General features: G+C 40.3%; 2 protein-coding genes and 1 long non-coding RNA gene across 5 annotated transcripts; 1 reads left to right on the forward strand and 2 right to left on the reverse strand.

The window, feature by feature from the left end:
• Positions 1–25,257: 25,257 nt before the first annotated feature.
• Positions 25,258–26,918, reverse strand: LOC125253292. Its single transcript, XR_007181401.1, has 3 exons — positions 26,262–26,918; positions 25,885–26,077; positions 25,258–25,703 (listed from the first exon to the last, which is right to left on the reverse strand). It is a non-coding gene; the product is annotated as an uncharacterized LOC125253292 (long non-coding RNA).
• A 10,169-nt stretch (positions 26,919–37,087) lies between these two features.
• On the reverse strand, positions 37,088–44,847 carry LOC125253284. 2 transcript variants are annotated; one of them, XM_048167207.1, is made up of 6 exons: positions 41,478–44,847; positions 39,155–41,102; positions 38,974–39,054; positions 38,848–38,892; positions 38,685–38,726; positions 37,088–38,545 (listed from the first exon to the last, which is right to left on the reverse strand). In XM_048167207.1, exons 1-6 carry the CDS (start codon positions 41,532–41,534, stop codon positions 38,331–38,333), a joined length of 2,388 nt encoding a protein of 795 aa, XP_048023164.1. In that variant the 5' UTR covers positions 41,535–44,847; the 3' UTR covers positions 37,088–38,330. The 2 variants fall into 2 exon arrangements, with proteins under 2 accessions (XP_048023164.1, XP_048023163.1); XM_048167206.1 differs by having other exon boundaries at positions 38,848–38,895.
• Positions 44,848–44,855: 8 nt separating this feature from the next.
• On the forward strand, positions 44,856–60,660 carry LOC125253287 (gastrula zinc finger protein XlCGF57.1-like). 2 transcript variants are annotated; one of them, XM_048167211.1, is made up of 3 exons: positions 44,856–47,180; positions 47,700–47,891; positions 55,225–60,660. In XM_048167211.1, exons 2-3 carry the CDS (start codon positions 47,735–47,737, stop codon positions 56,391–56,393), a joined length of 1,326 nt encoding a protein of 441 aa, XP_048023168.1. In that variant the 5' UTR covers positions 44,856–47,180; positions 47,700–47,734; the 3' UTR covers positions 56,394–60,660. The 2 variants fall into 2 exon arrangements, with proteins under 2 accessions (XP_048023168.1, XP_048023169.1); XM_048167212.1 differs by lacking the exon at positions 44,856–47,180 and having other exon boundaries at positions 47,546–47,891.
• Positions 60,661–60,948: the final 288 nt, after the last annotated feature.

The raw sequence follows: 60,948 nt of genomic DNA on the forward strand, positions 1-60,948 counted from the left end.
ATAACAACACGAAAAACGGGACTTCATACCTTTATAATAGAGATCGCGAGATGAATCCAGTCCGTGGCACTTGGGTAAAATGTCTGTACTTTTTGTCCACGAAAGTGTTAAATCCATGAAATATTGATATATTATCCATTGTTTGCATCACATTTCTTCTGAATGATCTGCTCTCCATCATCGTTCTTCAAGAAATTATGCAATCTGAGCAACGTTTATGATGTAAAACTATATGTACCTCTGTATATTTCTCAAATGTTTTCTCAAACAACTGAGCACGTGTCCAAAGTATAAGTTTTCAAAATAGTGCAGCAGTTTTAGTTATAATATCCAAGCAGTGCTGTCTGAGTTTTATAGCTGCTATTGTCATTGTAGTAAATCTCAAGTTGATCCAACAACGTGTGTTGACCAAATGCAGCAAGCCATAGTTTATAATTGTATAAAATAATTAAGAAAAAAGCACAAATACGGCTGAGATGCCAAATTCAGTGGCTGAAAAGCTGCTGAGGTAACATGACGGCTCACAGACAGCGGCGCAATCCACCTGTCACTCAAGTGACCACGCCCTTAATTAGGCAGAACTTTAAGGTTTAATATAATTTAAATGGATGAGTTATAAAAAAAATTCACCCCCCTCAGAGTTGTCATGAAGGGCAAAATTCACTGTATAGACCAAAACCACAATTTGAACCAGGCTGTAAACATATTTTTTCTACTGTAAAATTAGGTAATTTAACATGGGACTCAATGAGATTCTGCTCTCTTTTGGAGCCTGTCCCTAGCGGCCAGTCGATGAATCGCAGTTTAAGTCACTTCCGTATTGGCTTCATGAGAGACTGGGGGAGGTTGCCGCTTGGTCACAACACTGGAGAAAAGTCGTTTGCAACTTCCAGTTCATGCAGACTTTGTAAACTCGCATGTTTATTACAAGGTTAAATCCAGTTAGATAAGTTAACAGCTAATTATTGAGGCTTTCTGGTCAATCTTGAATAACGTGATGCTTCCATAACGCATCTGTATCCAATATACCTTTGTTGTTCCCATAACAGAGAGCACTGTTTCTCTAAATGGTGCGTAAAATATAATAGTTTGCCTTTGCTTGAAACACTAATGGTCTAATGGTCTAACGAAATATAAATTTTAAACCTCTTTTACTGTACCATTGTTTAAGAACCCTCTACTTCCTTTCTAAGCTAATGCAGGATGAGACTGCCCCCGATTGTAAAGCAAAACATGATTGGTTGTAGCGAGAGTGTGCTGCGATTGGTCAGCGCTACGTGGCTGTTATATGATTGGCTTGAGTTGTCGGTGGGTGGAGTCGACCTATTTGTGGATTTGTCTGCAGTCATGATGCTAGAATTGTTTCAGAATCCACAAATGCGTGAGGTGATTCACAAATGCCCAGGAAGAGATCCACAAATGCACAGGTGGAGATTCACAAATAAATGCAGGCAGAGTTGTGCTTGTGACATATTGGTGAATTTGTTTTTATTAGCAAATCTCATTTTATTTATTTGTAAATTTTTGTAAATATTCTGAGTAAACCCGCTTGCCTGTAGCCTATAGCTTACATTCTCAATAATGTGCGAGTTTGGTGGTCTTTCACTGTATTTAGTATATGAATATAAATTAAGTGTTCTATATGTCCCGACAACAGGGGAATCCTGGAGTATGACGTATTGAGGGAAACCCCAGTCCTGCAGTAAAGCCATATATTTAATGTTTGAAGTGTACATCAGCATTGGTGATGCAATGCATGTTTTTTTGTTTTTTTCAAGTAGTGCAATTCGAGATGCATTTTGTTTCAAAAACATATGGCATTATTTTACTCCCATAGGTAACTTGTTTCTATTTACAATATATTATAAACACAAAAAGTTGCATTCATTGCATGCACATTGTCTAAATCTAAATGCTACAGGCAAAACGCTGGAAAAAACATTTATAATTTTAAAATTTCTCTTGTAGTGTTAAAAACACTACTTTCAGGATTTACTAAAGGCACGCAGTGAAAAGTTTAGTTGTTTTTGTGGCTGATGCATTTGTAGGATTTTACTGTTTAGCTGCAATATTTATGTGTGGAAATTATTTAAATTAGTCACGCAACACCGTTTACTAAGATCTGTTCTAATCAATTTACTGGTATTTATCAGTAAATCATCCACAGAAATTTCCACTCCCATTGGCGCTTTTATGGAATCACACTCTAACACTAATTTGGTGTTCAGTAAATCTGGCCATAAGAATTTAACATGTTGCTCATTAACAGCTTGACTAATTAGCTGGCTAATAGCAAAGCATGTATCAGAAGTTGTTGAGTAAAACAGTTTTACTGGAAGAAGTACAGGGGACATCAGCATCACAAGAGGGAAATTATGCATGTTTTTGGGAAACATTTGCTATAAGTGACTAACCCTAATCTCAGAAGACAAGTTGACCTTTGCACTTTATAATGAGGACCCTTTATAATGAATTTAACCCTAACCCTAACCCACCATTACGGCTATGGAATGTCCTCACTAAGACAACAAAACTGTGTGTGTGTGTGTTTATGAAAGTGAAGTATACTCTCAGTAAACTAATAGTTTAGTAGTTTTATTCTGCATCATGGCATTTTATTTTTCAACTAAATACTCTTTATTTTGATAGAGAAGATCCTAGTATCATATTAATGATGGTAAGTTTTACATTTATAACAAATTACAGCATTTATGTGTGAGGAAACATTATCTCTACCAGTCACACACAATGAAATACTTAATAATCAACCTCAGTAAGGTGAATATTAAATTTCACAAATTGCAGGTGCTCATTTTGACTGCAAGGAGCCTCATCATGGAGAAGCACAAGCACTCTTCATGACACAACTATCACACACAGTCTAACTCTTCAACTGATGTTTCACAGTAAAACACAATTTGTTTCTGGCTAATATTTCAGCATCTTCAGGCAAGTAATGATGGCATTACACACTTCCTCTCTGATCATTTCTTCTTTCATTTCTGCTTTTGCTCTTCCCACTGTGCCAGTTCCTCCACTCGACCCATCTCTTCCCCTCTCCTTCTACATCTTTCACTCTTTCTCTTCCCACTCCACCACCTCTCCTTCTTCTTTCTCCACTTTACACCCATGTTTGCTCTGGGTATTCACATCTTCTTTTATTTATTTATTTTTATAGTCATGCAAAATGCAATTTAGTAAAGTGCGTTTTCTGTGCTGTGTGTATTACTGACCCAGCAAACATGAGACGTCCGCCGTCATGCAGATCGTGTCTGATCGGGTCAGTTCAGGACTATCTTTACATGTACACGATGTGCAAATCCGGACATCTTACTACGACGTCTCTCAGTTTAAAGAAAACGGTCAGTATAACGTTGTGACACACCCAAGTATTAATGACGTGAAATTAATATATTTATGTGAAAGTGAATGTAAGTTTTCTACAGGTTATTTTTAGGTTTCTGTCAAGGAATTTGTAGTGTTGGAACAACCTTCACTTTCAAATAGTGAAATTATACTTTCAAATAAATACAAGCACATTTAATATCCCACACATATATCACTGAACAAAGGTTTGTTACTCACATGTGGAATCAGGTTCTGCTTAATCTGTATTTATTTTCTGATATGTATTGACATTTTTACAGTGCAGAATCTTACATTGTCACCTTATTATTGTAACACGATGCTGCCCTGTTTCTGAAAGGAACAGTGGGAACCAAACTCTGCATATCCATCTGCATAAAATGCTATAAGTGAACCACAATGACAATGGAAATCTGGATGACATAATAGAGGTCAAACAACTATGCTAAAAAAAGATAGTCAGGTCAAGTAAAACACAACATAAATTATAAAAGATTTTTCATGACTTACCATTACATACATATTGTTGGGCAAGCTACATAAAACACTACAATGACACAAAAAGCTTTATTAAAACAAAAATAAATGAAGCAATAACATTTTATTTTAACAGGAACAATAAAAGAACAAAAAAAATGGGGGAAGATGCTTCACTAAGTGAAGCATGGAGTGCTATTTGAGTAAATCTGTTATGTGTTGCTCCTAAATGTTTTGTGCTATAAAAACTAAATTAACAAATATTTCTATTGATTTCCAATAATAACACATTGACAGATGCAGCATCATCATCATCATCATGCACATGTTAAACTTTTATCTCCAATACAAATTACAATTTAAAAATAAATGCATGTTGTTCTATTTCTCATGCTTTTCTGAACAGGAACAGAAAAAAGCTTCAGGGTCACAAAAAAAAATCTATTTCTGCACCATTTCTCATCCAGTCAGTATTATCTTTACAACAAAATGAAGCAATACAGTAATAAAAATAATAAATACATAAAAAAGGTGCAAAACTATTCAAATAAATTGGAATTGCTTTCATATGATTAGACTTTATTTACCTATTGAAGCAGCCATGTTGTATGCAGATTTTTTCACATCCGTTGTGCTGTGTGAACATTTGGAGTCAAGGTTCCTCAATCTGTTACTACACCAATAGTGGCACTATAAACAGGATTTGAAACTAGTAATGCAGTGGTTCCCAGACTTTTTAGAGTGGAGTACCCCCTGAAGGGATTACCATCCTTCTGCATACCCCCTCTCTTCCACTTAGACTGCAGTCACACCTTTACCATTAAGGGACAACATTTGCCCCCTAAATTGATTTTCCAGTGCATATTTTACCTTTATGAATATAACTTTATCAAATAATGTTTTAAATAAAAATAAAAATGTTAAATTTATTTCCCAGTGCATATTTTTTAACTTTATGAATAACTTTATAAAATAAATAATATTTTAAATAAAAATGTTCATAAGAGAACATAGTTTTAACATCATTTTATGCAATAATGGTAAAACTAAGTAAAACTTTTAAATATTAAACTAAAACCGCCAGTAGGTGGCAGCAAATCACGTTTTTTATGAGTGAGTCATTGAATCATTCATTCAGTAATGAAGCGAGTGGCTGTGAATGAATCATTGAATCATCAATCAAAGCCAAAGAAACACAGACGTGTGTTGTAGTTCTGCTGTGGTTTTCGTTAGAACTATTATTTCATTGCAAAATAGAGTAAATACTGACAGTACTGTGTTTAAAATGTATGTTTTGTTATTTGACCTGTTGTATAATAATGTCACGTTTGCAGTCGTGGATATTTGGGAACAATTGCATTATTGCTCGTTATTGTCATTAAATACAAGAACTCACACAAGGTATATTTTTGTATTGGAGAAAGTTTTAATTAGAATTAAATCAAAATTAATCCACTATCTGTGTCTATATTTGTTCTTCATGCGAGTAAGAGCTAAATCCCCACTTTCACAAAAGTGCATTGTTGAGAACGACAGTAATTTAGCGCGATTTAAGGCAGCAGATTCTACACTCAATCTATTATGCACGCTGCTTGTGTGGAGACTATTTTTGACCCCAAATGATGAGGTAATTTGGTTAAATGTACTGGATTTACGGCATTTTGGCAGTTAGAAAAACATGCTCAGTTTTAATATTATTTTAAGGTAGAATTAAATGAACTACTCAGCATTTTGTTCGTGTACCCCCTTTTGTCACCTCACGTACCCCAGAGTTAATAACACATTTTTAAATGTGTATATGTTTTAGTTCCTAATGTTATTTGCCACTAGTAAACATGTACAATGTTTGTGATAAATGCACTCAGAAGAACATAAAACATGTGCTGCATCTGAAATCGCACACTTACCAATTATATAGTATGCGAAAACCAGTATGCGAGGCGAGTAGTATGTCCGAATTCATATTATTCGAAAAACAGTAGGCGAGAAGTACCCGGATGACCTACAGCTTCCGCCCGAATTCTGTAGTAGCCATTTGTTGGACGCTGCCCAGCTAACATCAGATCAGCAGGCCACTGGCGGACCACCAGCGGCAAAGTGGGCGGCCCACCGGCGGGCACCGCCAGCGGTGCACTGGTGTTTTGCTCATCGTTATTCCAGCAGACCACCAGCGGCAGCCGCCACTTTCCCGACGGTGGTCCGCTACCGAGCCGCCGGTTTATAATAAATGTTTTCTGGTGGCCCACGGTCGGTCCACGGGTCATATTATGATTTCTTTTTTCAGAACTGGATAGTTATGTAGATAATTTTTTTTTTTTATGCAATAATGAATCAAAAACAAAATACACTACTGCTAATAACCATTGTAAATATATTAATTTTATTGGATAGAACCCAGACACAAATGTAGCTCAAAATAAACAAATAAAAGTAAACAAAATAACTATAAACATCAATCACACCATATATCAAAACGTATACTTTGTTTTATATATATATATATATATATATATATATATATATATATATACACACACACAGGTCCTTCTCAAAAAATTAGCATATTGTGATAAAAGTTCATTATTTTCCATAATGTAATGATAAAAATTAAACTTTCATATATTTTAGATTCATTGCACACCAACTGAAATATTTCAGGTCTTTTATTGTTTTAATACTGATGATTTTGGCATACAGCTCATGAAAACCCAAAAAATCTCAAAAAATTAGCATATCATGAAAAGGTTCTCTAAACGAGCTATTAACCTAATCATCTGAATCAACTAATTAACTCTAAAACACCTGCAAAAAGATTCCTGAGGCTTTTAAAAACTCCCAGCCTGGTTCATTACTCAAAACCGCAATCATGGGTAAGACTGCCGACCAGAAGGCAATCATTGACACCATCAAGCGAGAGGGTAAGACACAGAAAGAAATTTCTGAACGAATAGGCTGTTCCCAGAGTGCTGTATCAAGGCACCTCAGTGGGAAGTCTGTGGGAAGGAAAAAGTGTGGCAAAAAACGCTGCACAACGAGAAGAGGTGACCGGACCCTGAGGAAGATTGTGGAGAAGGACCGATTCCAGACCTTGGGGGACCTGCGGAAGCAGTGGACTGAGTCAGACAGGTGGACAGGTGCCGCATTCCCCAGGTCAAGCCACTTTTGAACCAGAAACAGCGGCAGAAGCACCTGACCTGGGCTACAGAGAAGCAGCACTGGACTGTTGCTCAGTGGTCCAAAGTACTTTTTTCGGATGAAAGCAAATTTTGCATTTCATTCGGAAATCAAGGTGCCAGAGTCTGGAGGAAGACTGGGGAGAAGGAAATGCCAAAATGCCTGAAGTCCAGTGTCAAGTACCCACAGTCAGTGATGGTCTGGGGTGCCATGTCAGCTGCTGGTGTTGGTCCACTGTGTTTTATCAAGGGCAGGGTCAATGCAGCTAGCTATCAGGAGATTTTGGAGCACTTCATGCTTCCATCTGCTGAAAAGCTTTATGGAGATGAAGATTTCGTTTTTTCAGCACGACCTGGCACCTGCTCACAGTGCCAAAACCACTGGTAAATGGTTTACTGACCATGGTATTACTGTGCTCAATTGGCCTGCCAACTCTCCTGACCTGAACCCCATAGAGAATCTGTGGGATATTGTGAAGAGAAAGTTGAGAGACGCAAGACCCAACACTCTGGATGAACTTAAGGCCGCTATCGAAGCATCCTGGGCCTCCATAACACCTCAGCAGTGCCACAGGCTGATTGCCTCCATGCCACGCCGCATTGAAGCAGTCATTTCTGCAAAAGGATTCCCGACCAAGTATTGAGTGCATAACTGAACATAATTATTTGAAGGTTGTATTTTTTGTATTAAAAACACCTTTCTTTTATTGGTCGGATGAAATATGCAAATTTTTTGAGATTTCATGAATTTTGGGTTTTCATGAGCTGTATGCCAAAATCATCAGTATTAAAACAATAAAAGACCTGAAATATTTCAGTTGGTGTGCAATGAATCTAAAATATATGAAAGTTTAATTTTTATCATTACATTATGGAAAATAATGAACTTTTATCACAATATGCTAATTTTTTGAGAAGGACCTGTGTATAATATATATATATATATATATATATATATATATATATATATATATATATATATATATATATATATATAAAATCACAAAATGTATATATTAATATACATAGGCCTATATATCAACAGTAAAGGGGTGTAGTCTGTAACATCTTGGACCTATAACAGGAAAGATCATAAGATATTTTATATTACATATATTATATAAGATTATTATATACAATATTATTTAAACTTTGTACAGGATATATAAGATCATCAGATTATGTTATATTACACATTCTAAAGGTAAGGGAGAGACAGAGTAAAAAAGCCTGCTTGATTAAGTTTGATGAAAAGCATGAATGGCATGCTTAAATTACATACAATATGTATATTAAATTGCCTAAATTATTACATTGTTAGCTAACTGCATGATTATATATGTACATTTCTGAAACCCTATATATACAATAAATTGTAATGTTGCATTCTCTGTAAAGCTGCTTTGAAATGATTGATGTATTGTGAAAAACGCTATTCAATGTGAATTAAATCTACTTTTCTGGCAACTTTGAACAAACAAAAAGGATAAAAAATAGATCATGACAGAAAGACAGAATGATAGTGATTATTAATCATGATTTATAAATAATCACAACTTCATATTTAAGCTGCATTGACTTTATGCAGGGCTATGAATTATTTTGAAGGATTCTGAAAGAACGCTGAGGAGGATAAATTACATTTTCACAATTACAATCCTTTTTTCATTCTGCAAAACTTTTTTTTTACTTGGAAAAGTGAATGACCAAAGACCAAAGGACAAGCACATGACAAGGCTTAATGTCAAGCCCTGCTTTACAGTATGTAACAGTTTAAGTGGTTGTTTCCCAATTAAATTTGGCTGTTGGGTAGTCAGTGAAATTAATTTAGTAAATTCAGCATGTACCTATTTTCTTCTTCTTCTTCTTTATACTTTTAGACACCCAAAACTGAGGAGGAATGGCAATGTAAAGGTGTCAGTCTCCACACTGCTTGGGTTTCCTCGATGGGAAACACATCTTTATTCAGCCACCAGCAAACAGTGGGAGCCCATTTCACTGTTACAAAGGCAGATTTGATGAGTGGAGATGTGAGTGAGATGAAATGTTGGTGGATATGGTGAGGGTGGGTTTGGTGAATAATTTGAAGTTGAAGTTAACTTAAAATCTAGTTTCATGAGTTTGTGTGCCCATATAATCTTAGCATAAGTGGTAAACAGATTTGGCTTGCTGTCTGCTATAGAGGGGCTCGGAAAGAATATCCTGCTCGAGCTCCGATTGCCCCCCTATAACAGGCACAAAATAGTACAAAAGGAGGAGAAGGGGAGGAGGAGGGATGCCAAAAGAACTAACAACAGGAAGAGGTAAGATGCTGGTTTTATACCTTATACCTCTATACTCCTCCTGAAATTATGTTTATTAACTTCACTTAAAATACATTTAATTAATCAATCGCTTTTAAAAATGTAATTTGGTGTACTGAAGTAAAAATATATTTGAATATACATTAGTGTACACAAGATCATTATTATTTTTTAAAATAGAACACATTTTAACATCTTTTACTTAATTTTGAATCAGTTTTTCAACATTGCCATATTTCTCCCTTCAAAAAGGCCCTTTGCAGACATTTTAATAACATTTGGAATACAATGATAGTAAATCACACTGTGTTTGAATTAACAGTAAGAACACATGAAAAGAGGTTTAAAATTTGTGAAAGTAAAAGGGACTTAATTAATGCGATATAATAAAAGTTTGGCCAATAAATGGCTGTTAAGAATCATTGACTGCAAATTGACATGCAAATTGCAGTACTTTGATGGCATATATCAAATCTTTGCGCTGATTTATGTGTGTTTGAGTAGGGTTGGAGCTTTATTCTGCAGAACTGTGGCACTCCACGATCTGAATTTGTCAGTCCATTTAGAAATGTAATCACAGAGGAAAGTGTGCACTAACTCTTTTCTACAACATGTTCATGTTCACAGTTGTGTACTATAGTCTCACAACGTCTCGGTTACATAGGTAACCCTCGTTCCCTGAAGGAGGGAACGGAGACGTACGTCGGACAGACCGACGAATAGGAATCTCGCCAGAGAGGCCAATCTACTTCGAGTGTAACTAAACGAGCCAATGCACATTGGCATGCAATCATATGCATCAGCTGCTTGCCTCGCAGCGCGGGTATATAATGAGCAGCAGGTGCGTTGCATCTTCAGGTTTTCGCTGAGGAGCCGAACCCAGCAGGCGGCAGCATCAGCAGGACAACGCCTGTGGCGACGGGACGTACGTCTCCGTTCCCTCCTTCAGGGAACGAGGGTTACCTATGTAACCGAGACGTTCCCATTCAGTCGGTCACGTTCGACGTACGTCGGACAGACCGACGAATAGGAATCCCTACCAAAGCGCCACAGGAGCTGCCCTCTTCCAGCGCTCTGTCGTGAGCCACCTGAACCCCCTTGCCTAAGGACGGTGGGACCAGGCTCACGCAGAGAGGGTCGATCACTGTTGTTCCCAAAACCCACTCAGTGCGACAATTGGATAACGCTGGGAAAGCGTAGCCTTACATGCGATAAGGAACGCTGCGGAAGCCATATCCTTCCCCGAAGGAGTTATATGGAAAAGTACATATGGACTAACCTTGTAGGTTGTACGACATATGGAAGAACTGGGGTGACTCCACTCGGTGAGAGATGGGTTCTCCCAGAGGGAAAGACACGGGCTTCGTTTAGGAGCAACCGTGGAGAAACTCATATGGGATCCCCGTAGGGTCACACATATGGAACCCAGCCTAAATCCGGTTCTCAAGGATACAACGGAGTATAGGCCTGGCGCCAGACGCTCCGCCACGTCGGCTGCCGAGGGGTAACCGGAGGACTCAACAGGGTCTGCCCGAAGGGACTCTCTGGAGAATAGAACGCGCATGTAGCGCAGCAAGCCGACACTAAGCCGGGGCCTCTCCGTGCCTCTGACCTGAGGCGAGAACACGGGAGGAGACCGGCTCGACACGAAGGCTATAGTATCTAGCGAACGTGTTAGGTGTCGCCCAGCCCGCAGCTCTACAAATGTCTGTTAGCGAGGCGCCACGAGCCAGCGCCCAGGAGGATGCTACACCTCTCGTGGAGTGAGCATGCAACCTGAGCGGGCAGGGCACGCCCTGAGCTTGATAAGCCAGGGCGATGGCATCCACTATCCAGTGGGCCATCCTCTGCTTGGAGACAGCCTTTCCCTTCTGCTGGCCTCCGTAACAGACAAAGAGCTGGTCTGAGGTCCTGAAGCTTTGAGTTCTGTCTATGTACAGTCGCAAGGCGCGAACTGGACAGAGCAAAGCCAGGGCTGGGTCTGCCTCCTCCGAGGGCAGCGCTTGCAGGCTCACTACCTGGTCCCTGAAGGGAGTGGTAGGAACCTTGGGCACATAGCCAGGCCGGGGTCTCAGTACCACGTGGCTGTCACCCGGCCCGAACTCTAGGCACGATTCGTCGACCGAAAATGACTGCAGGTCCCCTACCCTCTTGATGGAGGCCAATGCCACCAGCAGCAAAGTCTTCATAGAGAGAATCTTTAAGTCTGCTGACAGCAAAGGCTCAAAGGGAGCAATCTGGAGTGCTCTGAGCACCAGAGTAAGGTCCCAAGAGGGTATGGAGGGGGGACGAGGAGGATTTAACCGTCTCGCCCCCCTAAGGAACCTGATGACCAGGTCGTGCTGACCAACAGATTTGCCATCTATGTGGTCGTGGTAAGCGGATATGGCAGCAGTATGGACTTTGAGGGTGGAGGGGGACAGCCTACGCTCCAACCCTTGCTGCAAGAAGGAAAGCACGACTCCGATCGAGCATCTTCGGGGGTCTTCTCGGCGAGAAGAACACCACTCGACGAACAGGTTCCACTTCGAGGCGTAAGCACGTCTCGTAGACAGTGCACGTGCCGAAGTGATGGTGTTAAGTACCTCAGGGGGTAAGTCACCTAGAACCTCCGCGTCCCGTCCAGGGACCAGACATGGAGTTTCCAGAGGTCTGGACGCGGGTGCCAAAGAGTGCCCCGTCTCTGAGAGAGGAGGTCCTTCCTCAGAGGAATGGGCCAGGGAGGGGCTGTCGCGAGGAGTGAGAGTTCTGGGAACCAGGTCCGGTTGGGCCAGTAAGGCGCAACTAACAAGACCTGCTCCTCGTCCTCCCTGACTTTGCACAGGGTCTGTGCAAGTAGGCTCACTGGGGGAAACGCATATTTGCGCGGGCCCCGGGGCCAGCTGTGAGCCAGTGCATCTGTCCCGAGTGTCCCCTCGGTCAGAGAGTAAAACAACTGGCAGTGGGAGGTTTCTGGTGAGGCAAACAGGTCTACCTGAGCCTCTCCGAACTCTCTCCAGATCAGCTGAACCACCTGGGGGTGGAGTCGCCACTCTCCTGGCAGCGCAGCTCGTGATAGCTCGTCGGCCACACGGTTGAGCACACCGGGGACATGAATGGCGCGAAGCGACCTCAGATGCTTCCGACTCCACAGGAGGAGATGGCGGGCGAGTTGCGACATGCGATGGGAGCGTAGACCACCTTGACGGTTGATGTACGCAACGGTCGCAGTGTTGTCCGTACGGACCAGTACATGCTTGCCCTGAAGCAGGCCTTTGAGGCGGCTCAGAGCAAGGCGTACTGCCAGCAACTCGAGGCAATTGATGTGCCAATGCAGATGGGGTCCCGTCCAAACCCCTGAGACTGCATGCCCGTTGTACGTGGCACCCCAGCCGGTGGCAGAAGCATCTGTGAAAACCACAGCATGCCGGGACACTTGTTCTAGGGGCACTCCTGCCCGAAGAAACAAAGGGTCCGACCACGGACTGAAGGTTAGGCGGCACTCCTGAGTGACTGGCACCCGGAACGTGCCGCGTTGCCACGCCCATCTCGGGACTCGGCCGAGAAGCCAGTGCTGAAGCGGTCTCATATGAAGCAGACCGAGCGGTGTTACAGCCGCTGCAGCCGCCATATGCCCCAGGAGCCTCTGAAAGAACTTCAGTGGGACCGCTGTCCTGCCGTTGAACGTATTCAGGCAGTTCAACACCGACTGAGCACGTTCCTCTGTGAGGCGTGCTATCTGTTCGACCGAATCCAACTCCATACCGAGAAAAGAGATCCTCTGCACTGGGGCGAGTTTGCTCTTTTCCCAGTTGACCTGAAGCCCCAACTGGCTGAGGTGACTGAGCACCAAGTCCCTGTGTTCGCACAACTGATCCCGAGTCTGTGCTAGAATAAGCCAGTCGTCTAGATAGTTGAGAATGCGAACACCCCGTTCTCTCATGGGAACAAGGGCTCCCTCCACGACTTTCGTGAAGACGCGGGGAGACAGGGCCAGCCCGAAGGGTAGGACTCTGTACTGGTATGCCCGACCTTCGAACGCGAATCTCAGGAACGGCCTGTGTTGCGGAAGGATCGAAACATGGAAGTACGCGTCCTTCAGGTCGATCGCTGCAAACCAATCTCGGGGACGGATGCACTCGAAAATGCGTTTCTGCGTGAGCATTTTGAACGGTAGCTTGTGGAGGCTCCGATTCAAAACTCGCAGGTCCAAGATCGGTCGTAACCCGCCGCTTTTCTTGGGTACAATGAAGTAGGGGCTGTAGAACCCTGACCTCAAATCGGCTGGAGGGACCGGCTCTATCGCGTCCTTCGCCAGTAGGACTGCGATCTCCGCACGCAAGACAGGGGCATCGGCATCTTTCACTGAAGTGAAGAGGATGCCCCTGAACTTGGGGGGGCGCCGGGCGAACTGAATCGCATAGCCGAGCCTGATGGTCCGAAGGAGCCAGCGAGACGGACTGGGGAGCGCTAGCCAGGCTCTCAGAGACCGCACAAGCGGCACCAAGGGGACCACCGGCGTACCCGCCGCGGGGCAGCGAGGTGGAACGCAGGGACGCGGCCCGGGGGGCTCTCTGTGTGAGGCGGCCCGAAGCGGGGTCACAGTGTGCTGTGCAACACTTACCTGCTTCCACGGGTGGACAGAGGGAGCAGTCGAGGTTTTGCCTACCTGCTGCTCGCTGCTGTCCGCTGGCGACAGAAGAGGTGGATGAGAGTGGTGAGGTTCTAGCCCTCCCACTGCTCTCCGAGCCCTCTTCGGACCCGGAGATAGAGGAAACTGCTCTTTTGTTGAAAATTTGGGTACCGCTGGCCGTTGAGCCAGCGGCGGAACAAAAAGGGGAAACAAAGGATTCTCCACCCGGCCCTCCTCCGGGGGAAGGAGCGGTGCGGTCACCACCTCCTGAAGAGCAGTCCCATCCATCTCCGGGTCGCCCGTCCTAGGGCCGCTTGGACTTGGCCTTGCCACCCTTCTTCTTAGGGGGTGGCTGGACGGGCTGGGCACCCCGCCCGCGACCGGCTCCACGACGCCGCTTGGATGGAGGCTGCTGCTGCTGGGGCGTGGGAGCGGGGGCGGCTGCAGGGGGGCGCCCTCGGCGACGGGCAGACTGAGGTGCCGCCGGCGGTGGAGGTGCAGCAGCTGACCGCCTCGGCAGGATGTGGCTGATGGCCTCAGACTGCTTTTGTACAGTCGAGAACTGTTGGGCAAAGTTCTCAACCGCGTCGCCGAAAAGGCCGGTCTGGGACACGGGGGAATTAAGAAACCTGACTTTGTCGGTATCCCTCATGTCCGCGAGACACAGCCAGAGATGGCGTTCCTGGACCACCAAAGTGGACATCGCACGACCCACTGACCGCGCCGTAACCTTCGTCGCACGAAGCGCGAGGTCCGTCGCGGCACGCAGAACTTGCGGATCATGACCACCCTCGTGCAGGTCCTTCAGTGCCTTGGCCTGATGGACCTGCAACAACGTCATAGCGTGTAAGGCGGAAGCGGCTTCCCCACAGGCCTGATAAGCCTTGCCGGTAAGATCCGACGAGTACTTACAGGCCCGGGAAGGGAGAGACGGCTCCCCCCCGCCAGGTGGAGTTAGGGCACAGTTGCATAGCAACGGCCCGTTCCACAGGGGGTATGCGCGTATAACCCTTAGCCGCTCCACCATCAAGGGTGGTGAGGGAGGAGGACCCACCGACACGGCTTCGGGCAGTAAAAGGTGCCGTCCACGTGCCAGTGAGCTCTTCATGCACCTCCGGGAAGAAAGGCACTGGGGTGGGGGGCTGAGAACCAGCCCTTGCCACCCCGAGATACCAATCATCCAACCTCGAGGGCTCGGGACACGGTGGAGGATTCCACACGAGCCCGACCCTGTCGGCGGCCCGGGAAAGCATAGCCATCATTTCCGGGTCCGAATCGGGCACAGAAACCACACCCGAAGGGGGCAACTGCGCCGAATCCTCATCCCCAGAAGCGTCAGGCTCACCCTCCGATGCAGCGATCGACATCCGGTCGTCTTGGGGAGCTCCGAAGGATACGGATGGTACACACCTCTGGGGTGGTCCACCGCGCTCCCCCGGCAGCTCTACTGGCTGCGGAGCGCAAGAGGGGTGAGGGTTCCTAGGGGGTTGGTTCCCCGAAGGAAACGCGCTCACCGTAATCCTCAAGTCACCGGCCCCACCGCCCGAAGCAACCCTCTGAGGAGGATTGGAACGAGGCGCCGGGACCGGGACTCCACCCCTTTGCAGAAAGTGGAGTCTCGACCGCAACTCCGCGACGGTCATCTTCCCACAATGGGTACATGACTCGTCCACAAACGCCGCCTCAGCGTGCCTTAAGCCCAAGCACGCGATACAGCGTTGGTGACCATCCCGAGGCGCCAGGTAACGACCGCATCCAGAAACACACAAGTAGAACGACATCTTTAAAAAGACGCGAACTACTCGTGTAAGCTCTTTCAAGGACTGACTCTTTTAGGTGCTGAAGCACGCAGGGGAAAGGCCGCTGCAGCACAGACAGGGAAATGTGCAGCCTGTTGTGTGCACTCTCCTTGAAGGCGCTCTCTTACCAGCTGTGATAACAGCTTTTTAGCGCTCTAGGCGCACCGTTTCACCAGCCGTGAGAACGGCCTTCACGCTGACTACAGCTTTTTTGCTCAAATAAAAAAGGCAAAAAGGAAAAACAAAGGAGAAATCGGCCCCGCTGCTGCGCTGTCCGCCTGCACCGCAACCAAGAGACGTCTCGAAGAGCTGACTCGTTCACACTCGTGCTTCCAGTAGACTTCTTCAGCTTGTTGCAGAAGGTTTGGCTCCGAAGCGAAAAGCTGAAGATGCAACGCACCTGCTGCTCATTATATACCCGCGCTGCGAGGCAAGCAGCTGATGCATATGATTGCATGCCAATGTGCATTGGCTCGTTTAGTTACACTCGAAGTAGATTGGCCTCTCTGGCGAGATTCCTATTCGTCGGTCTGTCCGACGTACGTCGAACGTGACCGACTGAATGGGAACTCATTGCCTATACTACAAAACACGTTTGCAATGGATAAAAAAAGTGGAATACTTACACTGGTCTCTGTGTGGTATGACGTCATGTGTTTTCTTAAGACCTCCATATCTTTAAGCAGCCAGATCTGCTTTGCTGTAGCTGTTACATCTCGCTTGGGCTGAAGTAGTCGGCTGTACTGGGTATGTAATGAAGTAATGCATTTCTTCACCTCTGAAACTGAAATGTAAATGCATTTATTAATGTTTCATATCACAATGTTAAATTAGAATTGCATAAAGAATGTTATAAGATTAATGTTTTAAGATGTTATTTTAAATCTAGAAATGTTGGAAAAAATGCAATACATTTACATTTAAAGCAAAAAGCACCCATAGGTGATCCCAAAACACTGTCTTAAATGACCGACTCGTTGAAACATTAATTTAAAACTAAAGCAAGTGTGACTGTTTTTACGAATAGGTCATTAAACCATTAATTTGCTTAAAACTGATTTTTTCAGAAAAGAAACACTACTGTGTTGCTCGGAGACACACAAATGCTCTGCTGTGGCTTCGTTTGGAAATAATAATATTAAGATGTAAGTCACTTAATCCCAGAGGTGGGTAGAGTAGCCAAAAATTGTACCTGAGTACAAGTAAAGCTACTTCTAAAACAAACTACTCAAGCAACTGTAAAAGTAATAATGTCAAAAATTACTTGAGTCAGAGTAACAAAATGTCCAATTAGAAAACTACTCAAGTAGCTAGTTACTTTGGATATTAATCGAGCGCAGCGTTAGTTCAGTCAGGCCACGTAGGCATAGTGCTGCAACCAGCTGACACTGTCAGCTGTCAAATCGCTCCAATCATTACCATTCTCCTAATAGACACGGGACATATATACGTGGCATTGCTGCTCAGTAAGTATGCTCAAACTGCTCGCAACCCTCCCTCCCTCCTCATTATAAGCATGAGCAGATTACTGTGCACCTTCTGGTTGTCGCTTTCTATTGTTTCAGATCACTAAGGCTTTCAAGTCCCGGCTGGCATGGACCTCACTCATCCTCATAACCAAGCTACAGTATAGATGTCCCACTGCCATATCTACACGATTACCATGTCCGCTTTAAAGACATTACTAAGTGTCTTAATTGTCTATGTATTTCCAAGCTGATGGTTCCGGGGGGTAATGTTAAAGCTCTTGTATGTTCAATTAAATTTGGAGCAAGAACCCCCATAAGGAACCATACCTCCAAAGATAATTGTGCCAATAAACTCAAGTAACTTGCCAAAGTTGTCCTGTCTGAAATAATATTAAGGAAAATTCCTGAATTTCAAACTACATGGAGAGCTGCAAGTCAAACATCTGCTTAAAAGTCTATTCTGTTTGTCTGGGTTTACATAAAACAGCATGTCCTCTCATGACAATGACACAAAAGCTGTCATTTTCAATGCAAAATCACACACCCCATAAAACAAACTTTTTTTCCCCCAACATTTGACTGTCTTTATTTTCATTATTTATTCTCACGTGTTTACAACACAAACTTGTCAGTATCTGCATTTAAACAGGACAACAACAGAACAGGCTATGGAAAACAGAAGAGTGTGTTACAGTATGTGATTGTGAGAATGTGTGTATTTGCTTCTATGTTCTGCATTGAACACAGTCTTACTTAATTTTACTGTTGAATTTCAAAAATAATTGTCTTGATCTTTTAGCTGTGAGAAGGAGTCCTGCATGGCTAAAAAGTCTCTCACAGGCTGCAGATGCCGGGATGGCCGTGTTTACTTTGAGAGACAACTTCTTGACTTGTGGAAAGGAATGTAATGCATCCATACCTCCACTTGGACATAAAAAAGGTACCTCTCCAGCTCTCCTGCTTGTGTGAGTCCTGTCTTCATGGATGCAAAGAAGTCATCTTCGTCCTACTGGCTGCTGTTAGAAAGGGCATGTTGTTCTCCAGTTGAGTTTTAAAGTTATGGCAGTTTAATGCCTACAAAAAAGGCCGGTTTGGACTACAACGAGTTTCTTGACATCATAAACCCCGCAAAACACGCCCCCGGGAACACGATACAAAGTGGGCGAGGCCACGTGGCGCAGCATAATGGAAGCGGGAGAGTTGTGTACACCGGACGCGAGCGACGTGTCAAAAGATAATAGAACCCATTATAATCTGTGATAGATTATACATGAGTTCAATGCTGGATTTACACAAAGGCTTTTACTGAAAGATGAAGCAGTTCTCACTTTAAAAACAGTTTATGCTGTTTATGGGCCCCAAACTGTAAGTATGTTTTATTGTTTGTGCATGTCTTTTAAACTTATAGTTCTGTTGCTATTTTTGGTTGGATCAAGGACATACACAAAGAGCAACTCGTTTTTGCTTCTCTAGCCAGTTAACTAAATTCTACAAACACCATCAAACGTCTATGTTCATAGACAAACAGTTGTTCATGCTATAAATTAAACGCTACCTTTACAAAAATGCACCTACTCAGGCATGTATTCGGCTACAGTAAAGGTTTAATCAGGATAAAACGCAGAGGCAGTGGCAGCTATACACTCCTAATCATACACATGCCAAAACACAATTTTAGTGGTGTGAGTGTGTGTAGAAATTAACAGTTCATACACTCTTGAATAGTAACTCATTTTCACAAAAATGCAGTTCTGCTACATCACAAGCTTTACTCTGAGCACCAAGGGCATATAGGTTTGTAGGTTGGGTTTGGACTTTGGTACTGGGACATAATTCAATTAAAGCGCAAAGTGCGATAGTGCATGCATTTCAGCACAAATAGGCTATAATCCACCACTGTAAACTCTGTCAAATTTTCTGGGGAACACTGCACATTATTTGATGAAGTCAGTTACATTTTTAAACTTACCATTTTTCGTTTTTTGGGACGATCAAAAATATCACAACATGTGTCATCAGAATCAGACTCATATCTAGCAGGAGTAGAACTGAGTTGTCTTGTAGGTTGCCGTTTGAGGTCCCTCTTGAGCTGTTCGCCTATCTTGGGCATCTGTGAACCAGACTGACAACGTACATCTTGTTTAAGAAAATGATTTTGAAAATGTCCACACCACCACTTTAAGTAATGTCACACACCGTCGAGGAATGATAACAGCAAACGAAGATATATTATTCAAAATAGACTTTACTGAGACTAAAGACTTGAAACAGCACATATCACAGACTAATAACCGACAAACGTTAGAACAGAAACAGGACTATTAAGTACACACATGGTAAATGAGAGAACTAAGGAGGAACAGCTGGACAAGGATTAACTAATCAGAAACCATGGAAACTAATGAGAGCTCATAACAGACAAGACCTTTAACTAAACTGAACGTAATTGTGACATTAGCTCCCCCCTCAGAAGGCGTGACCTCACGCCACAACAGCAGATGACAGAAAAAAGAGGGTGGAGGCTTAGGTGGAGGGCTGGTACTGGTGAAGCACTGGAACCTGGAGAATTTTGAGGAGGCCAACACCATGGTCGAGTAGACTGTGGGAGGAACCAAGGAGGAGCTCTGGCTAAAGGACTGGACGACACCCTGAAGCCTGAAGCCGAACCATGGAGGCGGAACCATGGTACATGGAGGAACACGTGGAGCAGAGAGAGATCGACGGACCAGGGCGACATCAAAGGGCTGGAAGCCCAAGGTGGAGCAGCTGGCTCGCGTGCCTGAGGCGGAGCTGGGGATTCGGCTGACCAGGGAGACGATGGAGCAAGCGAGGACGACAGGGAAACAGGATGAAGGGAGGATCCTGGTGAAACCGAAGGGGTGGAGGGTCGAGGCGAAGGCGGAGACCCGGAAGTCCGTGTCGGAAGATGAGCGACGACCAACTGAGGTTTGTCCGGATATACGAGGGAGCCCAGAGGAGTCCTAGGGCAGACGGGCCTCGGTGGAGCCAAAGGAATGCAGAGCCGGAGTGGAGCTGGCGGCCTGACAGGCCGAGGTGGAGACATGTGCCTGGAGGGCCGAAGTGCTGCCGGGGGACAAACGTCACAATTCTTTCTAAAAAGGAGCACAGTTGTGTTGAAACTGCCTTTTCTAGTATCTTTGACAGAAAAGGTAGATTCGCGATTGGCCTGTAATTTACTAAATCTCTTGGATCTAGTTGAGGTTTTTTTAATAAGAGGTTTAATAATAGCCTGCTTAAAGGTTTTTGGCACGTATCCTATTGTTGAAGATGAATTAATTATATCAAGAAGTGGACCTACAACCTCTGGAAGCATTTCTTTCAGTAGTTTAGTCGGCATTGGGTCTAACATACATGTCGTTGATTTTGATGATTTGATAAGTTTAGATAATTCTTCCTCTCCTATAGCGGCGAATGATTCTAGTTTTACCTCAGGGACACTACAGTGCACTGTCTGAAGCGAAACTGTAGACAGTTGCATGTTTTTAATTTTCTCTCTAATATTATCAATCTTGCAAGTAAAGAAGTTCATAAAGTCATTACTGCTGTGCTCTATGGAAACGTCAGCAGTTGAATCTCTGTTTCTAGTTAATTTAGCCATTGTGTCAAATAAATACCTAGGATTATGTTTGTTTTCTATTAAGAGATTTGAAAAATAAGTAGATCTAGCATTTCTTATAGCCGTTCTGTACTCAATCATTTTTTCTTTCCACAAAAGGCGAAAAACTTCTAGTTTTGTTTTCTTCCAACTACGTTCAGCTTTTCTAACAGCTCGTTTTAGAGCCCGAGTGTGCTCATCATACCACGGCGTTGGATTAGTTTCCTTAATCTTCTTTAGACGTAAAGGAGCGACTGCATCTAATGTGCTGGAAAAGAGAGAGCCAATAGTTTCTGTTGCAGCATCGAGTTCTTCTAAGTTGTCAGGTAAGGCGATGAAACTGCTCGGGGAGATTATTTATAAAGCAATCTTTAGTGGTAGACGTGATGGTTCTACAATATTTATGGCTGGGTGGTGGTTTTGTAGCCTTGGCTAATTGTATTATACACGAGACTAAATAATGATCTGATATATCATCGCTCTGCTGTAGAATTTCAACAACATCAATATCAATTCCATGCGACAGTATTAGATCTAGGGTATGATTACGACAATGAGTGGGTCCTGACACGTGTTGTTTAACTCCAATAGAGTTTAAAATGTCTGCAAATGCCAATCCAAATGCGTCTTTATTATTATCTACATGGATATTAAAATCACCAACAACAAGGACTTTATCTGCAGCTAGTACTAATTCTGATAGAAATTCTGCAATCTCTTTGATAAAGTCTGTATTGTGCCCTGGTGGCCTGTATACAGTAGCCAGCACAAATGTCAACTTACATAATGTTACATAAAGCACCATCACTTCAAAGGAATTATATTTGACATTCTTTTGAATGATTCTGAATATATTACTATAAATTACAGCAACACCTCCCCCTTTGCCTTTCTTTCGAGGATTGTGTCGATAGTCATAACCTTGAGGACTAGACTCATTTAAAATAATGTAATCGTCTGGTTTTAGCCAGGTTTCTGTCAAACACAGCAAGTCTAGTTTATTGTCTGTGATAATTTCATTTACAATAAGTGCTTTTGAAGAAATAGATCTAATATTCAGTAACCCAAGTTTTATTTGTTTATCTGATTTATCTGTGATTTTCATTTTTTGAACATCAATTAAATTTTTACCCTTAAAAAGGTTTCGGAAGTTTTTGTATTTACTAGTTCGAGGTACAGACACAGTCTCTATGTGATAATATCTAGGTGAAAGAGTTCCTATGTGCTGTGAATTATCTGAGTTCTGTAACATGAGGCAGCTAGCAGACGGTCGGTTTAGCCAGTTTGTCTGCGTCCTGATCTGGGCCCTGGTTTGTCATGTTTCAGCTCTAAGACTATTTGCCAAATTTCTAGATAGAAGAGCAGCACCATCCCGGGAGGGATGAATACCATCTCTTTTCAACAGATCAGGTCTGCCCCAAAAGCTTTTCCAATTGTCTATGAAACCTATATTATTCTGCGGACACCACTTAGACAGCCAGCCATTGAGTGATGATAACCTGCTAACTATCTCATCACTCCGACGAACAGGAAGAGGGCCAGAACAAATTACTTCTGCTGAATTTGCGAGTTCACACACCTCTTTAATGTTAATTTTAGTGATCTCCGACTGGCGAAGTCGAACATCATTTGTGCCGACGTGGATAATGATTTTAGAATATTTACGTTTAGCATTAGCCAGCACTTTTAAATTTGCTTTGATGTCAGGTGCTCTGGCCCCCGGCAAACATGTGACTATGGTGGCTGGTGTCTCTATTTTCACGTTCCGTGTAATAGAATCGCCAATAACTAGGGCACTTTCAACAGGATTCTCAGTGGGTGCGTCACTGAGTGGGGAGAACCTGTTTGATGTTCTAATCGGAACGGAAGAGTGGTGTTTGTTCTTGCCATTATGCCGCCTCACAGTCACCCAGTTAGCCTGCTGCGTGGCTTCTACAACCGGAACCGAATGTGCAGTGTTTACTAGGCTAGTCGCATCCAAAGCAGTATCTAAGGCCCTTTCATTCTCACTATCCTCAATTAAAGTTTGGATGCGTGTCTCTAATTCTGAGATTCTCTCTGTCAGCCTGACAATATCCCTGCATTTATCACATGTGTAAGTCTCACTGCTGACAGAAAGAGCTAAGCTGTACATGTTGCATTTAATACACATGATAATCGTCGGACATGACTGACCATGTTTTTGTAGAGTAGTCTGACTCCCCTCGCCGTCCGAAAAACTGCATCGCACACGGGACTCACTAGCTGGATGTCTTGGTCGCTTGCCGGTGCCTGGGGCAAGGGTGATGTGCGGGACGCTGTACCTCACGGTGGATCTATGAATGCCGGGCAGCAAAGTCTCCACAGCTTCCCGATCTGGCGAGGACAGATCAGAATAACATACATCGGATAAATCCGCCATTAGATCGACAAGGAAGGTTAGTTTAGAGGAAAAAATAGACAGTAGCTAGCAGGCTAGCGGGCTATGGCTAACACTAGGTGATTACGCTGGTAGATTACTAGTAATAAATCGTTCCGTTTAGTAATACTATGCAATAGGTTAAGTAATCTCGTGAAAAACAAGAAAGTTATATTATGTGAATAGGAATAAAGAGAAGGATTTAGGATAAACTCCACGAAGGTCCGAGCGTAGGTCAGACAGCAGGCAGCAGCGTTGAGCAGCTCGTGTAGGGTGTTTGGAAACGTACACCCTTTTCCTTCAGCACTTTCTTAATCTCTTGATATGCCATGCGTTTTTGGACGATCTCAGTTGCATAGTCGTGGTCAAAATAAATGTTTCTTCCATTTGACTGAATGCGTCCTTTTTTCCACGCTTCTTTGAGGATTAGCTCTTTAGTAGTATATTCTTGAAAATTTACTATAATTTGTCTCGGGTAATTATTGGGTTGGGGCTTGGCTGCGAAGAGTCTGTGGGCTCGCTGAATTTTAAGATCCAAGTCGGCTGGCAGAGGTAACTCACGCTTGAGGAAATCTGTCACGAACTGCGTCACCGACTTCCCTTCCTCTCCTTCTCCTATCCCGAAAAGGCGAATGTTGTTCCTTCGCGATCTGGATTCGAGATCAGTCAGTTTGTTTTGAATACTCCTCTGTCGCTTAATGCTTTCAGTCAGCGCTTCAATCAGTTCCACTGTCATGTCCTCTACATGCCCAACGCGATTCTCCGCTTCTTCCATTCTTTCCGTCAGGCCTCTCATTTCCTCCGTCAGGCCGTCAAGTTTATTACCCATCTCCTGTCGCAGGGTATTGATGTCCTTCCTTAGTTTGTCATTGTCCTCCTTCAATTCGGATTTAAGCGTTTCTATTGCTTCCAATATAGCGCTCGAGGTTTTGCTAGTTCCACCCGGGCTCGTGTTTGTTTGCTCGGTTGCGTTGCTAGCTTTTGTCGCAGTTATTGCTTTGTCTCCTTTAGGCATTTTGCGTCTTTTGGGCCTTTGATATTTCGAACCCCACTCAAATGCTTAACTTACTCTATTAATGGATAATATATCATTGAGTTTAGGTGGGTATTTTCCATCAATCTCGGAGAGTGGTCACCAAACACGTCTGACTCTCGATTGCTGTATTTTTAATTGATAGGGAGACCATTCAGAGGTTGTCAGGTGAGCTAGACACCTATGAAAATTATTGACCAATATTATCCCTCCATCCACCTGCTGAGGCTCATGTCCAAACTGCCTTCCAGGTGGAGTAAACGTTGACAAAATTATTAAAAAAAGAGTAACGTTTCAGTTTTCATGCATTTGATTGTTAAATTTAATGACTTCACAGCAAATGATTCATCATAATGATATAGTGTCATTCCTGTAGACATGGAACTACTCAAGAGAGAGGGAGAGATTAGTCAATAATTTTCCGAAGTGTCTTCCTCACCTCACAATTGTTTCCCTATCAATTAAAAATCAGCAATCAGTCAGAAAAGAAGAGTTGAGCTTCTCTAATAAATGATTACTGATTGATTGTTGGTGATCTCTATTTAATTGATAATTAATACACCAGGCGAGGAGGAGGACTCGACCGGATTTTGGCAACAGAGACCGGCCGCGGCGTCTGGGAGTGATAGCATCGGCCTACCGGGGTTTGTCCCTATAGTATTACAATACTATCATATAGTTGCCTGAGGAAGACCATTTGGATCGAAACGTTTGTTTTTTAGTCAATAAAAAAGGTAACTGTGAGCTTTAACCCAGTATGCAGATTTTCTTATTTTTTCTCCCCAGATGTTACCATAATGCATTAAAAGGTGCCCCACAAGAATGGGACTGGAAAGATGCCAGTGTGTGTTACATTACCTGGCCTTTACAACCCAATAAGGTTACCTGACTACTTTAAAGCCCCATGAGCATTGGTCCATGGTCCAATTGACCATTACAGGGGTTTTCAGTGCATCAAATCAAAATATTTAAAATCAAAATTCAAATCAAAAAGATTCTTTAAAACATCTAACAGCTCAGACACAGTATACAATTACGAATGTTAAAATCACAGTTGAGGTCATGTCAGGTGTTGCCATAGTGCATTAAAAACAATTACAGTAAGAACTGGACGGAAGGGCCCCACATGGGTCAGACTACAGACATATGAGTGTGTAAAGGAGAGACTAGAGAAACAAATGTGTTTGGAAGATGGAAGGACCCCATAAGAACATGACTGGAAACATACCGGTGTGTGTGACATTATCTGGCCTTTAACAGCCAATATAAAGCCACAAAAGCATTGGTCCACTTTAGTAATAGAACACCACCACAGACATGTCAGCATAGATGAATGTGTTTGAATGTACTTTTACCTTTGTGCAGGTCTGATCTGGGTTTGGTCCATCATTTAGCATCTGAGGAACAGGGCTGGTCTCATTCTCTACTGCTGCGGCTGGAGCTTGGGTTTTTTTCAACTGGATTGCAGATAAAGAAGAACTCATTTTAACACACATCACAGATCAAAGATTAAATGCATTTCCATAGACAGTCAAGAGTAATATTGGAAACATGGTTAATATTGGAGAAATACAAAATTTGCTTTTGCAACAAAAAATTTAAAAAAAGAAATCTCTATACTTAATCTAACCAACTCACCTTACTGCGCCAAGGCCATTTTGAATCACCATAGTTGTAATCAATTTCATCTCCTATTTCTATTTTCTTCAGAGAAAAAAGGCACAAATGTGGTTTGTCGTCAACTATGATTTATTTCATAACGCAATTTGGATTTTTGTGGTTGTCATTGACCAATCTTCCGAGAGATCCATCTTCTTCAGATGCATCCAGGCTGAAAAGTATCAGAAAAATGGTAATAGTTTTACATCTTTTTAAAAGTTTTATTGAAAGAGTTATTTTCAAAAGAATTTAAGAGTATTTGTGCTTAATTCATTCATCAAGTATTAAACCCTTGTTTCAGGGTTAACTCGTAATTTCTCTAAATCAATACAAAACATCCATCTTTCAATGTTTACCATAAGTGATGATTCTGCCACTGAAAGTCAAAGAGAAATGTGCTTTCAATCTCTGAGTATTTTCTTGACTTGCATTCCTCCTGTGTGAGGAGTTTACCCCTGTACTCCAACACGAAGTCCCCGGGTTCAATGGGGTGTGTGGCAAACACTCCTCTTCCTACAATAATATATAATAATTAAACATTTCATTCTGGGACTCAAAAAGAGATACTACAGTATTTTCAAAGTGAGGTTGAGGTTCTTGCGTCTAGTCAGTGTATTACCTGCAGACAATGCTTAGCACTCTCCCAGTTGTGATACACACTCTACAGGTAAAGTGCTTTTTTGATCAGACTTTATGTGGCCAAAAAATGTTTTTGATGCAGACCCATCCACATCAATGCATCACTGAGGTCCTGTCTATGCTCTGTTCGGTTCCCTTAAAGGAGTCATGACCTGTAATTTTCACTTTTCCACGAGAATCAATGTATGTTATGATTGCCTAACGATTATACACTGGACGGGAAGCCGATATTTAAAAGTGAAGCGTTTGTTTACCCCTGGGTTCGTAAACCAACCCACGTGCATGCGCACTCAAATACGAGATTTTAATTTCTGCCCCGACTTGACGTCAAGACCGTCACCGTAGACCTATGCGCAGGAAGCCCGCCCTGCCCCTCTCCCCCTCATATTCAGTCGCGAAAGATCCAGAAACGTAGTGCACACGTGAGTTGCTCTGTTGTTGACTGCCAGAATCAACATGTAACTTAAATGTGTTTTCTCTCCCAAGAACGGACCAAGCTGTCAGGGACCAGTGGATTAAATTCATTTTTAATGACGCGGTTCCTACAACCCTTCCCACTGGCTTAACGTTAGGTGTCTGTGCTAATCATTTACGCCGGAATCGTTCACAAATTTGAATGTCTAAAAAACCACAACGTGAAACAAGGCAAATACACCACATGATAGCAAACGTTGATCTCAATAACCACTGTAAGCTGATAAAAAAAAGTAGACTACATCTCTGTTAATGTAATCTACATTAAATAAAAGGTATAATGTATGTCTCAGTCAAAATGATTGTCTTTACCATTCAGAGACATCTTGATGTAGACGTCCTTCCATCGACTCTACATCTTCCCTTTCCAGCTCAGGTTCAGAGTCTGGCTCGTGCATATATGGTTGAATTCCGTAGGTCACGGCCAGGTCGGGTTCATTCACAACTTGCGCCATGATGTCATTTTGGAATGATATGCTGAAGTTACCTGCGGTGTCAACCCCCCTCCTTCCTGCCACCAATCAACGTGCCCCTCATTTGCATTATTAAAATGACCGTCCACGACAGCCAAAATATCGCATCAGATATCGCGAGACAATAATGCCTTCAGAAATAAGGGTCAGAGGAGCTCGGTGTTTATTTTTTTCCCACTTTTCTTTTTTAGAAGGGCCTGAAAGACTATGATAGAGCGTGGGTATCCAAGGTAATACTAGGTTATGACTCCTTTAAACTGAGAGTGCCGTGTACCATTTAGTGCAGGTAACACCAGTGAAGCGTAAGAACATCATGCAACTCAGGGCTGGACGATTAATCGAAAAATAATCAAAACCGAAATTCATAACCTCTAACCGACGTAATTTTCCCATGTCGGTTATTTCGGTTTTTTAATCCTGTTAACACTTCCCCCTTAAAAGCATACTAGCGCGTGTGTAGCCACATGACTCTGCCCCGTCCAGTCAGTGGCATAAAAGCAAAGCGGTGTGAGCCTTGCGTCTTCACTAAACTTTGTCAGTTGTATTTGCTTTATGGTTTGGACATTCAAGTGATTAGATGATCGGATGTGTATTATATCGATCTACCATGTTCACGCAGCTGCATTGTGGCACGAACACTCATATAAACAGTAGCTATGAAGATGGAACACAGAAACTAGTTGTCAGTGCTGTCCTGTGATTTATCACTAAAGTAGCTTAGAATCTCAAAACTTATTATAGCATGTTTGTGTGCAGCGCACATGAAGCACAGAGAGCAGTGATCGGCGGTCACGCTGCGGGTTCCCAGTTTGTGTCCGTTCTCGGACTGTTCTGTGTATTTTAACTGTAGAAAAGGTTGTTCCGAGTCGAAACTACGATACAGAAAACTAACGTTACATCAGTATATCATCATAAACGCAGCCGTTTTTGCCTTACGTGAACATAAACAGATGAGAAAGAAAATGTAGGCTACGGTGTTTTTGCTTAAAGAGACAACAACCTGATAATCGCGCTGCCTGTCATTAATGTTAATCAAAGAACAAAAGAAAATCATTCCCTGATCATGACTGAATATATTTAATAACTTTACTTGATTAATCTTTATTTTATTTATAAAAAGAAAACTATGCAGTGTTTTTAAAGTTTTAATTACAGTTTCTGTACCTGAAATTTAGTTTAGTTGTATTTATTTATGATATTGCTAATTGATTTGTTTCTTTGTTTCTTTGTTCCTTTCTTATTACTGACCTATCTTATTACTTGTCTTTAACACTTTAATATTTGAAATTTATATTAATCTGTTTTTGCTATGGTATTTTTTTTTAATCACAGGCAAAATTCCTCTTGCAGTGTTTTGTAGGCTGCTTATTTTTGCTCATGTTATTCAGCTGCAACAGAATGCTTTGTAAAAATGTTTGACTTAATTTTTTTTTATATTGGATTTTTTATCTTATTGGAATCGAAACTAGGAATCGATAAGAAGAATCGGAATCGATAAAATTCAAACTATACCCAACCCTAGTAAGAAATGTTACGAACATAGATAAAATAACTGCTGATAGTCAATCATATTTACAGTACAAACCTTGTCAGTGAACCATGAGGGCAAAAAAAAAAAAAAAACGAGAACAAAATAATCGTTCAATAATCGTAATCGAGGCGAAATGTTCAATTAATCGAGGTTTTGATTAGGCCATAATCGTCCAGCCCTAATGCAACTCAGACTTTTGACATAAACAGACAGACAGACGTACTATATTGATCCAAAACTGGAAAATTACATTGTAGCCGCAGCAAGGCATGAAACTAAATATTAAATAGCAATATAAAAAACAGAAAGTATTCCTGATTTACAAAATAAATAGAAGACACAGAAAAGCAATATAACAAACGTATATACAACAAATAGAGAGACTAGTTAAATAATGTATTGTGCAAATGAGCTTTAAAGACCCACTCCGATAAAAATCATGTTTTTCGTGTTGTTAACATGTTCTTGTGGCATTTTTCTAAAGCTAGAGGACATATCTTTAGAAAATTAAGCTCAAAATTGCATTTTTGAGTATTTCTGCATTCAAATGGCTGTGAACCAATGGCAGTCACTAAAAGGCAGCCTAAAACAGACTGGAGTTGTGATGTATTAACTCTGGGGGGGCCACAAGCTCCTGCCCCACTCCGCTCAAGTTCTGAGGAGTAGAGAAGACGATGGCGGATCAACACCTGTGTGCTGTAGTGGGTTGCAGTGCTAAGAAGAGAGATATTGGTATTAGCTTTCATAATTTACCGCAGCGCTGGCTCCGCCCACAACGCAGAGGCTAATTGCTAATGAGCTACTGCCGCTCTGCAGAAGCAAAGTCCTGGAAAAGAGCACATGTTTTTTGGGCTAAAAACTGCATAATCATAATTTAAAGACCACTGAGAACGCTTTAAAATAGCTCAAAAGATGATCGGAGTGGGACTTTAAGTTGCAGTGAACGAAAGGTGCATTGAAATTCGGATTGTCAAGTGCAATAACTTTATTAATTACAAATTTGTAATAATTGGGGTTTGACACCCAGAGACTGTGAGGAAAAAAACTGTATGCTGAAGCAGAAACAGAGAAGAAGAAAGTGCTACTTCATGGTTCCTGCATCATTTTAAAAATCAAAACGAATGCTTTTTAAAAACCTTAGGAGCTCAGTAAATGAAAAATAAGACCCAACAGGCCAAGGGAAACAACAAGAAAAGAACTGAAATTCATACATGTGAATGATGACATCTACTTTTAATGTTTTATAATGCAGATGTTTTATCCCTATTAACTTTGCCCTTTCCTTTCCATGTCACTTATTTGGGATCAATCAAGATGAAAATTTGCCTTAAACTCTAAACTGCAGCTAGTCTACCACAGCAATAGGCTCTACTTCTCTGGACACGTCAGTAGAATATTCTGACAAAGCACTCTGACAATCTTGCCTGGGCTGTAAAGTATCACACTCACTTCGATCACTGTCTGTCTTTGACAAAGGCAAAAAAATAAAAAATAAAATAGGAATATATAACCTGAAAACACACAAAAACTGTACCCCGCCATTACATCAACAATAATACTTTTTTGCTTTTAAAATGCCCAAGTTGTGTCAAGGAATCTTCTGCAACTTACCTTTGTAACGGTCAATGAATCTCGGCATAAACCCATCCTTGTCAGTGCAAGACAGAATGTATGTCTTTGCATCGTCTATAGGCTTTTTCCTCCTCCTCCTTGTAGACATAATGGCTCTGTGAAAATAATTGTAATTTGTACTTATTCAAGGCAAATCTCACAAAAAGGATTTTGAAAAATAGCAAGTCACAAAAAAAAAATCTATTATGTAAAATAAATAAATAAACAGACATTCATACAAACACAGACGCTGCAACAACTGTGTACTGAGCTTTGCTATTGCAGGATGCACATTGTTTAACATCAAACACGGGCTAATGAAATATGCAAATTCTGAAATGTGCACACTGAAAGCTGACCGAGCCTGTTGAAACCGAGAAGTTAACTTGTTAGATGATAACCATGTTGTGCTGCACAGACACTCAGTAATCAATTTAAACTAGGGCTTCTGGTACAGCAGCATGGCGGCGTTGCCACATGACCATTGACTGACATATGCAGCATCACATCCTTCCTCATACATACGGGTGGTTGACGTGAACTCAAATCCAAAGTGAAAAAAAAATTATTTAAAAAATGTATGTCAAATGTCTTATAATTATATTGCTTAATATGTGAATAACTCAAAACTGAATGTGTCCCTTTCTAATTCCTTATTTATTTAGCATTTTATTAACTTTTTTGTGTGGTAGTCCCAAATATTGTCCACCGGTGTGACAACATTTTTTATGTTAATATTTAATTCAGAGATTGTGTAACAGATAAGACAAATATGCACAATCCTTATCAATTTGTCCTAATTACATTCCCACATCAAAAGTAACCAATAAAAATTCACAATCATGTTATTATCCCACTTTAAGATGTACACATAGGGACTTTATCCAAACGTCTGGATTATATTCATTATAATTAGTATAAAACCTAATCAAGCTTCTTTCCATCCTTATATGTGCATAGTGATGATATCATTATTATACTATTCAACACCTTTTAAATAAATTTGTGCATTCAAATGCCTTTTCCACTTATAATTCAGTTTGTCACACCATTGGACAACAAAAAGTATCGGTATGCCCCTGTTTTGGAGGGTGAGTAGGAGGTGTCCATGAGCTAGGAGCAGGAGAAGCTTTTGCTAAGTATTCTGATTAATTATTTTGTCACTTTGCCTCCACGTCCCCCCGATTGTCCGTGAGCTTCTCCTCCTGTCCATACGGTAATCTCTCTACTGTGCGACAGAGAGTTGGGTGGTTATGACGCAATCGTTAGCCTATTTTTACAAAAACTGCATGGGGCCATGCAGTTGGGTCCATTACGTAAGATACAAGGTAATGGAGCCTTTTATACATTTTTGTGTTTCTTTAGAAATAAATAATGTACAAATGGAGTCTTTAAACGCCACAGATGTAAGGTTATTCACTGTCAAAGTGACGCCAAAATGAATGGGAGTCAATGGAATGCTAACAGCAGGTGGGGGTCTGCTAATCAATGGCGGCGCCCGGGAGAAGCTTCAAGATTTGCTCCTGCTTTAAACAGCTAACTGAGCTAGCGATGACTCTCCTCTTTCAGATTCGCGTCAGTTATGAAATCAGCTTGATATGATTAGTTTCTAAAGCTGTCAATCATCTCACGTGAACCAACCAGACCATAAGGCTGTTCTAATGCAGTGACGCTGTCTGTGTATAGTTCCTCATTCTGAGCTACAAACACAACTAAACACATCTCTTCCATCTGATTCAAATATATCTGGTTTGTGTGTGTGTGATTTCTGTCCGATTTTGGTTATTTTATAGGAACAAAATGTTTACATCCACTGGTGTGAGAGCCATTTCCACCAGTGTGACGCAGATTTCATGTCACACTATAGGACAGTGCTGTCACACCAGTGGACATTTTCAAGATCAAGGCCAGTTTGCGGCCTAGCTATATAAGAGACAGTCTTCAATCCTGACTAACAGTGTTAAGGTTTACATTATTTTCAATAATCATTCAATATAAATTGATGAAAATTTTCAGATCAATACTTAGATTATGTCACACCAAAAGACTGCATAATGGATCCCATTTCCAACAGTGCACGGAAATATTATAACCTTATAACCTTTAGTTTCATTAAGTTAACACCGCTATAACATCTATTCAAGCATTTGAATGTATTTAGACTTATTTTTCATTTAATTACAGTAGTTTTAAGATAAGCAACGCTACCCCGGACAGTCACGCCAGTGGACAAATGTCATGTTTAAAACTAAATATATACAGATTTGAATTATAATACTCATTAATTACAGATGTATTAGTTCTGCAAGATTAAACTGTATATAACAACAGATATTTTAATTAAATATTATACATTTTTATTTATATTTGTCACCATGAACACAAAAATGTAGCGTCACGTCAACCACCCATACGCGCATGGATGGTTATTGGGGGGGTCCAGGGTAGGCCGGTACCACCCAGACAAAAAGCTTGGTGAAAACTTCCCTTAGAAGTATTGAGTCTAAACAAGCAAAGGTTTCAAATCTTGCTACATTTGTTGATCACTTGATCAGTCACAGTGATGCTCTGAAATTTAAGAATGTGTTTTTATTTGTTAAAAATGTGTTTATATATATATATAAAAATGAAGTTGAGATAAGATGCTAAAATGGCAAGCATCACTTCACATTGTCACGGACATGGACAACTGAGAGCAGGAAAGATTTTTCACTAAATACTTTGCATTTTGCAAATTTTATTGAAAAATTATGTGACCAAAACATCCACAACTGAATTGCTACAGCTATATTGCTGTAATTGCAAAGTAAATTTGGAAAAACTTGAAGGCGGTCTTTTCTATTATTTTCTCTCAACTGTCCTGCTCTGGGTCATTCTTCATTTGTGGTGGCATAAATGCATACTTAGTAATATTTACAAAATGTTCCCTGTTCTAGAAATCATCATGATGGCAGCCTCCATTTTAGAAAAGTCTGGATTTAGGCTAATTTGTCTGTGGCGTTACTGTCTGTAGTGTTACTGTCTTTCCTGGTAACACCACAGACTCTATAGTAACTCCACAGACAATATAGGCCTACAACCAGAAATGTAATTGAAATATATTTTAATAAAACACATAGGACATTCATAGTCATATAATTGTATCTCTCGTCAGGTATGGCAAGATTAACTGCTGCTGAAAAGCAACGTCTTTATAGACAGTGCAGAGATGCAGAGTACCTCATCAGACCTATTTAAAAACATTATGTGCAAAAAAAGACTGAGAATAGGAGATCTCTCAGGGGAAAGTAAGTTTAATAAGTTAAATAAGTTTGTGGATATATCATATATGTTGTATTCACAGAAGATTTTCTGGGTTTTTTTATTCTCTTTTGAAACAGATCACACATTATGATTACATCACAATCCATTGTGCAGACTATTTTTTGTTAAAGGGATACAATTTTTTTGTTCACCCAAAATGAAAGTTCTATCATTATTTATATTACTAGAATGGCTGTTTATTAGTACTAATTAAGCACATATGAATGCCTTATTTTGCATGACCATATTCTACATTCTTAATCCTACCCAATACCTAAATTTAACAACGACTTTATAACTAACTGTATGCGTTTTCTATACTGAAGTGTTACCAAATTTCTTTGTTCTTTTGTACACAAAGGAAGATATTTGGAAGAATGTAACCAAACAGATCTTGCCCCCCCATTGACTGCCATATTTTTTCGCTACTAGTCAATGGGGGGTGAGATCTGCTGGGTTACAAACATTTGTCCAAATATCTTCCTTTGTGTACAGCAGAACAAAGAAATTTATACATGTTTGGAACAATGTGATGGGGAGTATGATGACAGAATTTGCATTTTTGGTTCAACTGTCCCTTTAAGGAGTGAAAAACAGGTTACAGGTTGTTTTAATTATACATTTTAATACAGTTTTTCTCTAAATGTTCTTTTATCAGAATAGATACTTCTTGTAATCCTACTTATGATGAAATTCATTATTTTGCTCAACAAACTTTAATTGTTAAACCTTGTATGCAGTATTACGTCTGTGGTGTTATATATACGTCTGTGGTGTTTCTTTCCTACAAAGCCATTTAATCTTATAATTTAATGTTTTTAGACTGTAAGGTGGTTTTAATCTTTTAGAATAAAGACTATAAAGGTTGCACAGACCATTTTTCCTGCCTTTTTTGATGTATATCCATTTTTTAAAAAAAAAGAAACAATTCTTCTTTGGCAAAAATAGAGGCCAAGATGAACAATTAAACATTTATTTTAAAAATGAAATTTAAATAATCAATGAAACTGAGTCCTTAAAGTAATTTATTTATTAATTAATTATTACCTAAAGTTGCATATCCCTGCTCATTTTAGAACAAACCAAAATTTGACTTCAAATATTGGTAACACCACAGACATAAGTGGTTGTTTCACCAGTGTTTGATTAAAATTATTTAAAAATCAAAATATTATTAAGCTTCAATTTTAATGGATATAGCATATTAAACAAATTTTAAATGCATACCAGTACATTTTATTAAAAGAAAACAAACAAGAATTTTTACTATTTCTGCCTCTCATTTGCCACCCTAATTGAAGAATGACCCCTCTAACAAACCAGCTGCGGGTAGGATGAGTGACTCCAAAACGGCACCGTAGCTTCAGTCCTGCGTTAGCTTCTGGCTAACCTCCATCAGCGAGTCCTGCCCTGTCTTGCTCACAATTCACAACCGATTCCACCTTTAACGACACGACTTCACTGCACCCCGTCTCTGCCCCGCTGTCATGTCCGTGGTGACGTTATTAGGTTATGCCAACTGCATTAGCATTTATTAAGCAACTATTAAGTAATATTATGTCGCTAACGTTAGCTACATGGCAGCTAAACGAGGTAGCAAACATCACGATGTAACGCCAAAATATGAACTCACCATGAAAACCATGCCTAGCTTACCTGTTGCATGCAACCACTCCGTCTTCTTCTTCTACTTCTTCTTCATGTGCAATTTCCGCGGTTTTCCTTACATTCGCGGCAAATTGTACAATGCAGTGATTTCATTGGCTAAAGGTTTCAGATTCCCGCGGTGTGTATTCGAATTCGCGGGAAGTGTATATCCTGACGTCCGGTAAAAAAAAAAGCTTGACGATACACACCTTCACACACTTACCCACTTTTTGCTACCTTACGGGCCACTTTTTAGAGATGAAAAAAAAAGCAATGGTAGCATCAGGGGAAGCTGCTGAGCTTATTTTAATTGAAATCGGAGTGGGGCCCACTATTTTGGGCCCCACTCCGATTTTGGAACTCCTTAGGTGGGTGTGCTCCCACCGATGGGAACCCACACCGACATAAATGTTAGTACACACCCACACACACACCCACACACACACACACACACACACACTCTCTCTCTCTCTCCCTCACACACACACACACACACACACACACATACTTGTTTGGGGTGCCTCGTGGGGGCACCAGTTATTTACCACATTTTGGGGACACCACTTTCCTGACATCCTAGAGACTAGATAAACACATCAAAAAATAAAAAAAAAAAAAAGTTTAATAAATACCTCTCTTAAAATGTAATTAATTCATTAAAATAAGGGTAGGTGGTAATCTGGGGACAGGTCAGGTTAACACATGTGGGGACACAGGGACAACTCCTTATATGGGCATTAACAGGAAGTCCCATCTGGGGACAAAACCCTGACCAACTAGTGTATCAATAAGTACACATGGATGTCCAATCTGGGGACAAACCAGTGTAATCTACAGACAAAGAAAGGTCATAATATGGCCAGCTGGCCAATTCATAATGGTATTTCCGGAAGTTATATTGGTTTGTTAAAAATAGGGTGGTTTAATAAGTTAGTTCAGCTTAACTTCAAAAAAGAACTTGAACAACATGCAATCTTCAACTGCAAGTCATTTCAGTCCTCCAAGACTGCCACAATCATATACTGCATTTAACTCATTCTTACACAATTCAGTTGCTACATTTACTGATTATGACCCATGAGAGCCGTACGTTGAATGTGATTTTGCTGCTCTTATCAAAGTCAATCTAATTTATATTATAAAGCCCTTTAAAACAAAGTTGTCACAGAGTGCTTTTACAAACACCCACCCTAAACCCGACAGAGCACACAAGTAGATACACAAAAAAAAAAATTAAAATTACCAAACCAATTAAACGTATACATGGTAAGCTTACTGTTAAAAGTATGTATTATGTTTGAGGTAAAGTTAAGTATCCTGTAGTTAACCAGTAATAACACATTTGGGAAGGTTAGTAGATCAGAGCTACAATTCTTAAATTGTCTAAAATTATGAACGTTATCAGTGGAATGGAGTTTTTTTGTCTTGTTTTGAAATGCTCTAAGAATTGAATCTTTAAGTCATTAAAAAAATCCAAGAGAAATAAAAACGACCTTGATACAAATTGAATCTACAGCCAAATTTAATCAGTACAGTATGGGTTCCGTGCTTGCCACCAGATATTACAACATATTTTTTTTATGATGTGTTTCGTCTAATGTGCCATCAGAAAATAAATTAATCAATTTAAAATTAAATCCACAACACAATTAAAAATGTGAAACATAAAGGGGCCTGAATAAAGGCATTGAAAACTATAGGCACTCTGTCGTATGGCTACTGTACAGTAAAACTAGCACCAAATTTACAACCAACATCGAGCCGTTTTAACTCTTTCAAAACTTAAATTACACTATAATGTTTCCAACCATGGTATTGAGACAAAAAAAACAGATAATATAATTCAACTAAAACGCAAAAACAGAATCCATAACTAAAATCAACATAAAATCTGGTGGCAAGCACGGAACCCATACTGTACTGCTTAGATTTTGCTGTCGATTAGATTTTCCTGGTGCACTCCTTTTTGTATCAATGTCGTTTCTATTTCAAAGGGATATTTTCTTAATGACTTGATTCAATTCTCAGAAAGAACATTTCAAAGCTAGCCCAAAAACCTCTTATTTTGACCATTCCACTGATAACGTTGTATTGCATGCATTACAGCATTCCCCAGAAGCGGTCTCTCTCATATGCTGTGATTCTGTTTTTTACACAATACTTTACCGCTTGCCAGTCCTGTTCAATGAGGGCTTTCGGGCTTCTGTAATGCATGCACTAGAACGTTATCAGTGGAATGGTCAAAATAAGAGGTTTTTTTGTCTTGCTTAGAAATGCTGTTTCTAAGAATTGAATCATTAAGTCATTAAAAAAATCCCAAAGAAATAAAAACGACCTTGATACAAAATAGAGCGCACCAGGAAAATTGAATCTACAGCCAAATTTAATCAGTACAGTATGGGTTCCGTGCTTGCCACCAGATATTACAACATATTTTTTTTATGATGTGTTTCGTCTAATGTGCCATCAGAAAATAAATTAATCAATTTAAAATTAAATCCACAACACAATTAAAAATGTGAAACGTAAAGGGGCCTGAATAAAGGCATTGAAAACTATAGGCACTCTGTCGTATGGCTACTGTACAGTAAAACTAGCACCAAATTTACAACCAACATCGAGCCGTTTTAACTCTTTCAAAACTTAAATCACATTATAATGTTTCCAACCATGGTATTGAGACAAAAAAAAACAGGTAATATAATTCAACTAAAATGCAAAAACAGAATCAACAACCAAAATCAACCTTACTTTTTAGTGGTCTTTCTCTCATATGCTGTGATTCTGTTTTTTACATAATACTTTACCGACTGCCAGTCTCGTTCACCGAGGGCTTTGGGGGCTGCTGTAATGCATGCAATGCAGTCGACTTTTCCAGGAGTAACTCCCGAGTGAATAAATTTAATCATTTTGTCTTCTACAGCCGCAATCTCCACCTCACTCCACTTTCTCTTCCTAGGAACTAATGACAAGAAAATTACATTAATTGCACTGCATGTGTTGTAGGTGCAAGACTGGATTATTTTTATACTATTCTTTATGATGTTGTTGACCTTTTATAAATAAAGCAAATAAAAACTATTACTGGACAGGTTCCTTACCTGATGTTACTTTCATGACCTCCCGTGTCCTCTCTGGAGATCCTTTAGAAACACAATCATATACATTTCGAAATCAAACTACTAATTACTGATAGGCTGTTTGGGGGGAATTCTTGATATTCTGATTGCATTAAACATTTAACTGCCTGTTCATACATCTTACCTTCATTCTTGTTTACTGGCCTGCTGCTATTCACTCCTGAAGTGCCTGCTTGAAGGCATGATTTAATTATTATTTAACTAATGGAAATGACAAACATCTTTAAAAAATGCGTTTACAAATCTTTACCTGGCTCACTTGATGTCACATCATGAGAATGATCTGACCGTTCTGTTTCACTCTCCATCCCAGCATCAGGCTCAACGCACTCTGAAATATAGTCTTAGTATTCAGAGATATGCACAGATTCTTCCAAAGTCACTAGGACACGCTTGACAGGTAGTTTAAACTCGATTAACAGGTTGCATACCTGTTGGATTGATGTTGATCTGGTCAAGACCTTTCCCTCTGAATTCGTTAAGCCTTCCCTGCTCCATTGCCATCAAGACTTTGGTGATTTTTGCCAGCTGGAGTGTTCCCTCTGGTAATCTGTAATATTTCCTGTGGATACGAATATCATGTCCCAGGAAATCAGCAAGTTGGTCCATTTCGGTGTCATTCAGGTTAAGAACTCTGGACATTGTAGAGATGTGTTTGCGCAACTTGGTGGACGATAGGGCTTTTGGACATTTAGCACCACACTCCATGGCAAAGCGGCGGAGGCAGTCTGATCCACGAAATGATGTCTCGCAGCCTGGGATTGCAAACATGTAGATGTTCTCCTTCGGAACACCGCAAACTTCACGCGTTTTAACCAGCAACTCCATGGATTTGATCATTTCCGGTGCCAAAAGTACTGCAATTTTCCTTCCGTGCTTTCCACGGATTTCTACACGACTAAAGTACTTGCATAGTGCTCGTTCAACTTCTGAGAGAGAGTCAGCAATATCAATGTTTAAAGTAGAGTTGTCTCGAGACTCAAATGATTGTACTGGCATCAGACAGGCTTCCCCTTGCCTTTTTCTGTTGAAGATGATCATTTGTGCAAGAGTGACTTTAGCCAGTTTTGCCCAGGTCTTGGTGTTCGGTGCATTAAAAAGTGTGCTGTAGTATTCTTGCTGTTTCTCCTTTAAATATATATGGAGTTTCTTGACATCATCTGCAAATGGCAAGATCAGTGGAGCGTTGTACCTTTTTTCTTCCAGGGTATTGTAAGCATGACATGAGATCATCTCCCTCCAGCGTGTCTGATAGATGTGTTTGAAGTCCTCTGCTTTTTGAAGTTTTGTTGTGTCACCGCAGATTCTTGCATCACAACTTACAATGTCGGCAACCTTCATGAGGCTCTGACCAAGTTTCTTGGCTAGCGTTGGCACCACTATCTTATTTGTCTCACGCTGAAACCCTGTAACAGCTTTAACTGCATTAACTGTGTGTTGGAAGTTGGCTGGATCAATGTATTCCTCAAGTGATTTGAGAAGGGACACCTGCCTTCCTTTCAAAACCAGTCTCCCTAACTCACGCATTTTCTGACGGATCAGTTCATGATCAGAACGCCGGTGTCCCATGATGTTGTATTTCTGCTCGCCATACTTGAGAATACAATGGTCACTCTTTATGACATCTACCACTTCACCTTGTTTCATATCACTGAGAAGTTTCCACAGTCCCTTGCTAACTCCTTCCTGCACAGGTTGCGCAAAGGCGCAAATCGATTGGGCTCGAGTTCTACCAGGTTTTGGAAGAACACCTCGAAGTGGGCACCTTTTCATATGTTTCCAAAGAAATCTTTTTTTGAAAAGTCCTTGGCAATTTGCACAATGTAAGAATTTATTTGGATTGACATTTGGAGAACTCGCTTGTTTACATGGAACAATGACACCTTTTCCCTGTGTAATGACATCTACATTGTGTGCTCTGTCCCCCTGTTTCCTTAGTATAGTCAGTTGGATCTTTCTTTCCTTGGAGTTCTTTGGAGATGAAATGGCCTTAGCGACTTCAGATTGATCTTTATGAACAAGTTCCAGATGCCTGGCGATTTTGGATTGTGGTTTCTCACAAAAGAGACAGTAATGTTTTTTGGTGTATCTTCTAGATCCATCGTCAGTCTTTTGACTGTGCATGACTGTAAGTGAAGTTATGGAGCTTCCCCCAGATGTGTCAGATTCAGAGTTCCGGTTTCTAGGTCCCTTGTATGTTTTTCTTGTTCCATCTTTAACAGCAGGACTGGCCATGGTGGCAGCATTTTTCTTTAATATACTGCCTCCCTCTGAGCTGGTCTCACTTTCACAATCTGACCCTGGCACATATTCATCCTCTGTTATTTCCATGCTGCTTAGTGAGTCTTCAGAATCATATCCAAGCATTTGTTTTTTAAACTGAAATCAGAATTCAGCAAATTAAATTTCCTAAATACAAGGTCTGTGTCACTGAAACAGAACTACAATATCTCCCAATGTCTCTAGAATAAAAGTATTTCCTTCTAACATCCACAAAAAATACCCTATATTTTAAACTGCTAAAAAAAATGTAAAAGCAAGCATTTTTGTTACATGCACGCAATTACTGTAGTTTAATATCTAATTGCATGAATAAATGCAAAATTAAATGCAAGTTATCAAGTATGAATGGGTCTAAAGTATCAAACAAACATTGAAAGGGTTGCCTTTTAAACCGTTACGAAAATCAGTCCAGATAAAATTAATGAATTCTCCAAACTTTTATGAACTGTGGCCATCATCTATAATTTTTACCTTGTGATTGGAGTGGGACACATTCCCATCTTCTGCAGAGCTGGAATCTGTGTCCATGTGGTTTTGGAAGGCAACCTGTAATCAGTCAAACATGACAAATAGAAGGTATCATGCATATAATGCAATCCCCACTTAGACAAGGTGTCCCCATAAAGACAGTTAAAACATTTCATTTAACATTAAAAAAAAAAAAAAAAAAACAAGGTTAACTTGCTAACTGTCACGAATGCAGCTCCCCCGGTGCATCCTCCGGGCCGCCGGAGGGAGCCGTCACCTGAATATTGACATACACCTATCCAGACTCCATCTCCCATAGGCCCGCATTCCTGGGACTGATTACACCTGCACCATATCACACTCACACTATTTAAGACACACACACACTTACACTTGTTTTCATGATATATCGGGACTTGTGAAAAAAACGTGAAATATTAGGACATGCCTTTCCCAAGTCCAACAGACCTGGTTATCAAATAATTTCCTACCAATGCTTCAAGGAATAGATCCATCTGCTGAGATTTTGTCTAAGGCTATATTTTGGGCAGACCTGATTTTCGATGCTACTTGTGAGGACATGTTTGGGTTTTTGTGACTTATGAGGTCATAGCAACAAACACTCATTTCATGTTTAAGTGATTTGTGAGGCCCATAGATACACATTCAATTTTCAGATTTAAATGACTTATAAAGACTCAGTAATGAATAAAATAGGGTGCATATTTGCAATTTGGTTGCTGTTAAATGTTTGAAATTTCTTTCTACATTAGAAGCAGCGGTGTACAAAACAGACATGCTCAATGCTCAGTAAACCTTTTTCACATTTACAGGTTGATAAAATCTAATAAAACTGAGTGGCTCAGAGATATATAAAAACTACACAGGCAGGAGCCATCTTGGAAAACAGTCTCGACCAGTCGAGCCACGAACGCCGTACTACGTGAGATGACCTGTGACTTAAACCTATCGACCAGCTCACTTAGCATGCCGTTCGTGGCTCGACTGGTCGAGACTGTTTTCCAAGATGGCTCCTGCCTGTATACGTGTAATTTACTGTCTTTATTAAGCATCTTCTTATTAAACTGTTTGTACACTTACAAAGTTCTCAATGCATCGCCCCTAGGTTCATTTTGTGCCAGAATTGTCCTTTAATGAACTACTCTCTTTAGTGTCATTCTATAAAGAAGACAACTATTAATACATTATTAAAGCTTCAGCCTGAAACATTACAGTGGGTTCAGCTAACCAGTTTAATAATGTCAGAACGTACATCCCAGTTATATTAATGTAATTTAACACACGGCCTGTTAAAAGTAACACCCACTCATAAGGATTTGTCAATAGCTGAAAGAGCACATTAAACAACTTGTGCAAAAACAAAGCAACACTGAAAACCTGGGTAATATGTGTGAAAGTAACAATCCCTTTAAGTACTTGCTTGTTGACACTGAGGGTATAGATTACATATACTTTTAAACCTTATTCTATGAAAGAAATTATGTCAGTTACTTGAAACAATGCATTATGATAATGATCCTGAAGTAGTAAGAAAAAAAAATAGTGTCTGAAGGGTGGGGATAATGTAACGTAGGTCCACTGGAGGCAAGTTGAAGTGATGAACCCATGTGCAGTTTATTTCCAAACGTGAACAGATACAACATAAACGATGACTTGACTAGAACAGACTTGACCTGAAGCATGAACCGACCTGAAGCAGGAACCATGAACAGACGTGACTTGGAACAGACTTGTCAGAGAACTCACCAGCAGCGGTTACAGTAAACAATCACAATACTCGACAAGAGACTATGGAAACATGAGGAGTATTTATACATTCTAGTTCTATCTATTCATCTTCCTTTTCATTGATATGATTCTGTTGTGAATGTAGTATTTGATTGCAACCCAGTCTCTGTCTTTCAAAGCCACTGGTTCTGCAGAGCCACTGGTTATGAAATGAATCATGTGCCGCTCCACAGCCTTCACTTCATTACCTGTCCAATTGGTCCTCACCTTCCCAGCTGTCGAATGTAAACAAAACTCACACATACACGCCTATATTACTAACAGGGGACTATCACTCTGCTCTGGCCAAGAGGGGACCATTTTGAAGAAACAAAAATGACATACAAAATTTTCGTTTAAGGTCTTTTTTCATAATATAACTTCAAATAAGCATTTTTTTTATTTTTAAAAAAAACATGCCAAGAGAGGACCTGCAACTCTGATGATGTCTACCTATCCAACAGGGGACCTCCATAGCCTCCAATGGAGCTGTGTGTGAATCTAGACATGACGTAATAAAAGCATGCACCGCCATCTCCAGAGTCTTATCAGTGAGGAAATGTTTAATTTTTACAAGTATACAAAGCTGAGGAAAACTGGACCCGATCACGGTGGAAATTTGTTTATCAACTTTTAGTGAGTCATCTAAAACAACACCCAGATTACGTACCTGTGAAGACCTAAAATCCGATAGGGATCCAAGGTCAAAATTAAGTGCTTTAGTATTTTCTGAAGGGCCAAAAACAATTACTTCTGTTTTCTCCTCATTTAAGGATAAAGAAATTTTGAGATAGCCAGGATTTAACCTCCTCTAGACAGGATAAAAGAGCAGTCATGGCCAGCGGATCATTTTTGGATCCACTGCCTTTTGCTGCCTCAAGCAGCTCCTTCTTTTTTTGTTTTTTTTTTATCCTTTCTTTGCGAGGCATCTTTGCACTGCAGAACACACACACAAACACAAAAGGACATTTCATACCTTTTCCTGAAATCTACTAGGGTCACATCTCCTTCACACTGCACTTTGATGTCAGGTCAGGTATTAATCATTTTATATTGACATTGATATTTTTACATTTATTTCCAAAGAGATATTATTGAGTTTACAGGCTAAAGTGGTCTTGCTGTTGTAAACACTGTTGCTATTGTAGGAAAAAAAAAAAAGTGTCACATTTAAAATATAATTATATTTTAATTCATTTCTGAATTGTTTTTATTTTTGTAATGATAATTCAGAGAATGAGAAAATCTGAATAAGCCTTCCCAGTGTTGTGATAATTATTTTTAAGGCACCCTACGTTTTAAAAAAATAAATAAATACTGTAATATAATAATAGTTTAGTCAAATAACATAAAAAAGACCAGACCCCTCGATGCCTGTGAAACTTTTCTCCCTCAAACAGCACGCTAACATTACTTCTACACACAGCAATATAAACAACATATCTGCATGTTCTCACATCACATCGTTCTTGTAAAATAATAATAAGTAAGTAAACATCAAAAGCACTTCGCTGAGAATGAACCAGCTGCCGCGGTGTTGAAAATATCCCCTGGCAATTAAAAAATGCGCGTGCGGCGTGAGGAATCCCCCGGTCGGATGAGGTTGTCGTCGACAGGTGAATGGTCATCATGTAAATTTTATTTACGACTAAATTATTATTCATAAATTTTACTAATATTTAGATTGGGCATGGGCAGGCATTCACAAAAGGTCATGTTATTACAAAAAAAATTAGAGGAAATTTTGCTTTGACAAAAGGGCACTTTGGCCACCAAGGGGCAAAGGGGCAGGTGCTCATTAAGGCCTCTTTTTCTGAAATCGGTACTTCCATTCAGTCAATGATTAACTTGTTTCTAAGTGCTGGGGTAGTCCCGAAATGTTTCAAGCATGCTGTAGTTCAACCTTTGCTTAAGAAACAGGGTTTAGAGGAAACTTGCCTTGATAATTATCAGCCTGTCTCTAAGCTTTCATTTTTATCAAAACATTTAGAAAAAGTCGTATATTCACAATTGATTTCCTTTTTGAATACAGCTAAATTAACAGAAACTCTCCAATCTGGTTTCTCTGCTCATCATAGCACTGAGTCTACTTTGCTTAAAGTATTCAATGACATTTTGCTTGCAGTTGATAGTGGTAAAAATTCAGTCCTGCTGCTTCTTGATCTTACAACTGCTTTTGATACAGTTGATCATGATATTCTCCTTTGCCGGTTAGAAAATCTGTTTGGTATTGGAGGTATTGCTTTGCAGTGGTTCAACTCATATCTTAGAGACAGGTCTTTTTCTGTTGAGTTAGGTAAGTTTTCTTCATCTGTTGCTCCTATTACCTGTGGAGTGCCTCAAGGATCCATTTTGGGGCCACTTCTTTGTAATTTATATATGCGACCTTTGAGGGACATTATTAGGAGACATAATGATTCATTTCATTTATATGCTGATGATACCCAGTTGTACATACCATTGAAAGCTGGCGATACCATTCAACCCTTATTGGCCTGCCTTGAGGACATCAAGAAATGGCTGTCCAATAGCTTTCTTCGACTAAATGAAAATAAAACTGAAGTAATCGTCTTTGGCCCCCCTAAGTTGAGAAATGGTCTCATAAATGAGCTTGGCAAGCATTTCCCCTCAGTCTCCTCCCAGGTTAGGAATCTTGGGGTCATTCTGGACTCTGAACTTTGCTTAGCTAAATTAATCAAATTAAAATCAAATTAATACAGTTGTCAAGAACAGTTTTTATCAGTTACGGATCATTGAAATGATCTGAAATCATTTTTAACTTTTAATGACCTGGAGAAAGTCATTCATGCTTTTATCACCTCCCGCCTTGACTATTGTAATTCATTATATTTGGGTCTTCCTCAGTCATCCATTGCACGCTTACAGATGGTACACAATGCAGCTGCAAGACCGTTGACCGGGGCAAAGAAAACAGATCACATTACACCAATTTTAGCCTCTCTTCATTGGCTTCCTGTCTATTTTAGAATTCAATTTAAAATGTTGTTGTTTGTTTTTAAAGCTCTTAATGGTCAAGTCCCATCTTATCTCTCAGTTCATCTTATTCCTTCTTCATCCTCCAGATCTCTAAGATCTTCTGATAGAGCTCTCTTGGTTGTCCCTCGTTCACACTTAAAAATGAAGGGTGATAGGGCTTTTTCTATTGCTGCCCCCCGTCTCTGGAACCAACTTCCACTGGACATTCGCCTTGCACCTTCCAATACAACTTTTAAAATGAAAAAGTTGAAAACATATCTTTATTTCCAGGCATTTTAATTGGATTTTGTCTATGTTCTATTGTTTTATTGTATCATCTGTTTTGTTTATTTTTTGTTTATCTTTTGACTTTGTTCAGCACTTTGGTCAGCTCTGCTGTGATAAATGTGCTTTATAAATAAACTTACTTACTTACTTACTTAAACTGTGCCCTAAGAACACAATCAATCCTATAAAAAACACTGAACCACCCCTTTAAAACATCTTAAAAATGCACATATGTACACCAGGGAAATCTAGATTTTCTAGGGGAGCATGCCCCTGTACCCCCCAAACAAACGTCATTTTCTGACCAGGGTAATCATGAAACCCTGCGTACGGCCCGGCTTATATTCTATGTAATGAAATCTGAAATGTGTATTTCTACAAATGTGCGCACTTTTGGACTAAAAGTTTGTATGTGTATGCGCTGTGATCATAAATAAATGGGCCAAACACGATTGAATGTAAAGGTTTGTGTTTTGTTATTCTATTAATAACTACTGAATGATTTTTACTGATTATTAGTGTAATAGTGTTGCATTTTGTTTTAAATATCTCGATTTCTATGCACGACTTTTATTTTGGAGTGACGACATGACGTCATAAGACTGCGCCGCGCTCCTGCATCTGCTGTGATTCTTGTGATTCTGCTGAAGAAAGGTTTGTTTTAAGAATTTAAGCTGTTTTAATCGATAGAAACAGTCTTGTATTTTTAATAGTTTTACCAGCGATGTGAAATGAGTTTATTTACTATTTAATGTAACATTGTGATTCTTTATCTAACTGTAATGAAGGATATTTGTGTGAGTAAAACTCATATCCACTGATGAGAAACAGTAAACCTGCGTCTCATTTCTCTCTATAAATCATAAATCAGTTTATCATGAACACGAGTTCAGTCTCTGGAGAGTAGTGATGGAGAAACTGAACTTTTCAACTCCGAGTCAATTGAATCAAACACTTTGAGAAATGATTCAGTGAATCACGACACGTGCTGCTCAAACAGTGAACATGAACGAGAACAACAAACACTAACTAACTAACTAATCATGTTTTCATCAGTGTAATCATTTAAATATAATCTATAATTCATTAAATACTAAAATGTATATCATAAATATCTATAAATGAAGTTTATTCATTTGCAGCGTTAGTTTTGAGTGTTTTTTTGTCCAACAGGTCATTGAAGACTTTTAATTATTCTCTTCTTAAAGATGGAGTTTATTAAAGATGAGACTGAAGACATGAAGATTGATTTTATTAAAGATGAGTCTGAAGACATGAAGATTGAGTTTAATAAAGAGGAGTTTGAAGAAATAAAGACTGAAGAAACATTCAGTGTGAAACATGAAGAAACTGAGGAACAAACAGGTTGGTTTTATTCTCACAGCTGAACTCAGTCATTTGATCATTATTAAAATGTCCAGCTCTACAGAAATAGAGAATATACAGAAGTATAATCTTACAGATGATATTACAGAATCCATTCATTCCAGCGTAATCATTCAGGTATAAATTCCTTTTTAATTGATCATGAAATTGTTTAATTAAGGTTTGCACATGCTGAATGAATTTCATCATGCAACGCAGTTCAAATTTCCCCTTTGGAAATTGATGCAAAAACTTGGGAAAAGAGATCCAGGCTGATGATAAGACCTTCCACCAGAGCCTCAGTTAGTGGGGATTGTGTGCTCCCGAAGTTTAGAACATCTTTTGGACAGTCTAGCTTCGTCTATAGAGGGGCTAAATTACAGAACAATATTAACATCTTCACCAGAGAGCTCAAAAAGTGGCTTAAATCGGGCCAAAGTTGTTCCCATGTGTAAATTGTGCTGGGTTTTGTTTAATAATGTGTTTTTTTTGTTTTTTCTTTCTGTTATAAAAGTCCCTATGGACTGGTGTTGAAAATTAGCACATGTGCTATAACACTTTAAACAATGCATCTGGTTTGTCCAATGTTATTGCTATGTCCATATTAAATAAATAAATAAATAACGTTGATGGAAAAATTATTTTTTCATTACAATTAAATTTAGCTTCACACGCAAACTTCAATCAATAATGGAAATATTTAATAAAACCAAAAGGTAAAATAACATTCTAAAATCTGAGTATTGTATCTAATAGATGAAGTTCAGAATATACAAAAAGGAAGAATAATAATTAAGACATTTGCAGATAAGAGAGAAGAAGCAGAAGCCCAGGAGAGCAAAGGAGAGAAAAAGCTCAATTATCAACAACTCAGTCCATATTATACTATAAGCATACAGGGAAGTTCCCAACCCACTCAAACTGATGTTTTTGTTAAAATAAAAGGTTATTTCACCCATTACGTCATCCACTAGTCCAGTGTCAAAAATAGTTGTTTTAACCCTTAGGGAATTTTGCAAATATTACAATTGTCAGCAGACATATTTTGATCAGATTCAAATGAGCACTAATATTGAAAAACATTACTTCCTGTTTTAGATACAGTATTGTCTGGAACATAAGAAAACATTGGAACACTGGGGCCATTACTTTAATTTAATAATTTGTACATGCTTCCACTTGGCAACATAATCAAAAAATACAAAATTTCTTTTCATTTCTATGCTGGTGATTCTCAGTTGTACCTTCCAGTGAAAACTAGAGATTCTCTGCAGCCTCTCATGGACTGTCTTGAGGATATTAAATGCTGGATGGCAAATAATTTCCTCCAGCTAACAATGAGAAAACTGAGGTGATTATTTTTGGACCCTCCAAAAACAGAAATTCGATAGCAAATTACTTAGACAGTCTTACTCCATATATTACGTCACATGCAAAAAATGTAGACGTTGTCTTTGATTCTGAGCTTTGTCTTGAAAAACTAATTAGCTCAGTTGTTAAAAACAGCTTCTATCAACTGAGAATCATTTCCAGACTTAAATCAACACTTTTTCTTTCAAGATTTGGAGAAAGTTATTAATGCATTTGTCACATCACGGCTGGACTGTTGTAATTCGCTGTACCTTGGCCTTCCTCAATCTTCATTGGCACGTTTGCAGATGGTCCAGAATGCAGCAGATAGACCGTTAACTAGTGCAAAAAACAAGATCATATCACTTGAATTTTATCACTTCACTGGCTTCCTGTCTTTTTCAGAATTCAATTTAAAGATGTTGCTGATTGTTTTTAAAGCTCTTAATGGACAAGTACCATCCTATATCTCTGAACTCAGCTCCTATAGGTCCCTCAGATCTGCCAATAACTAACTTACTATGTGCAAATCAGCTCCATTGCATATTCCAAGCAATCAAGAGCCTAGAGAGGTACATTTAAAGTAGCTAGACAGATTCTGCCAGTGTTGGTTCAGTGTAAACAATGATGTACTTCTGAGTCCTTAAGTTAGCAAGGGAAGGGCATAAAAATCTGAACTTGAGCGCAGCCCTGGAGTACCTCAACAGGACACTTTGTAGATTTATTTTAGAAATTAATTTCCGATCATGAGTCTCTAATAATGAGCTGATGAACCTAGAGCAGGTATGCCCAATCCTGTTCCTGGAGATCTTATTTTACTTCTTTAGGTGTGTTTGATCAGGGTTGGATCTGAACTCTGCATGTATGTAGATCTCCAGTAACAGGACATCTAGTGTTTTATTTCTATTCAACTGTGCTCCATCTGTTTGATGCACATGTTTGTACTGGTATTCATTCACTGAAGTCTGTGAAGTTAACCATAGTTACAGTATAACCAGTTTTGTGCTGAGAAAACACATCTCATAAGCACTCATTCTTTCCGTCTAATGTCACTAGTGTGATGGCTCTGTACCGGGCCCTGGCCCGGATCGCTAACCGTGCCGGAGTACAGAATGGCTACTACTATTGTGTGTGCTATGTCTGACATCATTACAACAACAAATATCTTCTATTAATTATTGAATAGTAAACACTTTTCAATTAATTTAAATAATTTGAGTATATTTAGGTTTATATCAGGTCCGGTGATGAACAGAAATTGTAGTTTGTAAATTCCTCCATCAATGTCAGCTCTCCTCTAACAAGCTGATGATCTTCACCAGATGTGAAAAATAAAGGATACATACAAAATGTGCAGTGGTGGGTCCCTTTGGACCAGGTTTGAAAACCACTGGTGTATAAGATCTATAGATGGGCAACTCTGGTCCTGAAGGGACACTATTATGCAGAGTCCATCCCTGATCAAAGACACCTGTAAAAAATTAACCCAACCCCAAAATGTAACAGTAAAGGCTGATTTTTATTTCTGTGTCGCACCTTCACCCGAGACGCTGCGCAGTAGTCTATGCTAGGGGTGTGCACAAATAGTCCAATATTTGAATATCCGATCTGTAATTTATATTCGAAAAAATAAAGACTATATGAATTTTACTATGTTGATTTGCTGGCCGTAATGCAGTGAATCCATGATAAATCCTAAGAACTAAAAATACAAAGTTCTGGCATGAAACTCTAGATGGCGCAGACTAATAGGTCCTTTAACACAACCTGCTAATTATCACATCATTATCTATAATGATGGTTCCTGCTGTATTAGTAGCCAATGAGCATGCGTGCTTAATCTTTAAATACATGAGTTAGTGTTGCTTAGTAATGCAACGTGCTTCAGAAATCATCTAAGATAAGTACATGGGTTCTTATACTATCACTGTGCATTTGTGTAGTCTGCTTTATCAATTCATGTCATATCAACAGTGTTTAATGCTTAGAGAGAATTACTAAGCATTTTAGCAGCTAGCGCATATGCATGTTTTATAATGATACAGAGACAAGCTTGCTGAACTTTAAATGGAAACGCGTTTCGCTTGTATCACATTCTAACGAAGCTACAGCAAGTATTTTGTACAGCAGCAGCAGTATGGATAACAAATTCAGATAGCCATGGAGCATGTACCAACAATATAGAACGCAGCAGACGTTGCGTGCGTGCCGCGTGCAGGGCTAAAGTAACCTGTTTGCTATTGAGTGAGATGAGTTTGTGACGGCTAATGAGTGATCATGCAATCTGAATATATCGTGATTAAAATCCAAACAATGTTTTCATCTTATTTACATACTAAGTACGTGAGCAGCTGTATTCGGATTTTATTGTGCATTTACTTTTCATACTACAGGACGAACAGCGATTTTGCAAGGTCGGTAAGTCATTTAATTAATGGATTTCACGTAGAATGATATTTATCATTTCTGCTTACCTTAGAGTGTGCAAAGGCAGTTCCATGTGTTCTTCAAATGAAGCAAGAGTGCCTCAGTTGATGCTTAATGTGTAATTTTGTGTTATAATCTGTATAGTATAATTCCTGTTGCGCTCTGGATAACTTTAGGTGTTTTCTATATGCGGTGTGTCGCAACGGCAGGCAGTGTGGCCGAATTATGGACAAGCTTTGTTGATCTGAGCGGTAGCTGCAGTGTGGTCATCAGCCATTGACGTAGCGAAACTTTGAGTTCGCTACTGAGATAAGTAAATGCGGCCGTACGTTTGATTTGTGTTTATCTGTGAGGACCGACAGTCAGTTGCACGCTGAGAAATTATGTTATGGGATTCACTGTCAAATTGCATCCACTGCCATAACCATTGCATATGGGACAAAGATGTAATAGAAATGCATTAGCATGCAACTCAGACAAGATAGTGAGTTCTGTTAATCTCATTGATATTATGATGTGTAAATATAAATGTGTCATAGTATTGCTCAACTTCAACAACTCTTCAGGGCTGATGTTTTATGTACCTACATGTTTCGGGCTGGGTCAGCTGATGCATGTTGAAGTCATGCTCATTAATTTTCCGTTCATCTGAATGAGATTACTTTTAGGAGTATATAGGGTTACAATGACATTATCAAATGATGCTACATCATTATACTATTATTTGCTCAGGTGGTCGTGGAGGGTTTCTTATCTCTATTAGCCTGCAATGTTTTACCATTTGTTAAAGCCACACATAATGTGTGTTCTAATTGGTATGTTTGAGCCTTTTGGCTCAGACACACATTTACATAGGCCACTAGAGCTAAGCCATTCGACGTGATAGCCCAGGCACATATAGTCTAATAGGCCACTAGAGCCAAGCCTTACAGCCCAGAATATTTGTTGTGGCAAAAATGAACCAGGCACACATAGATAGCATACACACGGTTCCTATGGCTCTTCGAAGCAGCAGCAGTACATTTGTTTTGGCGGTAGATCTGCTGGGGGGTGAGGGTGAATCATCATCTTGCCTTCTGCATTGATGGGGGATCTCTGACATAATAATAATAATATTGTTATAATAATGCTTGTATTGTCCAATATCATGTAACCTGCTCTGTTGGGGGGTTATTCATGTACGCTATATTGTACAGCAGCAGCATGTCTTACTTGCTCACAGCAGCGGGTCATGTATGTATTGGCAGTAGCAAGTCCCATACTTGCTCTGCAGCAGCAGTAATCAACAGCAGCAGCAGCAATAAAGCAGCAGCAGCGTAGCAGAAATATTCCACCAAGACCAAATATATCTACATTGTCATATCCATTACCATACCAAACACTCCGAGAGTTTTCATGACTTGCAGTTATAACTAAATGCACCGGGTGGTGCTGTGGAGCATGTTTAATAGGTTTATTTTATTTGATCGTCGCAAAATGTTGTTGCCTGCCTCGCGAAGTTTGGAATTACTTAGATGAAAATGATCTTACACAATCGAATTACTTTTGATCAAATGAATTACTGAAACTGAGTTATAATATCACCACCATAATGAGAAAACACATGAAATCTAAACACCCATCAAATGAGGAAAGAAAGCTGTTCATCACTGCATTCACAACAGGTAAGCGCAGCTGTAACCTGAGTGAGCCGATAAGATAACTTATCTAATAGCAAAATGATTTTGAGACATATGCTTCCTTTAAGTTTCATCGAGGGAGATATATTAACGAACAGAAAATACAAAGTGCTGCTGTTAGAAACTTAGCTTAGCACAGCGTTATGTATTATTGTTATCTTTGTGTCTCTGCAACGTCTGTCAGTGCAGCTTGTTTTCTCACCCGAGCATGTGGATATTATAGTTTTTTCTCAACATGTACATGTGAAACAATATAAACACGATAATCATATGCTGACTCGAGTGTATTATGTACATTACGTTTTGTACGATAACTGCCGCTGTCTGCTTTATTAGTGTTTTTCCCGTTGTGTTTTCTTTTGTTCCTTGTATGTGTAATGTATGGGACGCGACAACAGAGTTGGAGATCCACATGCAGACTTTATTAATAGGATGAGCGTAGTCATATAGGCAGAGGGTCAAACACCAGCAAACAGAAACGAGAAAAATAATCCAATCACAGGCAAAGGTCTAGGCAGGCAGCAAACAATCATAAACACGGAAACAGTCCAGGGTCAAAAACACGGAGACAAGGCCGGATACAAGGCTAAACAATAGCTGTGTCTCATTTCGAAGGCTGCATCCTCCAGAGGTTGCAGAGATGAACATTGTAGTCAATCACAGACATGTTGAGCGAATGAAAGCTGTGATCTCATCATTGCAACTAAATTTCTCTACACTAACAAATGCTTTCATCTTCACTAACTGCAAACGCGATATAAGAGATTCACTTAATAAAACGGGAGTTTTGCACGTCAGTCACTGATAAACTCACGCTGTTTGATTGACAGCTTCAGCGTGCTGCTCCAACGATTGCAAAGGGGACTTTCTTTGAGCTTTCTTTATATAATTCAGTCACCGTTAAATAACTGATTATTTTCATCCTACTAAGAGAAACAACGCAAGGTGAAGTTTAGTCACTGGTTTGATTTACTGACACATAGACAAAGATCATCTGACTGTACATGAATCATTAATATCAGATCAAGCATTAGATTTAACACAGTTAAATACTTAGGCTACCTATTCTATTGCATGTCATGCGTGATTCGGTGGGCGGGGCTAAACAGGCAGGGATGAAGTAGGCGTTGATCTTCTGCAGAGGCGGTGCTTGCTGCCCTTTGACCTCATAGATCCCCACTTTGTAAATCCTGTCTTTTTCTGGGTCTGGTGTCAATTAAAGCTTTTATTGGACTAATAAGGAAGTTTTCAACTCTAAAACTTACAGAATATTCTTTTAGTATGATGACCTCTTATGTGTCAAAAGGAAAATTTGATTTCTCAGTTCATCACCCATTTAAATATAAGTAGTTTCAAGCTTGTTTTTGTTTTAAACTTTGTTCTGCCTAATATCCTCCTCCTTTGTCTCTGTAACAGATATCTGTTGTACATTAGCCAGCTCAAGCATAACCCAAAATAAAACAAATACATTTTCTTGTCAAATTACATACAAATTTATTATTAATTTTCATTCATTGTCTGAGAGCGCAACAAGGCTGCCGTGAACATGTTGGCATAGCAACGATATACTTCCTGTTTTCTTTCCTGCCTGTGTGTCCTACAAAAGACGTCTCATTTAATTCTGGCTAAGGACACTCCATATACTGCATCCTTCACAGAATTCGTCATCTTGACGCAAAAGTAAAAATCAGCCTAAAGTCTTCAGGAATGCTTGAAAATTACTGGCAGGTGTATTTGATTAGGGATGAAACTTAACTCTGCAAAAGAGTGGTCCTCCAGTACCAAAGCTGCCCTTCCCTGTTCCATAGGATACAAACATGTTGTTGGTTTTGAAGCTTTTAAATGTCTAAATTGTTTTATGTCTATTTTTGCCCTAGACCTAATGGCACTGAAAGAGGCGAGTCATGAACTTAATGAAAGGCAAGAAGAGGAAGAACATTATTATAAACATCATTTCATGACTGGGGAAAGAGCAACACAGGGTTCCTCACAAAAAAGAGCTCAAAAGACTGGAACTAAGAGTTCTGGAGAGAAGCCTTTCACCTGCCAACACTGTAGAAAGAGTTTCAGACATAAAAGAAACCTTAAAGTCCACATGATAATTCACACCAGAGAGAAGCCTTATTGCCAACAGTGTGGAAAGAGTTTCACAAGTGAAGAAAACCTTAAAGACCACATAAGAATTCACACTGGAGAAAAGCCGTATACCTGCCGACAATGTGGAAAGAGTTTCAGTCAAAAGGGAAACCTTAAAGACCATATGAGAATTCACACTGGAGAAAAGCCTTATACCTGCCAACAATGTGGACAGAGTTTCCGTCAAAAGGGAAGCCTTACAGCCCACATGACAATTCACACTGGAGAAAAGCCTCACACCTGCCAACAGTGTGGAAAGAGTTTTAATAGAAAAGGAAAACTTGAAAACCACATGAGAGTTCACACTGGAGAGAAACCTTTCACCTGCCAACAATGTGGACAGAGTTTCAGACATAAAGAAACCTTTAAATACCACATGAGAATTCACACTGGAGAGAAGCCCTTCACCTGCCAACAGTGTGGAAAGCGTTTCACACGTGAAAACCACCTTAAAGACCACATGAGAATTCACACTGGAGAGAAACCTTTCGCCTGCTACCAATGTGGACAGAATTTCAGTCATAAAAAAAGCCTTATAGACCATATGAGAATTCACACTGGAGAAAAGCCTTACACCTGCCAACAATGTGGAAAGAGTTTCAGTCAAAAAATAAGCCTTATAGGCCATATGAGAATTCACACTGGAGAGAAACCTTTCACCTGCCAACAATGTGGACAGAGTTTCAGTCATAAAATAAGCCTTATAGTCCACTTGAGAATTCACACTGGAGAGAAACCTTACACCTGCCAACAATGTGGAAAGAGTTTCACACGTGAAGAAAGCCTTAAAGTCCACATGAGAATTCATACTGGAGAAAAGCCTTTCACCTGCCAACAATGTGGAAAGAGTTTCAGTCATAAAAGAAGCCTTACAGTCCACATGAGAATTCACACTGGAGAAAAGCCATAAGGCAGGAACACACTAAGCCGACAGTAAGTTGTCGGGTAGTTTTTGTTCGGCCGACTAAGGCTACGTCCACATGAAGCCGGAGCTTACCCTATCCAATCTTTTTTTTTTTCTTCCTTGTTTCAAGAAATATCTGCGTCCACACGAAACCTCTGAAAAGAATCAAAACAATGTAGTATACATGCCAGACCAATATGTGGCTCTGTAATTCTGTCACAGAGATACACTTAAAGCAGCGAATAAGACTTGGAGCATGTGCATAAACCTTGCGCACTGTATAAAAACTATAGTAAAGATTAGAAATAATGCTTTATTTTGGCTCAGTAGCCTCTGCAGCATGAACACAAGCATATAGAGTCTGGTATTGATGTTGTTGTTCAGTCAGGACCACTTAATTCAAAAATTACAAGAGACAAAATTTAGTAAATTTTTTATTGGCATATTTTGCTAAAGTTAGAATTTTGCGGTATGGCTCAGTTCTAAATTCCCAGTCCTTTTCATGAGCTCCATGAAAAGCCAAGACCGGGAACAGCAGCAGCTTCTGGGGACAACCTCCCATTTTTTAACTGGGAGAGCAACAGAAAATCCCCCTATTGAGAACAGAGCCTGCATCAGTGACAACAGAATGACACTGATTAAGTTCAACACAAGTTTAAGGAGGAGGGTTACAAGCAGCGTGCAGTGGAAGCAGCCAAGCAAGCAGAGAGACGGAAGCTGCGTTTAAGTAATGCGCCTTATTTTAGAGTTGCCAATGGAGTCCATAGAAACCGGATCAGCTGATATGGGTGTGGCTGGAATTTGTGAATCAGCTGATAGCGGAGCTTGACTACGAGGCCTTCCTAAACTAACGCTGACGCTCAATTTTTGTGCTGTTAGCAGTGTCTGACTAGGGTTGACAAATGGGGTGATGACACCATAAATTCTCTAAATTTACGGATAGGCTGTACACACAAAAACGCAAAGACGCCGTTTTCAGATTTATCCACTCTGGGGGCCGGTTTCAAAAATAGCGGTTTTACCTTCCAAAATCGCCAGATCTGTGTGGACAAAACGCCTATCCAATACAAAATGTGTGTGTATTTACAAAAACGTGTCTCCATGTGGACGGGCCTAAGTTTTCTCAGTGTGTTCCGCAGCATCGGCTGAAGTTGGTCCTCATTGACTTTTTTTTTTTCTGCCCGATTCGACATGTTGAATCAGTATCGGAGCTCCTCGGTCCATCTGATCATTCTTATTGGCTGTTCAGATACTGCCACCTGCTGGCTTGGAAAGGCATTTCATCTTACCCAGGCGCAGAAGGGGCGTGCTGCTTGTCCATCAGCTGTCAAGCATCGGTTTGGTGTGTCAGGGCAACTCTGGACACAGACGCTGCCAACGTGAGCCCAACCCGCAGTCTGCTTTCAGCGCCACTAGTTCGTCGGTGTCGGCTTGGTGTGTTCTTGCCTTTACACCTGCACTCTGTGCAGGAATGGCGTCACATAGGAATGAAGCCTTAGGGAATACATGAATATTCACACTGAAGAGAAAGAGTTTCACTCGAAAGAGAGCTGTTTTAGAAGTCACTGTGGAAACTGCCTGAAAACAATTCTTGAATAAAAGTACACATACTTTACAATGAAAATGACTCTGTTACAAGTTAAAAGTGACCAATTCTAAAGCCCCAGGTATACTTCGGCCATCCGCGTTCGTGCACCGTCCGCATGACGTAATTTTTTTATCATGAGGAGGGCTCGCGGCCGGCCGCACACCCTGGCCGCGTGCAGGCCAAATTTCGAGACCGCGCGGACAGTCCGCGTGCAACAGCGCATGCGCAAGCAGTATAGAGGAGTCCACTAGGTGGCAATACGCACAGTATTGAGCACAGTGTTCAGCTGTCAAAAAAGAGTGTGAAAAGACTGGTTTAAAAAAAAGAGAAAAACACGACAATGGACAGCGAACTTGACCAGCGTTTGTGCGAAGAGATTAGAAAGTAACCACATTTGTACAATTCATGTTTGAAAGAGTACAAAGATGTCTTTAGGGTGACAAATTCATGGAGGGGGATAAGTAAAATATGGGAAAGGATGCACTTCTTTTCTTCTCCGATCATGCCCAGTGAATGTCACGTTGATGACACGACTCAGTGCTGCTCTCCGATGTCTGGTAGAGCATAGAAAAAAGGATGTAGTGCGCATGTGACAAACGCGGTCATCCGCGCGCATCCGTGGTGTAGTATACTTTGAAAGACGCGCGGACGGGACTGCGCGCGTGACGCGTCCGGGCGCGGAAAGTGAAGTATACCCGAGGCTTAAGACAACTTGAGTAAAAGTCTCGGAGTATCTGATTTTAACTGTACTTTATTTTACTCATGCTGAATTTAGGCTTGAAGATGCACTAGTCCTCGACACTAGTCCAGAAATGCCAGGGAAAATAAGAAAAAGTTGGCAAAGTGCATGATATTCTGGGGTAGTCCCTCCATGTAAGCATTAGGTACCTGGAAGACTTTAATAAGATTGTGTAGACATTAACACTATCCTGCAGACTATAGTTAACATGAACTAACAATACTTTAAAAGGCTTTTCAAATTTTGGCTTATGTAATTTTCAACAAATGCCAATTTTTATGCTATTAAAATAAAGTAATGTGGTATCATTAAGAACTAACATTAAAGGGTCTTGAAACCCCAGAACACATTTTTTGAGCTGTGAACAGATATATATATAGGCTGCACATCATTGAAAACACTAAAGGTACTCAGTAATTTTATTTAAAAGTTGAAATTAATTATTTTGCCGTTTTTTAGAGCGATTTCTGTCTTCCGGTTTGAAAAGCAAAGTCGGAGCAACGTCACAAAATCTGACGTCATCGGTATTCAGTGGTATTCAATATTCAGCATGAAGAAGCATCACTTCTCTTGCCTCGGTCTCTTGTCATTCAGAGACATATCATTGGTGTTTGTTTCCTCAGTGCTACAATACAAAAATATGTTTTCCTACGATGCAACCAGAGCAAAAGCTTGAGTGCATGTGGATTGTTTTGCTGTAATCTACCAGCACAATTTGTTTGCATGAGATCGCATTACAGCGGAAAATTCAAATGTCACTAAAGTGCTGTTCATTCACCTCTGCGTTCGGACACATGAGCCGTATGTATGTTTCCCTCAGCACAGCAGAACATGAGTGTAGGGTCTGCACAGTCTCAAGGATGAGCAGGTCCCACCATAAACTGTGTTTAAGCCTCAATTCACGGAACTTTGGTTTGTAAATCTTACATCGATTCCGGCCCGGCAGACACTAATGGATCACGAGACTCTTTTTATGACTGTTTCGATAAGTCCCCTAACCTCTCCTCCGCGACTTCAAAGGGGGTGCAACACCACGGATCGGGTTTCTAGGGACCAGGTCCAAATTCCAAACGGTCATAAAAGGAAAATACACGCACACACCCACAGACACACACACACACACGGCTCCCCTACATAGAGACTGTATGCACAAACATTATACCTACAAATATGAATGTATCTGCCATTGTAGTGCTCGCTGCATGTATGTGTTACTAGTGTAGAATTGTAGAATTGACTGTAGTAGGTTAGTTTTCATGTGAAACTGTAGTAATAGAGTGTAAAGGGTATCTTCTTTATATGACGAGGGACACCTGTCGAGTTTGATTTCTCCGTAAAGCTGTGAATCCGAGCTATTCACTGATGTACGTTACATGTCTGTCAAATGCATCGTTCAATGTTTAATAACACTATGAAGAAAATGCATTGATTCAACATACCATAAATTTATTCGGGAGACAGGACAAAGGAATGTGGAAACCCGCCAAATTGCAACGCTAGCATTGGAGGACGTTATCAAGAAGGCGTTCTGGTCTGTTGTCTTTAAAACACCATGACACGCGTCTTTTGGTGGCACAAGTTTTCTGCACGAGTTCCTGCCGTCAAGACGGACTCTCTTCTTTATTTTCCGGTCATATTACAACAGTTAAACCTTCGTTTGAAACTTCGCCGAAACAACCTCCGGACGAAGAAGCAACTATCAAACCGAGCGCTCCGAAACTCCAAGCACCCTGACTAACCTATGCAAGTATAACGTTTTTACGATTTTAAATACTGAGTTTCCTTGCTGGCTCTTACAGGTGAACGGTTGCAATTTGACCTGCTTTGATCATCTCTTTCGTTTCTGCCTTTCCTTCTACTTTGTATGTATTTGTATTTACTTGTGTCCATTTAGCCGTATAACCTGTGTATTACCCGTTTCGTATATTAAACTCATTATATCCATGCTTTTTGTTCACTTGCTCATTTTAGCAACAACCGAGTCACTTTAACGTTCTGATTCTAATATCCTTGCTCTATATTTGGAGTCTATGATAGAAAGTTAGTCTCCCGGCCCGAGAATAACATTTCTGTCGTGATAATCTGTGGATAATTTTCCGTTTCGGTGGACGAACTGATAGTTTTCCACATAATTATTAAACCAGAACTAATCATATATGTGATTGATTATAATTCGTTGTAGTTAATTCACCATATATGTTTAATTCCCCGTTGGGTCGATATATGAACGTCAT

The sequence above is a fragment of the Megalobrama amblycephala genome, linkage group LG18, assembly GCF_018812025.1.
Source record: "Megalobrama amblycephala isolate DHTTF-2021 linkage group LG18, ASM1881202v1, whole genome shotgun sequence".
Lineage (NCBI taxonomy): Eukaryota > Metazoa > Chordata > Actinopteri > Cypriniformes > Xenocyprididae > Megalobrama > Megalobrama amblycephala.

Coding starts and splice junctions, on each gene's coding strand:
- LOC125253284 (XM_048167206.1), bottom strand. CDS start 41,534: ATGGACACAGATTCCAGCTCTGCAGAAGATGGGAATGTGTCCCACTCC. Junction 39,055..39,154: donor GATCAACATCAATCCAACAG/GTATGCAACCTG, acceptor ACTATATTTCAG/AGTGCGTTGAGCCTGATGCT. Junction 38,546..38,684: donor GGTCATGAAAGTAACATCAG/GTAAGGAACCTG, acceptor TCTTGTCATTAG/TTCCTAGGAAGAGAAAGTGG.
- LOC125253287 (XM_048167211.1), top strand. CDS start 47,735: ATGGAGTTTATTAAAGATGAGACTGAAGACATGAAGATTGATTTTATT. Junction 47,892..55,224: donor AGAAACTGAGGAACAAACAG/GTTGGTTTTATT, acceptor TTTTTGCCCTAG/ACCTAATGGCACTGAAAGAG.